The sequence below is a fragment of the Mustelus asterias genome, chromosome 16, assembly GCF_964213995.1.
Source record: "Mustelus asterias chromosome 16, sMusAst1.hap1.1, whole genome shotgun sequence".
Taxonomy (NCBI): Eukaryota; Metazoa; Chordata; class Chondrichthyes; order Carcharhiniformes; family Triakidae; genus Mustelus; species Mustelus asterias.
Window position 1 is genome coordinate 82172771 of NC_135816.1, and position 72089 is coordinate 82244859.

Genomic DNA, 72089 nt, shown 5'->3' on the forward strand with positions numbered 1-72089 from the left:
ACCCCTCTGAATTGTCCTCCCTCTGCACCGCTGTAATATGCTCTTTAACTAATACTGCTACTCCCCCACCTCTTTTGGTAAATTATGCTGCTGAAAATAGGGGATGGAGAAGATAGAGCAGAATTTAAAATCACGAATGAGTGGGACCAAATAAGATATTGACATGGACACAAGAAAAAAGGCATTATTAATGATGTCAAATGATTAATATGATGTTGATAGCGGCAGAAAGGTGAGAGAGCGGAATCTGTAAAACGGAAAACGAAGGACATTGGTCAACTTCAGAACAGCATTTGCACAATGGCACAGAGGTTACCACTGCTGCCTCACAGTGCCAAGGACCTGGATTCGCTTAAAACCTTTGGTGACTGTGTGGAGGTTGCATGTTCATTCCGTTTTTGCCAGCCTTTCCTCTGGGCGCTCCAGTTTCCTCCCACAGTCCAAGATGCTCAAGTTAAATGAGCCAAGTTAGATGCTACATAACCCTCAGTGTCCAACGATGTGCAGGTTCGATGGATTAGCCATGAACAATGCGTGGGTTCAGGGCGCGGTATTGGGACTCTTTTGGAGGCTTGCTGCAGACTCGAGGATATGAATGGTTATTTTTTTTCATGGTAAATGTACGGAGTTACGGGATAATTTGGAGGGGAGTGCCTGGGTGGAATGATCCTGTGGATCGGTGGGCTGAATGACCTCTTTCTGCATTGTAGAGCTTTTATGGAATCATCTCAGGTTCTGAAGGGTCTTGATATTGTTGCTCCTGATATCATCTTCCATACTTTCAAGAAACTAGGACAAAGGACTCCGTTCAAAGATAAGTGGTCTCTTTCAAACGGAGACGAGGGTTTTTTTCAATCACTGATGTTGTGACCTTTTGAAACTTTCTTCCATTGAGAGCAGCGGTGCTTCAGCCATTGATGTTTTTCTTTTTCCTCATGCTGACTAGATAGATTTTTTGACTAACAAGGGAATCAAACGCTGTGGAGGATATAAATAATGTTGTGTAGAGATCAGAAAAAGATCAATAATGATCTCATGGAATCGCCAAGAGGGCTAGAGTTCGGTGCATTGGCCATGCTAAATTCCCCCTCTGTGTACCCGAGCATTCGCCGGGGTGAGGCGACTAGGGAATTTTCACAGTAACTTCATTGCAGTGTTAATGGAAGCCTACATGTGACGAATAAATGAACTTTTACTTTATTTAGAGGGGCAGAATGGCAACCGTTTGCTCCGAATTCACACGTTCGTATGTGTGTTTGTATTTGTTCCAAGAAAATGCGGGTTTCGATTCTGAAACTATAGTGCTGCAGGAGGAGCAGTCTGTAAATTGAATAGGATAAAAATAGTCCCTTGTGACATTTGGTTAAAGCACCAGACCTTCATTAAACGTACATGTAGCTGTGCTGAGATGCAAGGAAGAAAACAACAAGTTGAGACCAGCATTTTCTAATACCCTCTGGATATGGGCGTGATGCCGGTCGACTGTTCATAGAGCAACATTGTTTAAATAAAAGGAAATTGACAGAGCAAATATTCATTTGCAGGCAATTCAGCCTCCGTGGTGGAAAATAATTTGAAAAAGAAATCTGCGGCACATTATAAATCTTCACTTAGATGTGCAGGAAATGGTCAGTGGTCGATTTGATAATGGAAGACCACATCTGACGAAATTGATCAAATGGTGCGAGAAAGTGGCCGAAAGAGATAACGATCGTAACACCCTTGTCCTCGGTAACCTGAGTCTCAAAAAAAAACATTTGGCATTTTTCCAGGTGACAGATTCGTCCAAGAGGGAAATGCCTAAAGTTTAGGGCTGCTACGAGTTGCAAGGATAAGCGAGGAGTTCGATCTAATGCTGTTTGAGTGGAAGGAAGCAACTGATGTGATTCACGAGAACATTGTTCTGCGCATGACAAGAAGACTATTTCCAGTGAAGCCCCACGAGACTCTGTGATGAGCCTTCAACGTGTCCTCTTCCAAGTTAAATCTACAGTTAAATGTGACATTGTGGATTACATCATTATTCTTTGTGTGTGGAAAGTGCGGTTGAGCAAGGAAAATACCGTTCGACTGGTCAGGTGGGCTGAAAATTGACGAAAGGATTCAATGCTCAGAAATATAATATAATGTATTTGTTGAGAATAAGAGGAAGGGATACATAATCTTAGGTCAGAAAAATCACAAAGGAAAATCGCACGACCGAAGTACCACAAATAGAGTACCACGGCCATTTCCGTGCAAGAATAGTGAAGACATAAAATTGTGTTTTCTGGTCACATTTTGCATGTTTTCCATTGATGCATCCACCAGATGCACCCCCAACCGTTCCTGAAATGTATCTAATGTAGTTCTGCATATTTGAAGTCTAATTTTAGCTTTTTCTCTTCCTTCATAGCTTTTGTTCATCCGCTTTTCATAACATTATAACAAATCGGAGATGGCATGAAACATTCTGTCCATCGATCCTTTCGCACCATTGAATGCAATCATAATTGCCCTGATTGTGCCGGTCCTTCCACTTTCTTGTCAGCTTCCCCAACACCTCCCTCCCCCCCAACCCACCCACCACCTCCAGCCTCCCCCTCCCCCCCTCCGCCCCCCCCCCCCCCTCCACCCCGCAACTCTCAGCTCCCTGATAGGTCAAATTTCTGCATTATACATACTTGAATCCATTCAATTATCCAGCCTTTAATGCTCTGTGGGGAAGAAAATGCCAAACACCATTTGCAAATAAAATACCCTTCATTGGTTGAGTGCAGTTTCAACGGCAGCTCGGACGCTCGCCATCATCCAGGACAAACGATCTTGATTTCTACGCCTTCCATTAACGTCCACTCCTTTCACCAGCAAAGAACTGCTGCAGGTTTACCATCCAAACGATTAACTGCGCGAAATCACCAAGGTTCCATAAACAGCACCTTCCAAACTCACAAGAGCAATGCTCCCGACGGACAAGGGTGACAGGCTCATGGGAACACCCTCACCTGAAGGTTCCCCTTCAACTCCCTCGCCATTCTGACTTGGAAATATATCACCGTCCCTTCACTGACCCTGGGTCAACATCCTGGAATTCCCTCCCCAAAAGTCGTTCACACTGCTTCCTCAAAGCGCTCGGGATCCGGGTTCATTTCCGGCCTTGGCTGACTGTGGAGTTTGTACGTTCTTTCCATGTCTGCGCGGATTTTGTCCGCGTGCTCCCAGAGTCCAAAGATGTGCAGGTTAGGTGGATTAGCTATGCTGTGTTTCCCCTTTCTATCCCAAGGTACACAGGTTGGATGGATTAGCCATGGGAAATGTACTTTTTACAGGGATAGGGTGGGGGAAAAGGCTTCGTAATGTACTCTGTTAGATGGAGTCGGTTCGGACACTCTGAGTTGAATGGCCTCGTTCTGTACTCTTGGGCTTATTTTATTCTCCAGCAACAGCTCTGTGGGTGTACCTAATCGTCAGGGACTGTGGTAGTTCAAGATGTCAGCCCATCGCCATATTCTGGAGAGCAAATTCTGGCTTCAAATCTGATGAACAATTTCAAAGAAAATACAATACTTTCATGAGTCAAAGTCAGGGCCAGGACTATTAAAATAGGGAAGCTTCCCCTGTCAGTGCTGTAGATATAACATCAGCACGCAATCTAAGATTTCCTTTTTTTATTTCTCTCGGATTTATAATTCCGGCTTTTCCTTTGAAGTGTCAAATTACGATTTAATTACACTTTGAATTCACTATTTCAGGCAAAATTAAGTACGGCACCTTAAGCTAGTTTGTTTGTTAAATGTCTGTAAGTACCATGCTTACAGATGCAACCTGATTGACTCACGGAGGATGAACTGTGTATATATATAACCTCCCCTCAACATCCCAGCCGTCCGCTCGTCAGGTTACTTGTTCTCATACAGAACTCATCAGTTGGAACAGGAGATGGGGAAACCAGCTGTCCTGCAGTTAAAGGAAATTTATTATCCTATTCTCAGCGTCGTCGGTGTCCCCGGTGAGCCACTCGAATCTGCCTGTTAGTTGGTGCGCAATGTTGTTGCTGTCGGTTGAATAGTTTACCTCCCCGCAGAGGTCAATAACATTTGTAGTTACTAGAGTCTATTCATTAACTGTGCATGCACTCTCAATCACTTTCAGTTCGATTGGAATTGGCATCAATGATGCTTTGCTGCGTTTAGATTGTGCTGTGGAATGAATTTAGTCCATTGCGTCTTTTCAATACCCCACGCTGACTGAGTTCTGCAGCGATTCAGTAAACTTCCCAGGTTCCCAGGAAGTAACCCCAATTGTTACTTGTTGTCCAGTGGCACAGTAGTATACTGGCACAACGGTAATCCAGAGACCCAGCATAATGTTCGTGATTCAGTTTCGAAAATGCCATTATGACTAAAAAACAGTTGTTTTAGCTTGTGGCTAAAAACCCGTTCGTTAATTAATGCCTTTTAGGGAAGGAACATTGCGACCAGTGTGACTGACACTTAAGTGGTCTCGCAAGCCACTCAGTTCTATCCAACCGTTACGAAGAAAACAACAAAAAGGAGTACGAAACACATCTAGACTCAGAAATATATACTTCATTGTCGCTGGCTCAAAATCATTTAACTCCCTCCTAACAGTACCTGCGCCTCACGGGCTGCAGTAGTTCAAAATGACAGCTCTCTACCACTTCCGCAGGATGAGGAGTGTTGGACAATTAATGCCCACATCCGGTAATTGAATGTCACGCTGAAAGGTCTACAGCGCCATCGTCAGCTATCAGCGTATAGATTTCAATCAGACACTAGGATGTTACTTGTCACCTCTCTCGCTCTTAAAACTAATTTGCTGACCATTTTGATTCTCTCCAGAGGAAACTGTGGCTTTCCCAAGTCCATCACTGTTTATATGATGGCCATGGCGGCAGCGGATCAACTGGTCATGATCAATAATTTAATGATGTATTTTATTCTCAGTTACAATTTCCCGTCTTCTTTCCTCTCTCGCACTCCTTTGTGTAAATTCCTTCTGTACATGATCGCTGTCGCCTTTGATTTCTCTGTGTGGTTCACCGTTTCTTTCACATTCAACCGATTTGTGGTCATCTGCTGCCAGAAGTTTGGAATCAAGTACTGCACAGAAAAAACTGCGGCAGTTGTTGTGACAGTGATATCGGTCCTGATATTTGTGAAGAACATCAGCATTCTGTACGCAGTCCAACCTGAGAAAATAAGTAACATATTAGAATGGGGCTGCCAGTTCAGTGTCGCTTTTTTTTCCCTCTCCAGCACGTTTAGCATTCATCTGGTTTCACAGTGTCTCACTCGTTTGGTTTCCTTTTGCGTTGATCGCATTGTTTAACTCTATAACTGACTCTATGATTGGCTTTTGCTACCAAATAAACCTGTTGGACTTTAACGCGGTGTTGTGAAACTTCTTACTAACTCTATAACTGTCAGACACATTATAGTGAGCAGACGAGCCCCGGGGGGCTTCAGGACTCACAGGGGTCAGGATCAGAGCGACGCGGAGATGCATGTGGGAAGGAAATCCATCATTTTACTGTTCGCAATTTCGGGCAGTTTCGTTCTGTGTGGACGACTACTGCCGTGACGCTGGTGGCGAACAAACTGACAAACACCACTTATTACCGAGGCGACCTGTCAGCTCCAGGATATATCGCCACGGAAACTGCAGCGATGCTGAGGTAATTGAGCTCCTGTCTGAACACTTGCATTTACGCAAGGACACAAAGGAAATTCCGTGAAGAGCTGAAAACTTTGGCAACATTTCCCTATAAACCAATTTTGAGATTCGGCATCGAATATGAATTAAAATGACGAATTCAGCCGGAGGAGTTCTGTAACCAAAGTTCGAATTCAACTCAGCTTCATTGTAGCGCAACTTTGATTCAAGTGTTCATGTGTGACAATGTTTGCGTGTATTCGACACGTTCGATGTTTGTTTTGATAGTGTTTCCTAAAATATTCATGCTTTTTTCAGCGTAACATATAATTATTATGACTATCTACCAAGGTTTGAAGTATAATTTGTAGCATAAATCGGGTCAGAATGTGCGGAGGGTGACAATATGGTGACAATTTTTTTTTTTTTCATTCCTTTACAGGATTTGAGCGTCCTTCTCCACGCGAGGATTTATTGCGCATCCCCAATTGCCCTTGAAATGGTAGCAGTCAGCGGTCTTCTCCAACCGCTGCAGGGTCTTAGGTGCAGGTATACTCACAGTGCTGTTAGGGAGGGTTATCAATGATTTTGACCCAATGACTGTGCAGGAACGGCAATATATTTCCAGGTCAGGATGTTGACGAACCTGATGTGGAACTTCCAGGAGGTGGTTTTCCCAGGTTCGTACTGGTTGTGGGTTTGAAAGATGCTGGTAAATGAGCCTTGGTGTGTTCCTGCGGTGCATGTTGTCGCTAGTACACACAGCTGCTACAATGCGTCAGTGTCATAGAGTCATAGAGGTTTACAGCATGGAAACAGGCCCTTCGGCCCAACTTGACCATGCCGCCCTTTTTTTTAAACCCCGAAGCTAATCCCAATTGCCCGCATTTGGCCCATATCCCTCTATATCCATCGTAGCCATGTAACTATCTAAATGCTTCTTAAAAGATAAAATTATACCCGCCTCTATTACTACCTCTGGCTGCTTGTTCCAGACACTCGCCATCCTTTGTATGAAAAGAATTGCCCCTCTGGACACTTTCATATCTCTCCCCTCTGACCATAAACCTATGCCCTCTAGTTTTAGACTCCCCTACCTTTGGGAAAAGATATTGACTATCTCCCTTGTCTATGCCCCTCATTATTTTTATAGACCTCTACAAGGTCACCCCTCAGCCTCCGAGGGTCCAGAGCAAAAATGTCCCAGTCTATTCAGCCTCTCCTTATAACTCAATCCATCAAGTCCCAGTAGCATTCTAGTAAATATTTTCTGCACTCTTTCTAGTTTAATAATATCCTTTCTATAATAGGGTGACCAGAACTGCACACAGTATTCCAAGTGTGGCCTTACCAAGGTCTTGTGTAACTTCAACAAGACGTCCCAACTCCTGTATTCAATGTTCTGACCGATGAAACCAAGCATGCCGAATGCCTTCTTCACCAATCTGTCCACCTGTGACTCCTGTTTCAAGGAGCTATGAACATGTACCCCGAGATCTCTTTGTTCTGTATGTTGTGGTGGAGGGAGTGATTGCTTGTCTTTCGGGCTGCTTTGTTCTGGATGTTTTCGAGCTTCAAAAGTGTTGTTGGAGCTGGGCTTATCCAGACATTCTTCACTTGTGTCTTGTAGATGTTGTACAGACTTTGAGGCGTCAGGACGTTAGTTACTCACGCCAGGATACCCAGCCTCTTATCTGTTCTTGCAGCAAGGATATTAATATGGCGAGTCAACTTACCTTTCTGGCCGAATGTATCACGCTGAATGTTCTTTTTAAGTCAACGAACGAGAATCTTCTGTGGGAGTTTACTGAGTCGGAAGTGGGGATGTTCGCCGATGACTGCATAATGTGCAGCACCATTCACGACTCCTCAGACACTGAAGCAGTGCATGTTCAAATGCAGCCAAATCTGGACAATAAAAAAGTGTTGGTCTGACAAGTGGCAACTAACATTCGCGGCACACAAATGCCGAGCAATGACAATCACCATGAAGAAAAACTGTAACCACCGCCCCTGGACATGTGTTACCATCACTGAATCCCCCACTGTCAATATATTTGAAATATCCATTGAATAGAAACTCAACAGGAATCGCTACATAAACACAATGGCTACAAGAGTAGGCCAGACGTTAGGAATACTGCGACGAGAATTCACCTCATGACTCCCCAAAGCCTGTCTATCATCTTGAAGGCACAAGTCAGGAATGTGATGGAATACTTCCCACTTGTCTGGATGGTTGCAGCTGCAACAACACTCAAAAAGCTTGACACCATCCAGGACAAATCAGCCCACTTGATTGGCACTACATCCACAAACATACACTCCCATCGCCAACGCTCAGTCGCAGCCGTGTGTACCATCTACAAGATTCACTGCATAAATTCACCAAAGACTCTCAGACAACACTTTCCAAACCCACGACGTCTTCCACCGAGAAGGACAAGGGCAGGAGATACGTAAGAACACCACCACCTGCAAGGTCCCTTGTGAACTACTCACCACCCTAACGTGGGAATATATCGCCGTTGCTTCGCAGTCACTAAGTCAACATCCTGGAATTCCCTCTCTCAGGGCATTGTGGGTAAACTCACAGAACATAAAATGCAGCATTTCAAGAAGGCTGCTCACCACCATCTTCGCAAGGGCAACTAGGGATTGACAATAAATGCTGGCCAGCTGGCGACGTCCATGTCTCATGAATGAATAAAAAAAACATATTAAAGCGAATCTCCTCAAAGGAAATATTCCCTGTGGTACTACCTGGTTGACGCACAATATGACGGAGGACAGGGATTCCCAAACTGTCAAGTCACAGTCTGCACCCGGCTATTCCATCCATTTGGATTATTTTGGAACTCTCTGGGCAGTCCGTAGGAACAATTACACTCGTTTGCATATGACGCTGGGGAAGGTTAACGTTTTCTATGATTTGGGTAAGACGTTCGGAGGACCTCCTTACATTTTATATTTCCGAAAGTAGCTTGAAGAGGCTGGGGAGTAGCGGTATTGCCATTAGATTAGCAATCCAGAGAGCCAGGAAAATGCTCTGCGGATTCTTGTTTGAAGTTAAATTCAATAAAATCTTAAATGAAATGACGAACGCAGACCACGAATCCACTGGCTTACATGTAGAACCGTCCTACAAGTTACTGTATAATCAAGAGCAATGTGTTTGACTACTAAACACCCTCGGGAGTGACATAGCAGCCGTTCAGTTCAAGGGGTAAACATTGTTGTGCTATAAATGCTGGTTCAGCCATCGATGACCACTTCTGATGAATTAATCAGCGGCACGGTGACACAGGGGTTACCACTGCTGTCTCACAGCGGCAGGGACACAGTTCCAATTACCGCCTTGGGTGACTGTGTGGAGTTTGCAGACTCTCGCTGTGTCTGCGTGGGTTTCCTTTGGGTGCACCGCTATCCAAAGATCTGCGGGTTAGATCGATTGGCCAAGCTTAATTGACCCTTAATGTGCCAAGATGTGGCGGCTATATTGGTTAGCAATGTGAAAAGTGTGCAGTTACGGGGATAGGGCGGGGCAGAGGGCATCGTTAAACTGCCCGGTCAGTGAGTTGTCCAGACTTGATGGGACGAATGGTCTCTTCTGCATTGTCGGGATTCTACGAGAATGAATAACTTTTGATATTGCAGGATTAGAAAATATAGCCACCCGTTAATCTACATTTACAAAGTATATGTGTCACTAATTAGGTAAACATGCCCAGCATATTAAATTTTGTAAACATTCATGGTCTGATTGAAATAAAAAGGCTGGTTGCAAGGCAGATGCAACAAGGTGGCCTGAACTTAAAACTTAAACTGAAACATGTATTCACTTCTTGTGTTTAAGGGTAGGAAACCCCCCACGCGATGAAATTTTCCGGGGGGAAAACGTGAAAATCATGAATATATCGAAAGGTGACAATAGGCTGCCTCAAAACTCTACATTTCAGAAGAGGTTAAAGGAGCAGAGACTGTTGAGCGTGTCGGGCATGTCAGAACAAGAATGCATTTATGCTGTCAATTGATCCACTGAGGTAGCATTCGGACGGCCTTTTGTTTCCTCTTGATGAAATCAAAGGAATCAAGGCTGTCCTGTAAGGTATTTTATGGCTTTGGATACGGAAGATGGATCCGGTGGAAGAAGGCGATCTGGAATTTAATGGAAACAAGTGCTTCAAATTTAGTTTGTTGTGGCATAGGGGCTGATAGAGAACAAAAATGTGCGGGTGGGTTTTATTTAAGAACGTACTAGTTCTTCTACGTGAGGTAAGTGGCAGTTTGTGGAGCGCTGCAAGAAACTGGATATTCAAGTCTAAACGTGTAACAGAATGAGTAACCGTTTCAGTGACGGAATTGTAGCAGTTTTCACAGGTGGGAACAAGGGAGTTATGGACAGTATGGACAGATCGTTGTCTGGTGGGAGGGAGGGCAGATCGCTCTCTGGTTGGTGGCGGGGCGGGGGGGGGGGGCGGGGAGGAGGAGGGAGGCCCGATCATTCGCTGGTGGGAGGGGAGGCCCTATCATTTTCGGGGTTGGGGGGAGGCCCGAACATTCGCTGGGGGGTGGGGGGGGCGAACATTTTCTGGGGGAGGGAGGCCCGATCATTCTCTGGGGGGAAGGTGGTGGAGGCCCGATCATTCTCTGGGGGTCGGGGTGGGGAGGTCCGATCATTCTCTGGTGGGGAGGGTGGAGGTGGGGGGAGGAGGGTCCGCTGTCACTCCGTGGGTGATCGGTGGAGGGGAAGAGGGCAGGGGGCCGCGATTGGTCTGGGTAACGGGAGGGTGAGTGGATAAGGGGGCCAGTTGTGTTGTGGACGTGGGGCGGTGTCTGTGGGGGCCATCGCTCCCTCTTGTTGCTCCCGGGCCGTTTTATCCGCTTTTTCCAGCCCGGGAGCGATGTGACAGGAGATAATTTTTCGATGGTTTTTTTCTCACTGCGCATGCGCTGTTCGAAGCTCCGATCAGACCAGCAGCGTTTCAGACGCGATAAGCCCCGCCCACGGCGCAATTCAGACTCGCGATTGTTTTTCGGTCTAAGTGCACCCGAAACCTGAGAGCAGGTTTCCAAGTTCGATCTGAATTGCGCCCAGATTCAGCACTTCGAATCAAAATGGTAAAATCGGACTTCCTCTACCAGCAACGCACAGGGGCAGCAGTGTATACCATCTAAAGGTTACACCGCAGGAACTCAGCAAAGCTCCTGAGACTTCGATGATTGGTATCTCGAAGGTCTTGGACAACAGACTGAGGGGGCATCATTACCTGGAATTCCTCCTCCAAATCACTGACGCGCACTGAAGACAAGTCATCGGACTCGAAACTTAACTCTGTTCTCTCTCCTCAGGTGTTGCCTGGCCTGCAGAGAGTTTGAGGCGTTTTGTTTTATTGGTCACCATCCTGACTTGGACATTTAAGACCGTTGCTTGTCTGTCGTTTTCTCAATATCCTAGAGCTCCCTCCATATCAGCACTGTGGATGTAGCTATGTACTGTCGCAGTTCAAGAAGGCAACTTACCACTCACTCTCTTCTCATGGACAATTAGCGATGGTGAATGTGTGTTGGCCTAGCCACCGACAGGATCCCGCCATGACAGGATTGGAATTTAACAGTATGGCGGAGGAGCCTTTAATGGGCCGGAGAGAAGCTGGAGCAAAATATTTTGTTCCTATAAAACAGACAATCTTCATGAGTCGCCTAGTCCCTCCCCTGTGCACCCATATTCAGGATGGATTATTTGCGATTTATGTTCTCGCATAGAATTCACGTAATGTTGAGTGTTCTAGACTGTTAGCTGATATAACAGCCTCCAGCGACTTAATGGGTCACTGCCCCAAGCTAAGAAACATGTTCCTTGGCTGAAACGTTTTCTGAACTACCTGGGGAACTCTAACAACTAGTTGATTGACCTATTGATATCTGTAATCTCAGATTCTATGTATTGACGGTCCAAGGTTTTTTTCTATGTAAGAGTGCAGAAGACCTGAAAGGTTTGTTTTCATAGACACTAGGTATAACGGATAAAGTATATTGTATTTTCAGCAGAAGTATCGAGTTGAATGACAGTTTCTTGTTCTCAAGCAGGCGACTGGTGAGACAATCATCAGGCAGGCGACGAGATGGTGTGCTGTTGCCTGCGATATTGGTTTGCCAGCGGTGTAAAGATGAGGGTAGCCAATGAACTACAACCGAGGCTTTACCGATGCAATTTTTCAAAGCTATCGCGGCCTTTTGGCTAAGATGAAGCCTGAAAGTAATCCCAGGAGGGGGTGCAATGCCTCATCCTGTCAGCTTTGATCTTGTTTGATCAAGCCCAAAATGGGATGCAATGTCTCGTCTTGTCAGTTTAGATTTGGTTTGTCCCTCATGTGCTAACCATAACTGAACATAAATTTGAATTGGCTTTTTTTATTCAAATTAAAGTACATCAAGATAAAATAAAAGGACTCCATTGGTTTAATGGGCTTTTCCAGATCCGATCCAAAATTATAATTCCTCTCTGTCGCAAGCTGCAGGGGTTAAATGGCTCATTTCCGTGCCTATAAAACAAGCTCATGAAGTTGAACAGCCGACTGGTGATGCCTTATAATAAACTCAATGGCTGATTGAGTTAAGCCTGTTTAGGTGTGACAGGTTTGATGGTCTATATGACTCATTCCTGTTCGCGTGTAACCGTCTCGAAGTGCGGAGTGGATTACCACTGATCTCGCTTCGTAGTTTCAAGATATTTAATACAGGCCGGTCTTCGCATGCAAAGACCGGAAGAGAGTCATGTCCTCTTCCGCTTTCAATGAAAAATATTTCAGTGCATTCTTCTGTTCATCCGTAGAAGATTTGAGGTGCTTAAAGGTTTACCATTAATATCATATGTCAGCCATTTCGAGTGGAATTGTCTTCCTTTTCCAAAGATAGGCCGACAAGAGGTGAGGCCACATTGGATTTGGTACTGGGAAATGAACCAGGTCAAATGTTAGATTTGGTTGTGGGAGAGCACTTTGGAGATAGTGACCACAATTCGGTGTCTTTTGTTATTGCAATGGAGAGGGATAGGGCCGTACGGCAGGGCAAGGCTTACAATTGGGGGAGAGTTAATTATGATGCGATTAGGCAAGAATTAGGGGGCATACGATGGCAACAGAAACTGTCAGGGAAAGGCACGAATGAAAAGTGGAACTTTTTCAAGGAACAAATACTGGGTGTCCTTGACAGGTATGCCCCTGTCACGCAGGGAGGAAATGGCCGCGTGAGGGAACCATGGTTCACGAAAGAGGTGGAATGTCTTGTGAAAAGGAAGAGGGCAGCTTATGTAGGGATGAGGAAACAAGGTTCAGATGGCTCGATTGAGGGTTACAAGATAGCAAGGAATGAGCTGAAAAAGGGGTTTAGGAGAGCTAGGAGGGGACATGAGAATTCCTTGGTGGGTCGGATCAAGGAAAACCCCAAGGCTTTTTATCTTATGTGAGGAATAAAAGAATGACCAGGGTGAGGTTCGGGCCGGTCAAGAACAGTAGTGGGAACTTGTGTATGGAGTCAGTAGAGATAGGCGAGGTGATGAATGAATACTTTTCTTCAGTGTTCACCAAGGAGAGGGGCCATGTTTTTGAGGAAGAGAAGGTGTTACAGGTTAATAGACTGGAGGACATAGATGTTCGGAGGGAGGATGTACTGGCAGTTTTGAATAAACTGAAGGTCGATAAGTCCCCTGGGCCTGATGAAATGTATCCTAGGATTCTTTGGGAGGCAAGGGATGAGATTGCAGAGCCTTTGGCTTTGATCTTTGGGTCCTCACTGTCCACGGGGATGGTGCCAGAGGACTGGAGAGTGGCGAATGTGGTTCCTCTGTTTAAGAAATGGAATATAAATGACCCGGGTAATTATAGACCGGTTAGTCTTACTTCGGTGGTTGGTAAATTGATGGAAAAGGTCCTTAGGGATGGGATTTACGACCATTGAGAAAGATGCGGATTAATCCGGGATAGTCAGCACGGATTTGTGAAGGGCAAGTCGTGCCTCACAAATTTGATAGAATTCTTTGAGGAGGTAACTCAGTGTGTTGATGAAGGTAGTGCAGTTGATGTCATATCCATGGATTTTAGTAAGGCGTTAGATAAGGTCCCCAATGGTCGGCTTATGATGAAAGTAAGGAGGTGTGGGATAGAGGGAAAGTTGGCCGATTGGATAGGTAACTGGCTATCTGATCGAGGACAGAGGGTGGTGGTGGATGGAACATTTTCGGACTGGAGGCAGGTTGCTAGCGGATTGCCACAGGGATCAGTGCTTGGTCCTCTGCTCTTTGTGATTTTTATTAATGACTTAGAGCAGGGGGCTGAAGGGTGGATCAGTAAATTTGCTGATGACACCAAGATTGGTGGAGTAGTGGATGAGGTGGAGGGCTGTTGTAGGCTGCAAAGAGACATAGATAGGATGCAAAGCTGGGCTGAAAAATGGCAAATGGAGTTTAACCCTGATAAATGTGAGGTGATTCATTTTGGTAGGACAAATTTAAATGTGGATTACAGGGTCAAAGGTAGGGTTCTGAAGACTGTGGAGGAACAGAGAGATCTTGGTGTCAATATCCACAGATCTCTAAAGGTTGCCACTCAAGTGGATAGAGCGGTGAAGAAGGCCTATAGTGTGTTAGCTTTTATTAACAGGGGGTTGGAGTTTAAGAGCCATGTGGTTATGCTGCAACTGTACAGGACCTTGGTGAGACCACATTTGGAAGATTGTGTGCAGTTCTGGTCACCTCACTGTAAGAAGGATGTGGAAGCGCTGGAAAGAGTGCAGAGGAGATTCACCAGGATGCTGCCTGGTTTGGAGGGTAGGTCTTATGAGGAAAGGTTGAGGGAGCTAGGGCTGTTCTCTCTGGAGCGGAGGAGGCTGAGGGGAGACTGAATAGAGGTTTATAAAATGATGAAGGGGATAGATAGAGTGAACGTTCAAAGACTATTTCCTCGGGTGGATGGAGCTTTTACAAGGGGGCATAACTATAGGGTTCATGGTGGGAGATATAGGAAGGATATCAGAGGTAGGTTCTTTACGCAGAGAGTGGTTGGGGTGTGGAATGGACTGCCTGCAGTGATAGTGGAGTCAGACACTTCAGGAACATTTAAGCGGTTATTGGGTAGGCACATGGAGCACACTAGGATGATAGGGAGTGGGATAGCTTGATCTTGGTTTCAGAAAAAGCTCGGCACAACATCATGGGCCAAAGGGCCTGTTCTGTGCTGTACTGTTCTATGTTCCATGTTCTAGAATAAAGGTCTCGATTGTTGTATGTTCTGCTTGGACATAACACGCTGTATGCAATTAATGGGTTCCTTCAGTACACCTCTTATAGTTCCGCGGGGGTCCGGGACGAGGTCCTGGATATATCTGTTAGTTTCACACATTTAATTCGTGCATTTAAGGAAAGATCAATTACTTCTCAGTACATTTCCATTTGAACTTTAAAATGTAATCTGAGACAATCGCATGCACTGTTAAAATGCACATTGTACGATAGGTGTGTTCAAAGAGACTTTCATCTCATAGAATAATCCAAAGTATCATCAAAATAGGTAGTTTTCAAAAGCATGAATTAAGGTTCTTCAGCGTCAATTAGAAACATGCAGGACATTCATAAGTTAAAGCTAAATTAAAGGAAGCCAGCTACACACAAATGCCGCATATTGTGACAATCCAGTGGATTGGTGGCAATATGAAAATCAATAAATATACGTGAAGGAAATTATTGCAGTGAGCTGCAGAAATGAATAAAAAATGAAGACTGCTGGCCAACCATTTACCGACAGATTTTCAATGGATTAACAATTGATTCGAGGTTACATTCCTCGACTGATATATTATCTGCACTTCAAATCCCAGGAAATGTGAGGCAGATAAGCTCGGTGAATCCAATGCTGCTGATGCTAATATCAACGATTGTATTGGTTATGACAGACTGACAGGAAAGCTTTCTCTCACAAAGAGTAGCAACTCTGAGCTCAGTCCATGAGATCCCATCACGTGTTTTCCAGTGCCAAATGCCTCATCCATTCAAGCAATTACTTTTACCTCAATTTCAAGAACATCAGTCAAAGAAAACTTAAAATTATCATATATTTTGAATGACATTATGGTATTTCCCCGAGGTGTTGCTTACTGCAGAGTCCTGGGGAGCCATCACCAATTTCTGGAAACTCCAGTACAAGATCGGAGAGTTCGTCATGTAGTGAAAATTGTTTTCTTAATCGTAGCAGTTCCGGAATCAATATTCACACACAGGCAATTAAACAACAAGGGTGGAAAATTCCATATGCAGATCCAATGTGTAGGGGTTGTTGTTCCAAGTATTCTTCCTGGAAAGCAGTGGATACTGAACTTAATCAAAACACCTCTGAACGGATCTGCGAGTGCCACCATGGGTTTATTAAAGGTAACACATCGCTGACTTTTTAAGGAGGTCTTAATGTTGGAGTAACTGCTGTTCAGTATTGTTTGTGAAGTTCCCATTTCTTTTTTTGTCAATCTATTCTGATAGTATGCGACATGATTTGGATTGTGTGATCACTTATTGTGATGCTCGAATTATTTAAAACAGTGTTGAAATATTCTGTTAGTTCGTGGCCAGTTTAGCATGAAACATGTTCGGGAAGGGAAGTCTTTAGCTTAACATTGCAATGCATATCTGGAATATAAATTGGAATTGGACAATTAATTTCATGTCTGCAAGTCAGCTATTCGAATCATGGTTGAATCTCGTCTTAAGCAGCTACTTGAATGAATGGTGAAAGTTTGACATTATAACATGATCGCTGAAGGGTAACAAGTCAGTAAAGAGTAATTATCATTTGTCTACCATACACGATTGCGAATTCAGTTCTTGCAAATGAAACTTGGAGCTGGGCACTCACAGGTGCAAAACACCGGTGTACATATGAAAGTGAGTAAGTGGCGCCTGCCGGCACCATAAAGGGCTTCTGTGGCCATTGGGCACTGCAGGGACTGCGGTGCATAATCGACCTATTTAATCTCATTTCTTTTGTTTTCTTTTGTTTTTCCTCTGACATTCACTTTACTCTGCTGCAGTATCCCTTTGAGGAACTTCATTTTTTAAATCATCCACCAGGTTTTTTAAACATTTTATTTGCTTAACAGGAAACAGCATGTCGCAAAAGACCGCAAATACTACACAGACTAATTTGTTAGAGACCATCCGATGCCCTTTCTCAGCTGAGGCTTTTGGTCAATTTTATTTCTTTCTATCACTGATGTGTTATGACAATCAAGACTGATTGATATCACGTTTTATTAAGGACGAAATCTACACCGGAGAATAAGGTGAAGTTCGCGTTTATGACTGTGAGTTGTATGTGATCTTTACCCGGGTTTGCTTAGTAACCAGCTGAGTCAGAAATATTACTCATTCAATCACTCGAATCAGCGGCAGGACGCAAGGTGCAAACTTGAAAAGGCTGAGTGTGATTACTGTTTGCTGCACAAGGACATCTATATATGGCATGGGGAACTTTAACCTTCCAAATATTGATTGGAACCTTCATAGGTCGAATAGTTCGGATGGGGCAGTTTTTGTGCAGTGCGTGCAGGAGGGGTTCCTGACACAATCTGTGGATAAGCCGACAAGAGGTGGGGCCACATTGGATTTGGTAATGGGAAATGAACCGGGCCAAGTGTTGGATTTGGTTGTGGGAGAGCACTTTGGAGATAGTGACCACAATTCGGTGTCTTTTGTTATTGCAATGGAGAGGGAGAGGGCCATACGGCAGGGCATAGTTTACAATTGGGGGAGAGATAATTATGATGCAATCAGGCGGGAATTAGGAAGCATAGGATGGGAACAAAAGTTGTCAGGCAAAGGCACTCATGATAAGTGGAACTTTTTCAAGGAAAAAATACTGCGTGTCCTTGATAGGTATGTCCCTGCCAGGCAGAGAGGAAATGGCCGAGTGAGGGAACCATGGTTCAGAAAAGAGGTGGAATGTCTTGTCCTCTTTTCAGGTCAAACCAAACCAAATAAACAAACTCAGATTAAATCAGGACAAAGTAAAAGGGGCAGCTCCCCAAAAAGGAGGGGGAACAGCCCGAACAGAAATCAAAGTACGAAGGAAACTTAAAAACATCAAATTAAAATGTGATTATTAGGGTCAATAATGCACCCCAACCCCTGCGGTGCCCAGCGGGCGCGGAAAGCGTCAACCTCGCCCGTGGACACCGCATGCTCCCTCTCCAGGGACACCTGGCCGCGAACGTAGCCGCGGTAGAGGGGCAGACAGTCAGGATGGACGGCCCCCTCGATCGCCCGCTGCCTGGACCGGTAAATGGCGCGTTTCGCCAGGCCCAGGAGCAGGTTCACGAGGAGGTCGCCATCCCGACCCTCCCCTCTCCGCACCGGGTGTCCGTAGATCAGGAGCGTGGGACTGAAGTGCAGACAAAATATCAACAAAAGGTTCTTTAGGAAAACATAAAGGGAGTGCAGCCTAAGACACTCAACATAGACATGGTCCACGGACTCCACAAGGCCGCAGAAAGGGCAGTCTTCGGAGCCCGTGAACCAGTGAATCCTACGGTTGTGCGGAACTGCTGCATGCATCACCCTCCACCCCAGGTCCCCGACGTAATTGGGGGAGATCCCTCCGTAGAGGGACCTCCAGCGGGGACCTCCGCCGCCCAGCGGCAACAAGGCCCGCCAAGGTGTATCCGGGCGACAGGCGAGGAGGCAGTAGTGGAAGGTGTGCAGCAGCAGCCCGCACAGGAAACGCCTCCGCGCGGTAGAAAAAGGCACGGAGGGCATTTCCGCGAGGCGGCTCAGGCTGTGGGGCACCTCACCCAGGGAGGGGGGCTGAGGCTTTGGGCCAATGTGGAATTCCGCCCGAACAGGGGAAAGCTCGGGCAGGATCCCACCGCACGCCTGCGCCGTCTCAAGTTTGCGTGCAGTTTCGGGGCCGAGCACGACCGTCCTAAGGTCTAGGATGGCTTTGGCCGTGCGCCGGACGGTCGTCCCCGCGCGCTCAGCCAGCACGCGGGGACTCATCCAGCCCGCTCCTCCGCCATCGAGCACGTCCCCGATTCTGGTCACCCCGGCGTCCACAGCCCTCCTCTCCGCCAGCCACCTGAAGTTATACGGCTGGAGGAGCGGATTCCTGAGCAGCGGCTCTCGCACGAGAGCCGCTACTCCTGACGGGGGAGAGCTGCGTCGCGAGGCGACCTTGTTCCAGACAGTGAGGAGGTCCTGGTAAAAGACGGGCAACACCTGCAGGGCGGTCGGAGCACGCCCCAGTTCGATATGCAGGAGCTGCACGTCATAATTGAGGCCGTGCCAGTGGCGGAAGAAATACATCGCCATGGCACACCACTGTGGAGGGGACTCAACGTAAAGGTACCTCTGCAGGGCCTGGAGGCGGAAGGTCGCTATCGGAGTGCGGAGGCACACCAGACCTTGTCCGCCCTCCTCAAGCGGGAGATACAGGACCGCAGCAGGGACCCAGTGCAGTCGATTGCCCCAGAAGAACCGCAGGAGGGTTCTTTGGATATCGGTGACAAAGCCAGGGGGAGGGGTCAAAGGGACCAGCCGGTACCACAGCACGGAGGCGACCAGCTGGTTTATGATGCGAACTCGCGCCCCGTAGGACAGCACTCGGAGCAGTCCTGTCCAGCGACTCAGGCGGGCGGAGACTTTGGCCTCCAGCTCCCGCCAGTTCGCCGGCCAGGATTCCTCGGCTGGGCAGAGATGGGCCCCCAAGTAGAGGAGGTTGGTCCTGCTCCAGGTGAAAGGCCTGAGCTCCTCCGGAAGGGGGTCCATCTCCCAAGGACTGACAAGGAGTCCGGAGCACTTGGCCCAGTTGATCCTGGCGGAGGACGCCGCGGAGTACACCACCTGGCATTCTCGCATCCTCCGCAGGTCAGCCGGGTCTGTGAACAGGAGGAGCACGTCGTCGGCGTAAGCTGACAGGACCACCCCTACGTCCGGTCCGCGCAGGGCCAAACCTGACAATCTCCTCCGCAAGAGGCGCAGGAATGGCTCCACGCATACGGAATACAGTTGGCCAGACAAGGGGCAGCCCGGCCGTACTCCTCTCCCAAAGCGAAGGGGCGCCGTCAGGGACCCGTTAACCTTAATCAGACACTCTGCGGCAGAGTACAGTAATCGGATCCGGGCGACAAAATGCGTCCCGAACCCGAATGCCCGCAGAGTCCCGAGTAAATATTCGTGCTCCACCCTGTCGAACGCCTTCTCCTGATCTAATGACAAGAAGGCGCCCGACAGACCAGTCCTCTGGGTATGATGTATCAGGTCCCGGACCAGGTGGAGATTGTCATGTATACAACAGCCCGGGACCGTGTAGGACTGGTCAGGGTGGATCAAGTGGTCCAGCACGGATCCAAGGCGTGAAGCCGTAGCCCTGGCAAAGATTTTATAATCCGTGCTGAGGAGGGAGACCGAGCGCCAGTTCTTGAGCAGGTGGAGATCCCTCTTCTTGGGCAGCAGGGCAATGACGGCCCTGCGCCACGAAAGGGGCATCTCCCCGGTAGCGACGCTCTCCCCCAGGACCCCCGTGTAGTCGCTCCCCAGGACGTCCCAGAACGCCCTGAAGAACTCTACTGTCAGCCCGTCCAGCCCAGGGGCCTTGCCCCGGCTGAGGCCATTTAGAGCGCCGGTCAGCTCGGCCATGGTGGTAGGGACCTCGAGCCTGCCGACGCCCTCCGGGCTGACCTGCGGCAGGTCCTCCCACAGAAGTCTGCGGGCATCCTCGCTGGACGGATCCGGAGAGAAGAGCGAGGTGTAATACTCCCGGGCAATGGCCCGGATGCCCTCCGGATCCGAGACGGTGGAACCGTCGTCGGCCAGCAGCGTAAGGAGCTGCTGACGGTTAGCCCGCCCTCTTTCCAGCGAGTAGAAGAAGGGGGAGCCGCGGTCCAGGTCCACCCAGAACTGGAACCGCGACCTCACGTACGTGCCGCGAGACCTGGCAAGCTGCAGGTCCCGCAGCGCGCCCTTCTTCTCCCTGTACTCCGAACGCAGGGCTGGGTCCACGTCAGGCTGACTGAGGCGTGCCTCCAGGTCGAGCACCTCCTTCTCCAACTCCTCGAGCCTGGATTTCCGCCTCTTTGTCGACTCCCTCGCGTACCCCTGACAGAAGGTACGGACGTGAGTCTTGCCCACATCCCACCAGAGCCTCAAGGAGGGGAAGCCTCCCCGCTTCCTTCTCCAGCCGGCCCAGAATCGACGGAACGAGTCCAGGAAGCGCTCGTCCTCCAGCAGCGTGTTGTTAAAGTGCCAGTACGCGGACCCCCGCCGGATGCGAGACGGCGCAAAGTCCGCCCACACCAGGTTGTGGTCCGTGCTCGACACTGGCCGCATGGAGACTGAGGACACGCCGGACATGTGCGCCTTCGAAATATAAAGGCGGTCGAGCCTGGACGCTCCGACTCCAGGCCTCACGAAAGTGAAGGCGTTGGAGCCAGTGGAATGTCTTGTCAAGAGGAAGAAGGAAGTGTATGTTAGGTTGAGAAAACAAGGTTCAGTTGGCTCGATGGAGGGTTACAAGTTCGCAAGAAATGAGCTGAAAAAGAGGCTGAGGAGATCTAGGAGGGGGCATGAGAAGTCCTTGGCGGGTCGGATCAAGGAAAACCCCAAGGCTTTTTACTCTTATGTGAGGAATAAAAGAATGACCAGGGTGAGGTTGGGGCCAGTCAAGGACGGCAGTGGGAATTTGTGCATGGAGTCAGAAGAGATAGGAGAGGTGATGAACGAATTCTTTTCTTCGGTATTCACCCTGGAGAGGGGCCATGTGCTTGAGGAAGAGAGGGTATCACAGGCTGATAGGCTGGAGGAAGTAGATGTTCGGAGGGCAGATGTACTAGCAATTTTGAATAAACTGAAAGTTGATAAGTCCCCTGGGCCTGATGAAATGTATCCTAGGATTCTTTGGGAGGCAAGGGATGAGATTGCAGAGCCTTTGGCATTGATCTTTGGGTCCTCACTGTCCACGGGGTTGGTGCTAGAGGACTGAAGAGTGGCGAATGTTGTTCCTCTGTTTAAGAAAGGGAATAGAAATGACCCTGGTAATTATAGGCCGGTTAGTCTTACTTCGGTGGTCGGTAAGTTGATGGAAAAGGTCCTCAGGGATAGGATTTACGACCATTTAGAAAGATGCGGATTAATCCGTGATAGTCAGCACGGATTTGTGAAGGGCAAGTCTTGCCTCACAAATTTGATAGAATTTTTTGAGGAGGTAACTAAGTGTGTCGATGAAGGTAGTGCAGTTGATGTCATATCCATGGATTTTAGTAAGGCGTTTGATAAAGTCCCCCACGGTCGGCTTGTGAACAAAGTAAGGATGTGTGGGATAGAGGGAAGTTTGGCCGATTGGATAGGTAACTGGCTATCTAACAGAAAACAGACGGTGGTGGTGGATGGAAAATTTTCGGACTGGAGGCAGGTTGCTCGCGGAGTGCCACAGGGATCAGTGCTTGGTCCTCTGCTCTTTGTAATTTTTATAAATGACTTGGAGGAGGAGGCTGAAGGGTGGATCAGTAAATTTGCTGATGACACCAAGATTGGTGGAGTAGTGGATGAGCTGGAGGGCTGTTGTAGGCTGCAAAGAGATATAGATAGGATGCAGAGCTGGGCTGAAAAATGGCAAATGGAGTTTAACCCTGACGAATGCGAGGTGATTCATTTTGATTGGACAAATTTAAATGTGGATTACAGGGTCAAAGGTAGGGTTCTGAAGAATGTGGAGGAACAGAGAGATCTTGGGGTTCATATCCATAGATCTCTGAAGGTTGGCACTCAAGTGGATAGAACCGTGAAGAAGGCCTATAGTGTGTTGGCGTTCATTAACAGGGCGTTTGAGTTTAAGAGCCGTGGGGTTATGCTGCAACTGTACAGGACCTTGGTGAGACCGCATTTGGAATATTGTGTGCAGTTCTGGTCACCTCACTACAAGAAGAACGTGGAGACACTGGAAAGAGTGCAAAGGAGATTTACCAGGATGCTGCCTGGTTTGGAGGGTAGGTCTTATGAGGAAAGGTTGAGGGAACTTGGACTTTTCTCTTTGGAGCGGAGGAGGTTGAGAGGAGACTTGATAGAGGTTTATAAGATGATGAGGGGGATAGATAGATTGAACGTTCAAAGACTATTTCCTCGGGTGAATGGAGCAGTAACGAGGGGGCATAACTATAGGGTTCATGGTGGGAGATATAGGAAGGATGTCCGAGGTAGGTTTTTTACTCAGAGAGTGGTTGGGGTGTGGAATGGACTGCCTGCAGGGATAGTGGAGTCCGAAACTTTAGGAACATTTAAGAAGCGATTGGATAGGCACATGGAGTACTTCGGGATGATATTGAGGAAATAGCTTGATCTGGGTTTCAGACAAAGCTCGGCATAACATCGTGTGCCGAAGGGCTTGTTCTGTCCTGTACTGTTCTATGTTCTATATACATTATTTTATGGTCATTGTGATTGAAATTGTATTAATAAGGTTGAAGAGAAGATATTTCCATTGTTACGTACTTATTTATTGCAGAATGCAATACAATTAAACTGCGAAATACAATACATCGATCAAATGCTGCTTTACAAACCATTGGCCGAGATTTGTTGTTTGGCAGTTCCCTGCAGACAATTGAGCTCCAAACTCTTCTCAAAATATCATGAGTTTCGCCACACTTGCCTTATCTTTTGAAACCCCTTCGCCTTCGGATACTGGGGCTCCAAGTATTGTTGAGGGAATTTGCGTGCAATCTGCGCTGGCAATCAAATTTGCATTTGTAAAGTCAGTTTGGTTCCAAGGACTCTCAGTTAATCAAATACAAACAACATTGGATAGTTGTGAATTGTTGTCGAACGAGAAACGTCATATTGTGATCCTTTAAAATTTTTGGATGAACCTGCATTTGTGTCTATCCCTGTTTTCCTTTGAACTTGGTGACTTCAACCAGATTGCTGCGGTTCTGGAGTCACATGTAGGCCTGATCAGGTAAGGCTTGCAATCCCCTTCCATAAAGGGCATTAGTGAACCAGATGTTTTTTTTCGAAAAATGGACAATTGTTCCATTTTCATAACTGGAGTTTTAATTCTAGATTTTTAAATTAAATTCAAACTTCACCATTTGCCATGGTGCCATTTGAATACAGGTTCGTGGAATCTTACCATTGGACTTTGAATTGCTACTCCAATAAGGATAACACTATACCGCCACCTCTCCTACGAGGAAACAGTGTACTGGTCATATGTTCTTTAACTTTATTCAGACACACTAAGAGGGCCTGATTCGTCGCAGTCTGCGATACTGAAGGAGGTGAATTGAGAAATTACAATACAGCTCTGCCAATAGAGGCGTAGTGTATGAATGGAAATTGTCGAGAGTTAGACTACAGACAGCCCTTGATCTGATGAGGTTACGATCGGAAGGATTCCCGCTGGATGGCCTAATTTGAGTGTTTTGGAATAGTTCACTTGTGCTGCTGGTTTCGGCACGTGGCTGGAACACAAGGGCCTTGCCACTATTTAGCCAGCAGAAATTACTGGTCATCCGATGCAGTGTGGACAACAAACTATTTGGAGAGTTTGAATCAATGCCAGGTGTTTATCCATCAGTTGACTTCCCGAAGATTTGTCAGGCTCTTTGCACTACGCCATCTAAAAAGGGTAGGGCAAGGAGGCAGCAACCAGTCATCTACTGACGGAATGAGGATCAATCCATCCCAGTGCTGCAGGCACCAATCTGGACCACGCCGGTTTTTCAGTCTACTAAACCAACGCACTTGGCCACCGAATCTTGGTTTAGGAGTTGAAACTACTGCTTCAAACAGGTGCCCGCTGCACAATAATACCTTCTTGGCCTGGGTGATGGATATGGTTAATCTTTCACTGACCCTGCTTCTGCCATGTTAATATTTTAATCAAAGAAAGCATTGACGAACTATATCAGTTTAAAAAAACACAATTTAGTAATTTTTTCTCAACCAATTTGGCTATGTATAATCACTCACCCAATATGAGTGGGCATTTCAACTCTTTACAATGCAATTTAAGAACAAAGAACAAAGAAAATGACAACACAGGAGCAGGCCCTTCGGCCCTCCGAGCCTGCACCGACCATGCTGCCCGACTGAACTAAAGCCCCTACCCTTCTGGGGACCATGTCCCTCCATTCCCATCCTATTCATCTATTTGTCAAGACGCCCCTTAAAACTGACTATCGTGTCTGCTTCCACTACCTCCCCCGGCAGCGAGTTCCAGGCACCCACTACCCTCTGTGTAAAAACACTTGCCTCGTATATCTCCTTTAAACCTTGCCCCTCGCACCTTAAACCTATGTCCCCTAGTAATTGACGCCTCCCCCTGGGAAAAAGCTTCTGACTATACACTCTGTCCATGTTCCTCATAATCTTATAGACTTCTATCATGTAGCACCTCAAACGCCGTAGTTCCAGTGAGAACAAACCAAGTTTCCGAAATCTCTCCTCATATCTAATGCCCTCCATGCCAGACACCATCCTGGTAAATCTTTTCTCTGCCCTCAACAAAGCCTCCACATCCTTTTGGTAGTGTGGCGGCCAGCATTGAACACTATAATTCAAGCGCATCCTAACCAAGGTTCTATAAAACTGCAACATGACTTGCCAACTTTTAAGCTCAATGCCCCGACGTTGAAGGCAAGCAGGTCGTATGCCTTCTTCACTACCTTCTCCACCTGCGTTGCCACTTTCAGTGACCTGTGGACTGTGCACCCAGATCCCTCTGCCCATTTACTGTATATTTCCTATCTGGATTAGACCTTCGAAAATGCATTACTTCACATTGGTCCGCATTAAATTCCATCTGCCATCTCTCTGCCCAAGTCTCCAACTGATCAATATCCTGCTGTACCCTTTGAAGGCCCTCATAGTTATCTGCAAATCTACCAACCTTTGTGTCACCCGCAAACTTACGAATCAAACTAGTTTTATTTTCCTCCAAATTGTCCTCCAAATTATTTATATATATACAAACAGCAAAGGTCCCAGCACTGATCGCTGAGGAACGCCACTTGTCACAGCCCTCCATTCAGAAATGCACCCTTCCACCGCTACCATCTGTCTTCTATGAGCAAACCATTTCTGTATCAGCTCACCTCTGATTCCATGCGACTTCACCTTCTCTACAAGTCTGCCATGAGGGACATTTTCAAAGGCCGTACTGAAGTACATGCAGATAACATCCACTGCCCTACCCTTGTCAATCATCTTCGTTACTTCCTCAAAAAACTCGATCAAGTTAGTGAGGCATGGCCTCCCCTTTACAAAACCAACCTGCCTCTCGCTAAGACATCCACTTATTTCCAAGTGGGAGTAAATTCTGTCTCGAAGAATCCTCTCAAATATTTCCCTTCCACTGGCGTAAGGCTGACTGGCCTGTAATTAACATCTACAAACACTTTCCCAAACTCATCATCCACCAAGTCCTTCCCTTTAGTGAATACTGACGCAAAGTAATCATTTAATACTTCACCCAATTCCTCTGGTTCCACGCATAAATTCCTCCCCTCTCCTTGAGTGGGCCAACGCTATCTCTGGCTCCCCCCTTGCTCTTTATATATGCATAAAGAGCCGTGGGATTTTCCTTAATCCTGCTGGCCAATGACTTTTCATGTTCCCTTTTAGTCCTCCTTACTCTTCGCTTCAGTTTCTTTCTACTTTCCTTGTATTCTATACTTGCTTTGTGTGTTCCCAGTCTCCTAGCTTTGACAGATGCTTCATTTTTCTCTTTGACTAGGCTCACAATATCTCTCTTTATCCAAGGTTCCCAAAACTTGCCATACTTATCCTTCATGCTTAAAGGAATATGCCAGTCCTGAATCCCTATCAACTCACACTTGAAAGTCTCCTACATGCCAAATGTTGATTTGCCCTCAGAAATCTGCCCCCAATCTACATTCTTCTGTTCCTGCCTAATATTGTTGCAATTCGCCTTTTCCCAATTTAGCACCTTAACTTGAGGGCTACACTTATCTTTATCCATCAGTCCCTTAAAGCTTACTGAATTGTGGTCACTGTTTGTGAACTGCTCCCCGACTGAATCGTCGATCACCTGGCCAGGCTCTTTCCCCAATGCCAGATCCAGTACGGCCCCTTCCCTAGTTGAACGACAGACATACTGTTTCAAGAAGGCCTCCTGGATGCTCCTTACAAACTCTGCCCCATCCACGCACCAGCACTAAGTGAGTCCCAGTCAATATAGGGGAAGTTAAAATCGCACACCACAACAACCGTGTTACTTTTACACCTTGTCAAAATCTGTCTACATAACTGTACCTCTATCTCCCGCAGGCTGTTGGGCGACCTATTGTAAACCCTCAACGTTGTGACTGCGCCCTTCCTATTCCTGAGCTCTACCCATCTTGCCTCGCTGTATGAGCCCTCCAGGGTGTCTTCCCGCAGTACAGCTGTGATATTTTCCTTAATGTGGAGATGCCGGCGTTGGACTGAGGTGAACACAGTAAGAAGTCTCACAACACCAGGTTAAAGTCCAACAGGTTTATTTGGGAGCAAATACCATAAGCTTTCGGAGCGCTGCTCCTTCGTCAGATGGAGTGGAAATGTGCTCTCAAACAGTGCACAGAGACACAAAATCAAGTTACAGAATACTGATTAGAATGCGAATCCCAGAGCCGGCCAGGTCTTAAAGGTACAGACAATGTGGGTGGAGGGAGCATTAAACACAGGTTAAAGAGATGCGTATTGTCTCCAGACAGAACAGCGAGTGAGATTCTGCAAGTCCAGGAGGCAAGCTGTGGGGGTTGCTGATAATGTGACATAAATCCAACATCGCGGTTTAGGCCGTCCTCATGTGTGCGGAACTTGGCTATCAGTTTCTGCTCAGCGACTCTGCACTGTCGTGTGTCGTGAAGGCCTCCACATTAAGGAGAGGAAGGCTTACCTGAAGATCTGGCTGAAGGCTGGCTGTAGGGATTCGCATTCTAATCAGTATTCTGTAACTTGATTTTGTGCCTCTGTGCACTGTTTGAGAGCACATTTCCACTCCAACTAACGAAGGAGCAGCGCTCCGAAAGATTATGGTATTTGCTACCAAATAAACCTGTTGGACTTTAACCTGCTGTTGTGAGACTTCTTACTATATTCTCCTTAACCAGTAATGCAACCCCCCCCCCCCACCCTTTTTACATGCCTCTCTATCCCACCTGAAACATCTGTATCCGGAACGTCAATCTGCTAATCCTTTCCTTCCCCTCTCTGCAAGAGCAACAACATCATATTTCCAAGTACGAAACCAATCTCTAAGTTCATATGCCGAACTTGTTACACTTCTCGCATTGAAACAAATGCAATTCCGTCCAGCAGACCTCTTTTATTAGCAACCATACCCTGCCTGCTCTTTATCTGAGTCTTACTGGCCCTACTCTCTGGTCCCCCAACATAATTTCCCATTGAGCAGGTGTTCACTCAAACGTGAATGGAAAAAAAGCTGCATTCTTCATTTGAGAAGGTACTGAATGAACGCCACGTCTCTATACGGTCTATTAAGCTTCAATTAGACGAGTACAGCGAGTCCTTCTCTGGATTGATGTAATGCCCTCAGGGCCCTTTTTGACTCTCCGCTGAATTGATTCCAACTCAACCTTGAACAACGTTTGAGAAGGAAACACAATATTAAAAGATTGGAAGGCATTTCGAAACTCGAAGTTCTCTTCTTTCAATTCAATCTATGTCCTTCAATACTTTAAACCCCTCAGTAATGTCCCTCCTTCAGCCTTCTACGTTCTGATCAAAACAGTTCCCGCCTAACCAGCCTTGCTTCATAGCTGAAACGCTCTCGCCCAGATAGTATCCTTGTGAATCTGTTCTGTCGCTTCTTCAGTGCGATCACATCCTTTACGACAACCAGAACTGCACAGAATACTCTAGCTGTCGCCTAGTAAGAGATTTATTTTTTTGCAGACCCACCATATCATCTCTGCTTTCATTCTCTATGCTCCAGCTAATGAAAGCAGATATCCCATATATCTACTTAACTATCTGATCTATCTGCCCTATTGCCTTCCGTGATCTATGGGCATACCTACCATATCCGGTCCGCTGCACTTCCGAGCATTCATCGTGTACCCCCTTAACTTGATGATGCATCGTCTCAGACTTTACTGAGTTAAATTACATTCCCCAGTCTTCGGCCCAAATGATCACCCTATCTTTATCATCCTGATTAGTAAAACTTAACAGAAATACTCACGAGATTTTTTGCAGCGTGATGCAGGATCGTATCAGTTGACAGAAGGGTGCATCAGTTCGGAAGCGATTTCGCTGCAGGTCTAATTCTATTAGCGACTGGTTAACGGCGAGAGCTGCGGCTAGTGCCTCGGCACAGTTGTCTGTCAGTCCATTGATATTCAACCTGCAGAGGATGTATATGTATATATTATATTGCCTAACCAAAACTGGAACAGAAGACACATTGACCCTGTACGACATGTGCAGAACCCTTCTTCAAGAGTGAACGATCATCAAGGGCATAGAATCATATTAAGCTGCTGATGTGAATCATGCACATCACATCATCTTTTCAAAGCCTTGAACGTCTGTGCAGCTGATGCAGTCGGTGAAACTATTTGACCAACAGTCAATATTTTACAATTTGTTGTATGAAGAAACAAACTAAGTTATTTCAATTAAGTCCATATTATTAAAGGGCAGTAATCTGCTCTCAGTCCATTTAATGCATGTTCACATAACTCCGAGTTTCGGTATGGAGGAAGAAAATCCGAATTAACTTTGTAGAATTATAAATTAAGAGGCAGTGAAAGCTCCATGATAAGACGCTGTTGATTAACAAACAACGCATCATAATTGGTCGACACGGATCACTTCATGCCGCCTTTAATAACTCTAAGCAACCGCCTCAGACCACATTTAAGCTGAGAGACAACATTCTCAAACTCCATCCAATATCCCAGGAATTATCGTATTGGAATTCTAATGTCTCTGCAGACTAAGGCTAATGTCTCAGGAACCAAAGCTCTGCACGGCCTGCGATACCAAAATGGTTGCATCTCAATGCGACTTTAAAATCTTGCCCACGCATTGCTATCCTACCTCTAAAATGCCAGGATCAACATCTTTAGAAAGACTACAATAGCTCTGTAGCCCTGGAATATCTTTTTCGTAGGCTGTCTGGGGCTTCAGCAAAACCATTGCCATACTACCGTTAGTTTCTCAAACTTCTAATACCTTACAAATAACATTTCCATATTGCTTCTTGTGTTACAAGATGCCGTCCTTATATTGTATCTAATACTTTGGGCATTATTGTTCATCCTACCAATATCCCAACGGAACCGTTTCCCTTCGACTTAGAGGGAACAGCTTGCAAGGCACGAACTGAGCGAACGGTATCGGAATAGGATGAGAATGATCTCACCAAATGGATCTTGTTTGCCTTAATTTTACCCTTTGTGCGCATAGTTTTCCTCCCGTCAAGTGCAAACTGGATGAAATAAAGTGGACATTAATTCTTGTTTGGACGGAGGTCAGGAAAGAGATGAACTGTCATGTTATATTTGTTGCTCTGGATGACCGATCTTTCAACTCAGCTAATGCTTGCTAACATTCGGGGTGCACGGTGGCACACCGTCTAGCACTGCCCCCATAGAGCGCCAGAAACTCTGGTTCGATTCCGTTCTTTGGTCACTATGTGGAGTTTGCACGTTCTCCCCCCTCTCTCTAAGTATGTGTTCTGGTTTTCCCCCCACAGTCCGAATTTTTGTAGGTTGAGAAATATTGGCCATGCCAAATTGTGCCTTAGTATCCAAGGAAGTGTAGGATTAGCAATGAATTAGCAATGGTGATAGGGAAGGCCTGGTCAGATCATCCTTTAGAGGGTCGGTGCAGACTCGATGGACCGAGTGGCCTCTCTGCATAGTGGAGATTCTATGTTTCAACGGTTGTTGTATCCAACATCGAGACATTTCGTTGGAAATTTTGAGTGCATATTAGCTTTTCTTGAACTAATATTTGTTGTTCTATTGTGAAACAGAATACATATGTATTGACATTCCTGTATATTAATTCAACTGTTAATTCAATGAGTGCCATTGCAGTCTTCAATGTTTCGTGTCAGACACTTAAATCAACATAGAGTAATTTGTTTAATTATTTGAATTATCTAAGTTAGAGGCAAAGTTATGCTCAATAAAGCATCAGTATTGATACTTACTCCAATATTGCGATTTTACAGTCTGATTTCCTGAGACAGAGAGAGAGTACCTCCATGCCCGAGTCTGTCAGATTATTAGAAAGGAGCCTAAGAATGGAAGCAACGACAATTTATTTGGGCGGATCTGAGGTTATTCACTTTGAGAATTGCCAAGTAATTCTCCTGACACATTAATCGTTGAAATGATTTCCGGACAGATACATAACGTTCAAATAATGTCAGAATGTATTCGGAACATATCAGAGCGGCTCCACCAAGTAGGTTTCGTAGACTGGAGTCACAAATGATGGCGGAACCTCAGTAAATATCAAATTTATTGAAAATATATATATATTCGGAGGGATGGAGTGGAGTATTGTCATTGGAATACAACTGAAAATATTGATTTTTTTTTGCAGCGAGGCAGATGTTGAACTTTACTTAACAATTGCTGCATATTCGTTCCCAAAAGAAAATAAATAAATAATTTCAGATTCAAGTAAGTTAAAAAACATCCCAAATATTATGAAGAATACGGACATTTCGACTGCAAATTGTGTACAACAGATAACGCGTATTATGTCTTTGTACAATGCGTGCAGCCATTCCATCTTAATAGATCCACAGCGCTTCAGGATTACGCACATTATTTAGATCAGAAAGCGTCGGGCTTACTGTCATAACGTCAGCAAGCGGGCCCCAGAGGACAGAGGAAAATCGTCACAGACACCCTAAAAGCCTTCCTGAGAAAGATTCAATACCCCCATCGACACGTGGGAATCTCTGACCCATTACCACCAAAAATGGAGAAAAGGCATCGGGAAAGGAGCTGAACACTTATAGTTTCATCGCTGCAAGTAAGCTGAGGCCGAGCGTCCACGGCAAAGGAGCGCGTGGCAACACTGGCATCCCATCCACTTGCTCCTCCAACCGCCGCCCGCCCTGCCTGTAAGTGAAACTGAACATTGCGCACAGAACCCCACGATTACCTGAGCATTGCAAGACATCCGCGACACAGAGTGTCTTCTGCCTAAGAAGCAGAAGAAGGCTGGTCGGAATTCCAGGCTTGCTTCAACAACTGAAACGAGAACTTTTATTTACCATCGTCTATTAAACTTAGTAAAAAGTTAAAGCGCGCTGCACAAAAGTGTTCTGCAAGGTCTGTCCGTGTTAGCAAATATAACGAAGCTGACTAACAGCTTATAAAGGAAATAATTTTTACAGCACTTCTGAAAGCAGGAAAGCGTGACAGAGAGATTTCTGGAGGGTATTCCGGAATTGGAGGCCCGTGCTGCCGTCAATAAAGGGGTTGAAAGCCACGCTCGACCGATGCCAATTCCTCGCCGCGTGGCAGGATGGGGGAGCTCACAAATAATGAAAGCCGCAAGGCATAAAATTCTACAAGACGAAGAAGCAACAGATGTCTACATTATAAGATCCGATCCTTGGAAACTGCCCAGTTGGGGCCAGAAGCACGAGTCACAACTATAAATCAAAGAAAAGGAAACTGAAATGAAATATTTTTTCCCCAAATATATTTGATATTTTCGCCAATGCTTGTGCTTTGAAATCGTATGCATCAAGGCAATAGACAATTGTGATGGACAACTTCGAGGCATAGGTTACAATCATTTGTTCATGATACAGGCATGGGGAGAACTTCCCCAGTGAAACATTTGGAGCAGCACTCTGATTTCATACAATTCTCAGGTTTAACACAGTTCCTAGAGAGGGTGAAAGAACTGCAATATAGCACTCTCCCTCAAGTCATGGATAGATTGTAAATGCAGTGACTCAGGACAGGGAACATTGCTTTATTACCAATTTTGTATTTTTAATGTTATGAACCCAAGCTTTTAGCTAGAAATGCCTGTTCTTCAAATAAGGGACCAACCAGCTGGTGAGTTCTGCTGAACTCAGTTCCTCGAAGATGTGCAAATTCCACTCGAATAAGCATATGACTCTCATGAGGTTAGAGGTGTTAGATCCAGCGTCCTTTCATTAAGCCTATTTATTTCCCCTGACACACTGGTTTCTTTCCATGATTCCCTTTTCCATTATTTACACGGGAAGTTAGTCAGGAGTAGCTGAAATCGGTCATGGGCCTGATGCTGTGTACATCAGCAGAACGCGATAGCGAATGCATTTTTAATGATCATCAAGAGCGACACGGCTTGGATTGTGTTGAAATTCTGAACATATTACATCCCCCTTTTTTAAGAACATGTAACGGTACCTGAGTATCTTGCATTTGTGTAGAATGGGAGCAAGCCGCTGAATCCCTTCAGTTTGTATGAAGCAGTAGTTAAGATCCAGCTCCTCTATGCTGTCACAGGGACCCAAAACAGTCGCTAACACAAAACAATCTACTGGATTCAGACGTATTGCCTTTGATTCACTGCTGTGGCCCAGCTTAACGGTCAGACTGCCATCTCCTGTGAACCGCGTTATCTTATCCTGCGATTCGAACACGTAGTGGAAAATGTTCATGAGATTCCTTCTGTCCTTTTTGTTGTGTGTCCGTAAGAGCTGGGTTTTGACCTTTTGTGTTAGCCAGACCTTCACTTGGCACTTGACCTCGTACTGGAAATCACCCAGGAACTTAACCAGTTGCCGGGATGTGCAGGGAGCGGAGAGGCCCACAATGAAGCGGAAAAATATGTCAAATCGCCCGTCATTCCGACTGTCGGCTTGTTCCAGCAGCTCAGCCAAATTTGTCGGAGCCGTCCTCAAATAGGGTGAGAGCGCGGCGAGATATTCCTGGACGGTGAGGTGGATGAATGTGTATACCACGTTGGTGACGGAGTAGTCTCTCTCCAGAATTTCCATCATGAACCCAGAGATGAACTTGGAAGGTTGGAGTTGGTGCTGATTGAAGTGGTTTTGATTGAACACGATGGTCTTCCTTGAGATTCCCTCAAGGGCCATCTCGCCCGTCTTGAGTAAAATATCGCGCCGGTTTTCGACTTCTCGGGAGTGGTTGTTCAAAACGTTGCAAATGTAACTTGAGAAGAGCTGAGTGATGGTTCGTGGGAGTTGCTGTCCGACTTGAGAGCTTAACACGAGGGGAGCCAATGAGCAGCAGAGGATCCAGCAGTATGATGGATTGTAGCACATGGTATACAGGATGTCGTTCTGCTCAACCTGGCGGAACACATCTTCCGCAACGTCTGTACTTCCATAGAATTTTTTAAAGTATTCTCTTCTCTCCTTCGCGAAGAAGCCCAAGATTTCAGCCCAGAGATTAACATCAGATTTCTCCAATGATTCAAGTGCGTGTGGTCGGCTAGTGATCAGCACTGAACAATCCTTCAAGAGTCTCTGCTGTACTAAACAGCGGACAATGTCAGCGAGTTCACAGCGGCATTCAGGATCGAAGCATGCCCGCTCCGCTTCCATGTATTGACACCTCTCCTCAAAATCGATGTTGACCTTGAACTCGTCCAAGCCATCGAAGATGAAGAGCAAGCTGCAAGGATTATCCCACAGACGCTGGATCGTTCCTTCCAGGTAAGGGTATAACTTCAGGATCAATTCCTTCAGACTCGTCTTTCCGCTAAGAGCATTCAGGTCCCGAAACTTGAAGTGAAACACGAAGTCAAACTGAGGGTACATTTGACCAGCCGCCCAATCGTGGACGATCTTCTGTACCATCGTGGTTTTGCCAATGCCCGCCACCCCGCTCACTACCGCGGTGCCTCCCAGGCTGCTCTTGCCGAAGCAATCTCTGAAAAGCTGGTGAATGCGAATTTTCTCCAGCTCGTCCCGGACCAGTTTCCTTTGCCACTCCTCGTGGTCCCTGCCCCTGGACCACAGCTCGTGCTCCAGGAGTCTTCTCTCACGGACGTTAGCAATGACTATCAGTTCAGTGTAGCGTTCCGATAGACAGAATGTTTGGGTCTGCTTCTCGTGAATGCCGTTAACCAGCAATCTCTCATTTTCTGAGCGAAGGTGATTTCGATGCTCCTCTTGAATACCTTTAAGATGAATTAATGAAATTAGCAACGTTAACATAAACGAGTAACATGTTCAACCTTGATACTACTGGATTAGCATGGCATATGTTGGAGGACAGATGAATGCGAGAATTTTATATTACCGGCGGGACGGGGCGGGGCTGGGGCGTCATCCCAAACTGGAAGCACTGGAAATCGCGCGAGAAAAGATCGGTTTCGAATCCCTATATTGCCGCGTAATTACGGCGGGCGCGCCTGGGAAAATTAAGCAGACAGTGGGGGTGAGGGAGTGGGTGTCTTCCCGCTGTCATCCCGTTTTTCGCAATCTCCGGCGCTCATCGTCCGAGGCACAGGACGATCCCTCCCACAGGAAAGGCCTGAAAGTCCCACACAATGTTGCCCTTCCAGCGGCAAGTTTTCGTGCTCCCTCTGCTTTTACGGCCCTGGTTGCAGCTGATTGGCGAAGCTACTTTTAGGTTTTAGTTGTAACCTCGGTACATAGGATGCACACATGTAGAATTTTGCGCTGAGTCAAATATCCGTTCACTGCAGCGGGATCAATGACGCCTATCGCTGTGAACGGCCGGAAAATTCCGGCCATGGGCTGAAATAAACTTAAAAAGTGTATGGGGAATGGGTTTTGTGTTTGAATGCGATGCTCAGACACACTTTGCAGCGTTTTTCAATCGTTTTGTGCAGGTTTTCAGCTTCCTGAGGCAGTCCCCCTGAGTGAATAAAAAGCAAACTCCAGAGCACACCCTCCCTTTACTCCCACCATGCTCTTCCCACCCTCCTCGGCGGTGCTCGGGCTTTCATGCAGTTGCAATTCATACTGGCTGCCCGTTAACTATTCGTCCGTCTCTCGCCCGCTTCCGGTTCCACTGAATGCGCTGGGCGGGCGAAACAATAGTCCCAACTTTACAGCACGATGCACGTTGTACGTTCGAGATCCATCGGATAAAATTGAGCACATAATCTAAAGGGCACTTAAGGAGGCTATTCATGGAGTGTGTTGCTGTGAGACTTGCCATATCTCTGATGGGTCTTTAAAAGAAAATCCATTCGTTGAACAAAAATCTTCCTGAGTGGCGTGGTGGTGCAGTAGTCAGCACTGCTGCCGCACAGTGCCTGGGACCCTGGCTCGATTCCGAACTTGGGTGATTGTCTGCGTCCCTCCTACGTCTGGGTGGGTTGCTCTTTCAGAGAATCGGTGCAAACCCGATGGGCCGTATTGCCTCTTTTTGCACCGATTTGGGATGCTATGGGTCTGTGGTTGAATGGTTGGATGCCGTCACTGGCAAGGCGACATTTGTTGCCCATCCTTAATTGTCCCTGAGCTGAGTGGTTTACTTCGAGGGCAGTTAAGTGTTTACTACAACACCGTGGATCTGGAGTCACATGTGTCCCAGAGTAGGTACACAGCAAGTTTCATTCCACAAAAAATATTGGTGAAGCAGATGTTCCTTACTTTTTCACAACGGTCGATAATATTTCGTGCCCACAAATATTGCAAGACGGTTTGGGCTGTATTTAAATCCCACCAGCAACCTTGCTGCGTGTAGACCTCAAAAACAAGTGAGTGTGAGCTACAGGTCTTTCCTTCCATTCATATTCATTTCCCATCTTCCATTTTCATTATCTTTCTAATTCTCCTTCTCGATTATTCTCGGTATAATTATTCTTACCTTCCAGATCTTGAGACACTTTCGATTCCACAGTGCTGAGGACAGTTTCTCTCGGTAAATCCAAACCTGTAAACATTTTTTTCAGTCATTAGTGCAAAGACAATAAATGTGAATAAATGGGAAATAGATGTTGGCCTAACCAGTGACGTCCACATTCCATGAGTGATTACAAAAAAAAATCTATCAACATCGGTGACGAAATACATGTTGTCACTGCATTGAACTGCACATGTAAGAACATACTTATACAGTACCTTTCTCGTATATATCTGTTAATATGTTTTTCAATTTGGGTTTGACTTCCCGGAATTTCACAAAGGTAACCCACATAGCTCTTCCTGCCTGAGCACCGTGATCCATGACAACGTTGAAAAACTGCTTGGAAGCCTCCGGTCTGTCTCCAGTGTCTGCCATACCCTTGATAACCTGTGACCAAAACACATCTAACGTTGTTATCACATCTTCGTCACTCCGACCGTATTAGTAAGTGCCCTGATTCATTCATCATTACGTCTGATTTGTTCATCTCAAGACTTTAAGTAAAACAACAATTCAATTTACTGTAAACGGGTGAAGAGTGAAATATATGTTTTCTCCTTTAGACTGTCTCATTCATAGGCGTGCCTTAAACAAGCATAAATATTTCCCTAATTGATGTTTTGAGAGAGCAGCGTACCTGGTGTTCCTTCTCGGTGAACATGTTTTCCTGCAGTAATGCTAAACTAACAATTTCCACAAATCCTTCAATTGCTTCTTCCAATCTCTGGCGGTAGAATTTAGTAATCGTGTACAACTGGCGGTCACTGTAACTTGCGAGGGTTTCATTTATTGAGGGGTCAATTTCTGCAAACAAGCCACACTGTGGTGTATCACAACATATATATAGAGAGATCTCATTTACATTCAAAACACAGGTTCAGAACTTAGAAAAACGCTCGACATTTTCTCGAGATCACCATATAATTGTCTGCAAATAGCAGTCAAAGACTAGCTATTTGCGTACGTTTCTTTCTTTCACCACATTCCACGATAAACAGCAATTAATAGGAGGAGGCTAATAATCGTTCATGCTAAGAACATGCGGCTTAGTACATAATAAAAGTTACAAAGCTGAATGCGTTGCTGGAGCAAAATGACCTGGATATGTACGCTTTTCAATTACACGAAAAATCAGCAAATTTAACAAAAGAAATATGAGATGATACCTCCTGGTGGGGCTCTATAATTAAGACAAAATGGCAAAGGAAACTCAGTTAACTACACGAAAAAAGTTTTCGCGCGGGTGATGATGCACCCGAGCATCCGTGGTGTCCCGGTTGCAGACACTGAAAGGAACACGTGGACACTGCGTTCTCCCTACCCTGGGCCACCGAGCCGTGGATGTATCTGCGGTAGAGAGGCAGACTTTTATGTCGATTGTCCACCTCGACTGCTCGCTGCCCCGATCTGTTAACGACCAATTTGCCTAGGCCCAGGAGAAGGCTTACCAGGAAGTCATCCCACTCTCCACACTGAGTGACCGGTTTATGTCTGTGCATCAGTCATTCAAGTTCGCAGGACAGATGGAGAGCGCAGTTAATGAAGCACTCAGTGTCCTGGGAGTTATTACTTGGGGCATAAATTGTAAGAACAAGGAGGTTAGGTAGTACTTGTGTAAGACAATAGATCAGCCTCAGTTGGAATCCTGCATCCATCTCTGGGAGACAGAAATTAATAAAGAGTTTCGTTCATTAAAGTGGGTGAAGATATATGTTGAAGAGAATGTTTCTGGGGATGTGTAACTCGCTTTTTCAGATAGATTGGAGAAGTTTAGAACGTTCCTCGTGGAAAAGTGAGAGCTGATATGAGTTTTGATAGAGGTACTCAGAAGAATGAGGGAAATAGACAAGAATAAATGGGGTGAAACTGTTCCCACTTGTTTCATGATCGAGAACGAAAGGGCACAGATTTAAAATAATTAGCAATCGAAGCAAAAGTGACATTTGTTTTTTCACACAGCGAATGGTTACGGTCTGCCTGGGAGCTTGGTGGAGCCAGATTCAATCAAAGCAATGAAAAGGAAATGTGAATGCTCTCTGAAAAGGAAGAATGTGGGTGGTGACGGGGGAAAGGTAGGTGAATGGCACTGATTGCATTCGTTATTCAGAATGTTGGTGCAGACACGTTAGGCCGAATGGTCTCTTTCTGCGAAGTAACAATTCTGAAAATCTGTGATTATCTTTGCAGTTCTTGCGCCATTTGAAAAAAAAAATTGAAGCTGACTTCAAGTCCAATAAGCTGCATTTGTTAGCCAATCTGTCGTGTGGCGCGTTATCAAGTGCCTTCTTAAAATCCAGATAGGCCTCATCTATTGCTGCTGATTAATCATTTTCTCTGCTAACTGCTGCAAATATCAATTCTTGGTTCATGTAAATATTTCAGAGGCAATGTTAACATTGTTTTAGTGACGGCAAGTTAACTAGAATGATGGGCTTTGGAGATTGCCAGAACAGATAAAAATAGCAGGTCAGAAGTTTACCAATGTTCCTGAAATGGAGTCAGAGTGGACGATTCCATCCTTAGGTTTAGATTAGACATAGGAAAGAACAAAGAACAATCCAGAGCAGAGATAATTATTTGTAGGAAAGCCAACTTCGAAGGGACAAGGATGCATCTGAGTTGAATGATTTGGAATCAAATGTTGGAAGAGAAGTCAGTGAATGAAAACTGGGATGCATTCAACGATGCACTCTTACAGGCACCGAAATTATATATTCACTTGAAAGGGAAGCATGACACATAAATACAGGACTTCCTGGATGACAAGAGGGAAAGGGGCGAAGGTGAGAGGAAAGAAGTGTGCATATGGCAATTGTTAGGTCGAACATATGATGGAGACTCGGTGTGAATATAGAATGACCAGAAGGGAATTGGCCAAAAAGACAAACAAGAAAAGTAAGTAAGTGGAATGAAAAGAGACGAGAAGCTAACATGTAAGGAAATCTGGGTATCCTCTAAAAGCATATAACAATAAAAGGGAGGGAAAAGAGGGAATAGGGTCAATTTGGGATCAAAACATTGAGTCAGGGGAAATTGCCGAGGTATTAAATAAAGAGATATTTTGCATCTGGCTTTACAAAGAAAGAGGATTGTACCCAGGCTCAGGTGAGAGAGGAAGTAACTGGTGAACTAGCAGAATTTATACTGGAGTAATGGGACCTTATAAAGGCTATAATTGCATTCAATTCATGAGATAGCAGGGCATTAGTAATTTCATGCAAGTCGACTAACTAAGGGGAGTGAGAGTGCAGATTGCAAAGATACTGGTGATAATCTTCCAGAATCCCTTAAGCTCAGGAGTGGTGGAAGAGGACTATTGAGTTGCGAACATTAGACCCTTGTTCAAAAAATAGTGCAAATACAGGCCTTCCATAAGACCATAAGACATAGGTGCAGAAGTAGGCTACTCGAACCATCGAGTCTGCTCCACCATTCAATCATGGTTGATGTTTTTCTCATCCTTATTCTCCTGTCTTTTCCCAATAACCCCTGATCCCCTTATTAATCAAGAACCTATCTATCTCTATCTTAAAAATACCCAATGACCTGGCCTGCACAGCCTTTTGCGGCAAAGAGTTCCACAGATTCACCACTCTCTGGCTGAAGAAATTCCTCCTCATCTCTGTTTTAAAGGATCGTCCCTTCAGCCTGATGTTGTGCCCTCTAGTTCTAGTTTTTCATACCAGGGGAAACATTCTTTCCACGTCCACTCTAGCCAAGCCTTTCAGTATCCTGGAAGTTTCAATAAGATCTCCCCTCAGCTTTCTAAACTCCAACGAGTACAGACCCAGAGTCCTCAACCGTTCCTCTTCATTCCAGGGATCATTCTTGTGAGCCTCCTCTGGACCCTTTCCAAGGCCAGCAGATCCTTCCTAAGATATGGGGCCCAAAACTGCTCACAAAACTCCAAATGGGGTCTGACCAGAGCTGATGCAGCCTCTGAAATACATCCCTGCTCTTGTATTCTAGCCCCCTCGACATGAATGCTAACATTGCATTTGCCTTCCTAAGTGCCGACTGAACCTGCACATTAACCTTAAGAGAATCTTGAACAAGGACTCCCAAGTCCCTTTGTGCTTCTCATTTCCTAAGCATTTTCCCATTTAGAAAATAGTCTATGCCTCCATTCCTCCTTCCAAAGTGCATAACCTCACACTTTTCCACATTGTATTCCATCTGTCACTTCTTTGCCCATTCTCCTAACGTGTCCAAGTCCTTCTGTAGCCTCCCTGCTTCGTCAATACTACCTTTCCCTTTACATATCTTTGCAGCATCTGCAAACTTAGCAACAGTGCCTTCAGTTCCTTCCTCCTAATCGTTAATGTGTATTGTCAAAGATTGTGGTCCCAGCACTGACCCCTGAGGCACCGGCTGCCATTCTGAGAAAGAACCATTTATCCCCATTCTCTGCTTTCTGCCAGTCAGCCAATCCTCTATCCATGCCAGGATCTTACCCTTAACACCATGGGCACTTAACTTATTTAACAGTCTCCTATGCAGCACCTTGTCAAAGGCCTTCTGGAAACTAAACAAATCAGGTCCACAGGTTTTCCCTTATCTAACTTCCTTGTTACCTCCTCAAAGAACTCTAACAGATTTGTCAGATATGACCTCCCCTTGACAAAGCTGTACTGACTCAGTCCTACTTTATCATGCACTTCCAAGTACTATGCGATTTCATCTTTAATAATGGACTCTGAAATCTTACCAATGACAGCAGTCAGGCTAACCGGCCGATAATTTCCCGTCTGCTGCCTCCCTCCTTTCTTAAACAGCAGTGTTACATTAGCTACTTTCCAGTTCGCTGGTACCCTCCCTGCCTCCAGTGATTCCTGAAGGATCACCACCAATGTCTCCACAATTTCCTCCGCTATCTCTTTACCAGCTTTACCATCAATGGTAGAGAACTTTATGTGAACTATGGTCTGGGCAAAATCAATAGACATTTAGAGAAGTTCAAGATATGTCAGGAAGCCAGCATGGAATCATAAAGACAAAATCGTGTTTACATAACTTGCTGGCGTTTTTGAAAAGAGGTACGAGAGAATTTTGACGTGGACAGTGTTGTTGATGTGGTATATATTGATTTTTAACAATCAATATCAAATATACAGTGCCATGAAATAGGACTCTGGGAAACAAATTTATGTAAGAAGTCTCACAACACCAGAATAAAGTCCAACAGGTGTATTTGGTAGCAAATACCATAAGCTTTCGGAGCACAGCTCCTTCGTCAGATGGAGTGGATATCTGTTCTCCAACAGTGCACAGACACAGAAATCAAGTTACAGAATACTAATTAGAATGCAAATCTCTACAGCCAGCCAGCATACATTGGTAAAGTATGTAGAGATTTGTATTCTAATTAGTATTCTGTAACTTGATTTCTGTGTCTGTGCACTGTTGGAGAACAGATATCCACTCCATCTGACGAAGGAGCTGTGCTCCGAAAGCTTATGGTATTTGCTACCAAATAAACCTGTTGGATTTTAACCTGGTGTTGTGAGACTTCTTACTGTGCTTACCCCAGTCCAACGCCGGCATCTCCACATCAAAACAAATCTATCTCATGGAAGAAAGGGGAAATAAGAACTTGGTTACAAAGGTCGACCCTCTCTCTGCACAGATGCTCGTCAGACCTGCTGTGGTTTTCCAAAATGTTCTGTTTTTGTTTCAGATTCGAGCCGAGGTATGTTAGATGGAACTTAATTTAAATAATTGCGAGGTGTTTCACTTTGATAATGCAAACTAGGGCAGGGCTTACGCAGTTAATTGTAGGGTCTTGAGGCGTGTTGTCGAACAGAAAGATGTAATGGTGCAGGTACATAGTCCCTTGAAAGTGGCGCCACAGGTAGGCAAGATGGTGAAAAGTCGTTTGACACGCTTGCCTTAACCGGTCAGAGAATCGTGTGCAGGAATTAGGACGTTATGTTGTAACTGTGCAAGACATTGTTAAAGTCACACATGGAGGACTGTATGCCATTCTGATCGCCATGCTTTAGGAAGCGTGTTCACGGATTTACAAGGATATTAACGGGACTGGAAGGTTTGAATTCTCAGGAGAGACTGGATATACTGGGACTTTAGTCCCTGGACCATAGGAGAATGAGGGGTGACCTTACGAAGTTTTATAAAATCATGAGGGGCATGGATATGGTGAATAATCAACGTCTTTTCCGCGGCGTCGGGGTGTCCAAAACTATAGGGCATCGGTTAGAAGTGAGAGGGAAAACTTTTTAAATAACCTGTGGCAAACCTTTCACAAATGATGATGGTGCGCATATGGAATGAGTTGCCAGAGGAGGTGGTAGAGGCGAATACAATTACAATATCTAAAGTGCATTTGGATAGGTACGTAAATGGGATTGGTTTAGAGGGATGTGGGCTAAACGCAGGCAAATGGGACGAGTTCAGTTTAGGAAGCCTGTTCGAGTTGGGTCCAAGGGCCTGTGTCCATGCAGTAGAAGTAGATTTTGCTCTCATCTGAATGAGACCGCGACCTTAAACCAACTCGATTGACCATCTGGTAAATTGGTCGATGAATCTGTTCTATCTCAATCATAAATGCAGCGAGTCAGGAAATGCATTTGCCAGCACACCGCCATCTCGAAAAAGCATAATCATATAGTAAGTCGTCACCCTACCTGGGAAACTGTTAAGGATATCGCTTTCTGTAGAGCTTTCATTCCTTTTAACTCGGCAAAAGTTAAATGAATCGTTTCTGTTGGGCGGACTCGAACTCTCCGTGCCGATTGCATTATTTTCACCTGCAGCATTTCTCAGCGATCCGCTGGTTTCAAGTGAGAAACATTTTGTGGGGTATTTTGTTTCTCGTTTTCCCTGTGCCTTGCCATATTGTTCATCGTTCGGCATGTTGTCCGAAACGAGACAAGGTTGTGGAGCAATGTCTTTTTGAGCGAAGCTGCCATGTATTGGCGTATTAGCTGTCTGAGCATCCAAGTCGTTTGCATTTTGTCTGTTCAATTCCAAACTGCCCCGCCAACTGCATCTAACCATTCGGGGACTTTTATTCGTGGCAATTTGCACACGTTGCAAGGTAAACTTTTTACTCGCCGAATTTCCCATTTTATATATATTCCCCTGTTTGGAATCAATGCAGATTATTATTCAAATGCACCAGTTTACGTGGCAGTCTTGTTCTGTACTGGGATTGCAACGATATATTAAAATTCTTGTCTCTCCAGAACAGGGTCACAACTCTCCCCTACTTGTTACCTGATCCTCTCCACCTGTTCCATGAGACGGCTCAGAAATTACATTAAATTTTAAAACAACAGCGATGAGGTATGATTACATTTTGATCTATTGAAGGACTTTCAAAAGTGGTGCTCAATTAGTCTTGCGTATGGTACCAAATAAATTAATTGTATTTTTCAGCTCAGATGCGACGAAACAACATGTAACTGCCCAGGTAGTTTGCATTTCACTGCAGCAGACAGAACCAGAAACTCAAATCAGCACATGGGTCATTTCAGTAGGCTATGTTGCGTGAACACACTTTCGCATTCCGAGGACAGAGTAAAAAAAACAAAGAACTAGCCAAGGCTGGAGTCGTTGTGCTGGCACTTCAGTAATTCAAAGATCCAGATCTCATCGTCTTACGATAAAGCATACACTCTCAGGAACCCATTGCCTGTGTAACACCCATTAACTCCTGTTTGCAGATCTATCCAACCATGACAACAAAGCTATAAAGGAAAGGAAAAACACATTGCCGGCCAACCAAGAAGAAATGGGTGGGGTGTGCTTGTCTCGGGACGTGAGGTTGGTGTGGGGGTAGGGAAGTGGGCAGCATTTCAGGGAGAGATCGGTTCCATCAGAATTCTAGAATCGGATTTAACTTAAGTTTTCTTTTGAGTGGACGTTTCACAATTTCAGCATTCAGTTGAGAAAAATATATCTGCTTGACTTTCGAAAAGTTAGCCACTGGCAAACCTAACATTGTGTTCCCCAGTTCGAAAACAATTCCATAAAAAGTCATGTACACAGAGTGTACATTATCACAGATTATACATGTTCTGTTTAAATCACCGGTCTGAGGACAGAATAAAACAAGCAACAGACGGCAGTATTTTCTTTTCCTTAGAAGGCGCACGTGAATAACTATATTCCATTTCAATGCAACACTACTGTTAACAATTAACAATGTGGATTCAAACTTGACTGCCACATGCACATTCCGTTCCATTACTCTCAGTCAGGTACCTTCAGCTCTGGACTATCTGAGTGCCACAGCTTCTGCCCCTGCCCCTTCTATGAAGCGATGCGGAGCAGGAGAGGTCTCTTTCTTCGGGCCTCCGCGCATATCTATTAGGCTGAAACCATGCAGGCACACAAGGTTGGGGGACGGCGAGTGTTTGATGGAGCGGTGGGGTAGGTTAGAACTGAATCGTATGCTCGCTGATAGGCGAAAGGCAGACGATTCTACTGAATCTGGATTGGTGGACTGGTTTTAACCCTCGGTGCCCGAGCCCCTGAAAATAAGGAACTTCTGGGAATCGGAAAAATTCTGTTACTCTGCGCCAAGAAACACTTCGTTCCGCGGCCGACGACAATCTCGACTTTTTCAGCTCATCTGAACGTTCACTGTGGATGGGGGCTTAATATGAGATCGAAAGAGAACCACAGCCGTTAGCAATAACGGTCTGTTCTCGGCAACTATCGTGTGTCGCAAAGAATTGCCACTGGACCGATTCACAAAGCCAACGCACGTTGAGAGGTAACACTGTTCACAGGGCTATAAAACCAACGAGGGCGGCGAGAGAATGCACGAAGATACGCTGATTACAAAAATCTGCTTCAGCAATCACCAGGTTTTTTTTTTCAATTTGCTCTGCTCTTTTCATCCTTACCTTTCAATGCGGCACCAGCATCTGTGTACAATCAGCACTGTTGCTCCCTTGGTGTATTTTTTCTTCTGAGTTTCGACTCCAGATCCGCATCGGATGTTTAGCGCTGTATCCAATGATCTAAGTTGGGTCAGGCTCAATAGTAAATGTTTAACATCGGCTCAAGGAGTGTACTTAATCAAAGCAAGGAGTGCTGACTTTCAAAAGTATGAGCAAAGTTCAAGCGAAATGTACTTTGTTCACGATTAACAGGGCAAACACCCCGAAGGGACTGTTCACTACTTAACTCGCTGGCCCACTGCCCCACTCATCGCTGGGACCTCACCCATTTCGCAGAAGACTTTCCAATACATTCACAGAACGTGCAATACCACCCCCTTTGTTTTTTCCATCAAGAGGGTTCAAGGCCCCAGACAATCCTTCCAGCTGCAACTGCGATTTACTTGAAAAAGCGCCCTTTTCCTCTGCTCCATTCGCAATGCTATGACATTTCTTTTTCATTTAGTTAACAGACTATTACAGCAATTGCTCTTCTCTGTTTATCACTCGATCGAATCGATATGTTAAACAGATCTAAACATGTTCTAAATCTAAACATCTAAACATGATACTAAACATGTTCACGATAAAATTCACAATATGATCCAGGCAACCTGGGACAAAATGTATTAAAAGAGGTACCAGTGTTCAATCTATGTCAGTAAAGTGAATCAAAATGGAAATGTATCCACAGGGGGACACAACTGAAACTTCCTTCCACCTCGAACAATTATCCATTGTGTATGTTTGGCGATTTTCCATATCCAGCTGTTACCTGGTAACAGCACTGTTGTTCTTTTTTGCGCAATGAAGAAATTGCTTTAGAAATCGGCCTACAAGTTCAAATATGTAATCTGTTCATTATTATTCATAGAGTTCATAAGTACAAATTCCACAGTTGGTTTGCTCAAGGGCGTGTGAGATTTAAAAAGGGTGCAGCTCTTCCCCGCCTTCAATGTTTGCATTGCAAAGTTTTTTCTTCCGCTTTCTAATATAAATCTAACTTTACCGGGGCATGAAGAAACTGCAAACGGCATACAATTTAGATACATTATAACTATAGCATGTGCTATCATTACCTTCAAGGCACATTTTAAATCCACATGATTGTTTTAACTAACACAACATGAGAATAGAATATATTGGTGATATAGAAACAACGCAGATTAGTTTCTGAAAGGGCGACGAGGCTACGTTTGTTGATTCAGCAACATCATTTTACAGTTGCTGATATTAAACTGACGGGATATCCCTCTGTTTGGCAACATTGTTATTGACTTAAATGGAACATGCTTGGAATAAAAACACCCTGTCTACTCGCCATCATCAATATTACATCACACAATGTCAGAGATATCCCCTGCTCCTCTCTTCCGCCTTGCCACACGTTGGATTATTCAACTGCGTTTCCGTCATTCTTTATCTTCGTCTTATATCCAGAATTAGATCGCCAACTTTCTCTCTTATACACTCCAATTTAATTTTATTTTCTTGTTCATCTGTTGTTCAATCGCTTTGCCTCAGGCCCGTCGAGATGTTTGCTTCCGAAACAGAATTTTCCACTTGATCACACAAGCCCACTACTTCTCCCGTATATTAAAAGTACTGGCATTCGCGCTACCACTGCTCCGCTCACTTTGCCATTCTTAACATTGAATCAGAGAAGCCAGACCGTGCAGAAGAACGACATTCTCCTGATCGAGTGAGCATAGCATCTCCGAAAGAACATGTTACTGAGGCCTACCCACCCCCTCCTTATCCCGGTAAACCGATTCACTTACTATGGCTTTTGCAGCTGGTCTACACATCTTTCGACACGAAGGGAGAATTTTCATTTGATTCATTATTAGTATGCAGTGTCCCAGGAGAATATTATTCCAAACACCATTAATTTAAGAATATGTTAAGGGGAATTACAATATTTAACGGGTAGAGGTGGCTACTAATTGACAAACTCATTATGCTCCCCTCACATTTGTGTCTGCGTCGCGAGAACGTTGTGCTGTATTATACGGTGTCCTCGTTCCAGTCATTAGTCTAGACTGAAATATTTGAGATTACAGCTCTCATCCCTGTGACCTCCAACTATTTACTCGTTACCCTGACAGTTATCTAAACATCATGAGTCTCTGTTGCTTGTTAGTTGGCCAATTCTCTATCCATACCAATCTCATACGCCAGCACCATGAGCTCTTATCATTTTTGGAGATGTCCATTGAATTCCTTTTCTGAACCCAAATGTTGGGTTGAACAACCCGTTTTTTTTCCCGCTTTTCCACCCTGAAGAAGTTTTAATGAATCTGCCAAAATTGTTTCCCTTTCGTTAATCAATTGACTATTCTTGATTGTGCTATGGTCTTCTAAACATTCGAATATGACACTGTAAACAATGGATTCCAGATTGCCGCTTCCATCGTCATTTGACTACATGGCATACATGTTTCTACTTTCTGCCGTTTTCCTTCCTATCAATGAGTGTCAGATTATAACTTACAACTTAAAGTTGAAACAAATCCTGGATTTAAACAGGATGATGTGAATCCACTTTCTCATGAACACAGTTCGGATGTTTTGTTTGCTGAAATAACTTTCAGAAATTTGCACATCTTTTAAAACACTGCAAATAGAGAATAAATGGGCATAGGTTTCATTGCCTCCCAATAATATTTTAGAGATTGTTTTAATAGAATGAAGTTTAAATGTTAGCCAAAAATCGAAAGTTTTGATAGCTATCGGATTTCCAGTTTTAAAGTGAAAGAGAATAAATTGCTGAATCCAAATATTCAGAAGCAATATGAAAGAGAACTTCTGCTTGGGTTGCAGCTTAAAACAACAAGCGTCCAAAGGCAACTGTATTTTTAGCAAACAACAGCGTCATTCAAGATAATGTTAAGAACACGAAAGAGATTCGAAAACCTCATGAAATCTCATAAGAGTTACCCCACGTGCCAGACTGCAAAATCCTACATACTTTTCAAAAGAGCAGCATCAAGAACCACCCTCTGGCTCTTGACAGAAGCCAGAGGGTGGGTGTAGAGAATTGTTTTTCAATCTGGTGGCCTGTGACCAGCGGTGTGCCTCAGGGATCAGTGCTCGGTCCACTGTTATTTGTCTTTTATACTCATTATTTGGATGAGAATATAGGAGGCATGGTTCGTAAGTTTGCAGATGACACGGAGATTGGTGGCATAGTGGACAGTGAAGAAAGCTATCTCCAATTCCAACGGGATCTTGATCAATTGGGCAAGTGGGCTGACAAATGGCAGATGGAGTTTAATTTAGACAAATGCGAGGTGATGCATTTTGGTAGATTGAACAAGGGCAGGACTTACTCAGTTAATGGTAGGGCGTTGGGGAAAGTTACAGAACAAAGAGATCTAGGAGTACATGTTCATAGCTCCTTGAAAGTGGAGTCACAGATGGACAGAGTGGTGAAGACGGCATTCGGCATGCTTGGTTTCATCGGCCAGAACATTGAATACAGGAGTTGGAATGTCTTGTTGAAGTTGTGCAAGACATTGGTAAGGCCACACTTGGAATACTGTGTGCAATTCTGGTCACCCTATTATAGAAAGGATATTATTAAACTAGAAAGAGTGCAGAAAAGATTTACTCGGATTGAGTTGGATTGAGTTATAAGGAGAGGTTGGATAGACTGGGACTTTTTTCTCTGGAGCTTAGGAGGCTGAGGGGTGATCTTATAGGGGTCTATAAAATAATGAGGGGCAAAGATCAGCGAGATAGTCAATATCATTTCCCAAAGGGAGGGGAGTCTAAAACTAGAGGGCATAGGTTTAAGGTGAGAGGGGAGAGATGCAAAAGTGTCCAGAAGCGCAATTGTTTTACAGAGAGGGTGGTGTCTGGAACAAGCAGCCAGAGGTAGTAGTAGAGGTAGTAGTAGAGGCGGGTACAATTTTGTCTTTTAAAAAGCATTTGGATCGTTACATGGGTACGATAGGTATAGAAGGATATGGGCCAAATGCAATTGGGGTTAGCTTAGGGGTTTGAAACAAAAGGGCGGCATGGACAAGTTGAGCCAAAGTGCCTGTTTCCATGCTGTAAACCTCTATGACTCCTTGACTCCATTCAGCTCCTAAGCAATATTTCAACCAAGCGTTTGAGAATGTCTATCAAGACAAAATGAAGAGGATGGGAGAACCCTTGTGGACGTTGAAACAAAATTAATCGTCTGTACAGAATCAAATTCGCTTTACAAGAGCATTGGAACCGAAAACGCCATGCAAGTTGAAATGTAAAACTGAATCGGCACATTTGGTTGCTTTCATTGCATGGAATACCTATAGAGATACGAGTCAGATAGGTTTATGTGTAAAATCTGGTTAATGGAAATAACAACTTAATTGTTGAAGGGGTAGCAAATGTGGGAATGTGTTGCATTTGTAAATGATATGGGAAAAAAACCATTGTCCCGCTTGCACGACAGCTGTGACCAATCTTGTCTTTGGACAAACACCTGCTCTTGTTAGTTGGTGTGGTGTCCCTTAAAGACAACTTTCAGTTAAGGTGATTGGCTTGCGGTTTATGACATCATATCAGAACAGCAAACTGTTCCTGAATGTACTGTGGAACTAAAACAAAAAAAAAGTGAACAACCAATTTTTTGGTTTCGTATGTGCGTGTCTCGCTGCAGCACCACAACAGGCAAAATACAAGTTGTGAGTTGCCGAGACCGGAGAAGATTGTATTTCAGTTTTAACAGATGACCTGGCAATGAATGCTTGTGTTGTTTGGTTCATTGAAAAGGAATACTGGATAGCTATGCAATCAGAACTGTCACGGAAAGAGTGATGAAGGTGTTCGAAAAGCGTGCTTGACAATGTTAATGGAATAATGGATGAAACCTGCCTGACAATAAAAGTGACTCAATGCCAAAATGATTGGCCGAGGAAATGACACATTCCCGCTACGAAAAGCAGTGTTGGAAAAATTGTGAAATTAACAATTATGTTACAAAGAACGAAGAACAAAGTACAATACAGCACAGGAACAGGCCCTTCGGCCCTCCAAGCCCGCGCCGCTCCTTGGTCCAAACTACACCATTCTTTTGTATCCCTCCATTCCCACTCCGTTCATATGGCTGTCTAGATAAGTCTTAAACGTTCCCAGTGTGTCCGCCTCCATCAGCTTGCCTGGCAGCGCATTCCAGGCCCCCACCACCCTCTGTGTAAAATATATCCGTCTGATATCTGTGTTAAACCTCCCCCCTTCACCTTGAACCTATGACCCCTCGTGAACGTCACCACCGACCTGGGGAAAAGCTTCCCACCGTTCACCCTATCTATGCCTTTCACAATTTTATACACCTATATTAAGTCTCCCCTCATCCGCCGTCTTTCCAGGGAGAAAAACCCCAGTTTACCCAATCTCTCCTCATACTCATAACTAAGCCCCTCCATACCAGGTAACATCCTGGTAAACCTCCTCTGTACTCTCTCCAAAGCCTCCACGTCCTTCTGGTAGTGTGGCGACCAGAACTGGACGCAGTATTCCAGATGCGGCCGAACCAACGTTCTATACAACTGCAACATCAGACCCCAACTTTTATACCCTATGCCCCGCCCTATAAAGGCAAGCATGCCATATGCCTTCTTCACCACCTTCTCCACCTGTGACGTCACTTTCAAGGATCTGTGGACTTGCACACCCAGGTCCCTCTGCGTATCTACACCCTTTATGGTTCTGCCATTTATCATATAGCTCCTCCCTACATTATTTCTACCAAAATGCATCACTTCGCATTTATCAGGATTGAACTCCATCTGCCATTTCTTTGCCCAAATTTCCAGCCTATCTATATCCTTCTGTAGCTTCTGACAATGCTCCTCACTATCTGCAAGTCCTGCCAATTTTGTGTCGTCCGCAAACTTACTGATCACCCCAGTTACACCTTCTTCCAGATCATTTATATAAATCACAAACAGCAGAGGTCCCAATACAGAGCCCTGCGGAACACCACTAGTCACAGGCCTCCAGCGGAAAAAGACCCTTCCAGTACCACCCTCTGTCTTCTGTGAGCAAGCCAGTTCTCCACCCATCTAGCCACCTCCCCCTTTATCCCATGAGATCCAACCTCTTTCACCAGCCTACCATGAGGGACTTTATCAAACGCTTTACTAAAGTCCATATAGACGACATCCACGGCCCTTCCCTCGTCAACCATTTTGGTCACTTCTTTTAAAAACTCCACCAGGTTAGCGAGGCATCACCACCCTCTCACAAAACCATGCTGACTATCGTTAATGAGTTTATTCCTTTCTAAATGCGCATACATCCTATCTCTAAGAATCTTCTCCAACAACTTCCCCACCACGGACGTCAAGCTCACCGGCCTATAATTACCCGGGTTATCCTTCCTACCCTTCTTAAATAACGGGACCACATTAGCTATCCTCCAATCCTCTGGGACCTCACCTGCGTCCAGTGACGAGACAAAGATTTGCGTCAGAGGCCCAGCGATTTCATCTCTCGTCTCCCTGAGCAGCCTTGGATAGATTCCATCAGGCCCTGGGGATTTGTCAGTCTTTAAATTCTCTAACAAACCTAACACTTCCTCCTTTGTAATGGAGATTTTCTCCAACGGTTCAACACTCCCCTCCGAGACACTCCCAGTCAACACATCCTTCTCCTTTGTGAATACCGACGCAAAGTATTCATTTAGGATCTCCCCTACTTTTTTGGGCTCCAAGCATAATTCCCCACTTTTGTCCCTGAGAGGTCCGATTTTTTCCCTGACAACCCTTTTGTTCCTAACGTATGAATAAAATGCCTTGGGATTCTCCTTAATCCTGTCTGCCAAGAACATTTCGTGACCCCTTTTTGCTCTTCTAATTCCCCGTTTGAGTTCTTTCCCACTTTCTTTGTACTCCTCCAGAGCTCCCTCCGTTTTTAGCTGCCTGGACCTACCATACGCCTCTCTTTTCTTTTTGACCAGTCCCTCAATTTCCCTGGTTATCCACGGTTCTCGAATCCTACCCTTCCTATCTTCTTTTTAACAGGCACATGCCTGTCCTGTAGCCCTAACAACCGTTCCTTAAAAGACTCCCAAATGCCAGATGTGGATTTACCCTCAAACAGCCTCTCCCAATCAAGAGCTGCCAATTTCTGCCTAATCCCACTAAAGTTAGCCTTCCCCCAATCCAACACCTTACCCTTGGGACACCACTCATCCTTTTCCATCACTATCCTAAAGCTAACAGAATTGTGGTCACTATTTGCCACATGTTCCCCTACCGAAACTTTGAAGACCTGACCGGGCTCAGTCCCCAGTACGAGGTCCAGTATAGCCCCCTCTCTAGTCGGGCTATCTACATATTGTTCCAAAGAACCCTCCTGTAAGCATTTTACAAATTCCTCCCCATTCAGAGTCCCTGCTCTCAGCGATTTCCAGTCTATACCAGGGAAATTGAAGTCTCCCACGACAACAACCCTATTTTTCCTGCACCTATCCAGTATCTCCTGACATATCCGTTCTTCCACTTCCCTTGGGCTGTTGGGGGGCCTGTAGTACACCCCCAACATAGTGACTGCGCCCTTCCTGTTTCTAAGCTCCACCCAGAGTCACTCGTTACACGACCCCTCTGAATTGCCCTCCCTCTGCACCGCTGTAATATGCTCTCCAACTAATACTGCTACTCCCCCACCTCTTTTGGCCCCTCCTCTGTCTCGCCTAAAACACTTGTACCCCGGAATATTCAGCTGCCAGTCCTGTCCCTCTTTCAACCAAGTCTCTGTCACCGCAACCACATCCAAATTCCTCGTGCGCATTCAGGCCCTAAGTTCATCTGTCTTACCTGCTACGCTCCTTGCATTGAAGTATAAGCACTCCAGACCTCCAGGCCCAGTGAGGTCGTCCTGTTACAATTCCGTGGAAAGTGATGCGCATGATCGTAACTCCGTGAGACATGCCTTGTTGCCGCGATTATTTGAAGTGAAATGTGCCTTTCATTTGAATTATGACTCGAAATTTCATTCATCTTGCTTTTAGTTGGCTTCTTACAGTGAAATGTTTTAGAATATGTGCGTCGGTTTTTCATGGTCCTCAATGGAATGCTTTTATTTTTCATGTTTATTGGTCTCTGCGAAGATCATAACAACATGCATCAACAGTTGGAGTACTTATTATTCATTTGTAATTCCACTGTAATAGAAATGTATGAAATAATGCATGAGTGCGAGTCTATGACAAAGAGAGAGCTTCAGAGTGAGGAAGCTTTTGTCAGCTGGAGTGCCGGGGGGCGATGTGTGAGTGAGAGACAGTTTGCTTGAGAATGTAGGACAATATGGGGTAGAAAATTATATGCAGGAAGAAATTGTAATCGGAGGTTAGAATGATTGTGTTTGTGCGTGTGTCACTGTGAAAGGGGTGAAGGAGAGTGGGTAGCTGCTGTGGGGAGCAGGATATTCCTCAGGCTGCAAACTTTTCCACAGATGGTGTCAGACCTGCTGAGATTTTCCATCATTTGCTGCTTTTGTTTCTGTTTCCAACGTCCGCAATATCTTGCATTGAAACCATTATTTTCAGCTGCTCCCCATCCGACGTATTATCTATACTTACTTCTCACCCCGAGCGAACATCCTCAAATCCTCCACTCAGTATCTCATATCCACACTGGGTGGACACATATATTTGTTTGCTCAAAGTATCACATGATTTATTTTTAGTAAGAGCATGTATGTTTGTTCAAGCAGTGAGTAATCGAATTTAAAATAACAAAGCAGCAACACATTTGGACTTAATGCAGGGAAATGTTACAGACAGGGTGGAGTTTAACTTACAATAACTCTGATTTTCCCAGGCAAGAAGCGTCTCTATTCGGAAAGATGTGTTTCAGTTTATGTTTTCTGATTTATGTGTAATCACATATTCCCCCAAACGTTGAGGTTGAATTAATCCTATCCTCTACTAGATACCCCACAGCAATCTCGAGATGAGGTAAAAGACAAGAGTTGATTAATTTACAACACTCGCAGTTACAAATGAAGCAGTTAGCAACATCCCCCGATACATGAGGAAAGAGGGGCAAGGGGTAAAATCATGGTTCAGGGCCAAGACACCAGCCAAAAACTAGACTTACAGTTCCATGTGAGGCCAGAATCCAGAATCAAAGAGTCCAATGGTGTATTCCGTCAAAGGTGTGTCGGCTGAAGGAATGGAAGTCACATTCCTCCTTCTCAAGTTCTCTGTCTCTGCATTCCTTCCAAACTCTTTCTCGCCATATTGGTGCACACACTTTACGGTGCCATCCAAAGGAAATAGTACGGATAAAAGAAATAGGTATTTTCTCAGAGATAAAAAGAAGGACAGATATGGAGTCAGAAAAAAACTGATGTGTGTTCCCTGTCGTACGCAAGGCGGAGCAGGCAATGAGAGGAATGCCTAAAGGCGCCAGGGATGGGGAAAGAGAAAGAATATGCACGGGCATGTCAAGGGAGAGGAACACATATATGGAGACAATGAGTCCCGTGAGCGGAGTTGGCTCGGAAATGTATCAGGAGTTGAGGAGGAGGGGTTAGGGGGGAGGGAGAGAGAGAGAGAGAGAAAGAGAGGGAGATGAATCAGGAGGAAGTCACGCACAGATGCACATAAAGAAAGATAGACATGTCCATCGAGAGAAGAAAATGAGTGAAAGGTCGCGAAAGGGTCAGAAAAAGCCAGACAGGGGGACAGGGAACGTTCTCGAGCGACAGTGATTGTCATACAGAGAGTAATGTGGATGGGTCAGAGAGAAAGCAGGTGAGCAGAGATTCTCGTCTATTCTTCGATTAGCCCCTGAGGTCTTTCAGCTCGTCACCTCTCAATCTGCTTTTCTTTGTCTCCTCACCATTGAGATGTCCGTTTCCGTTCCAGACCAGGTCAGCTTTCATGGAAAATTCGTCAACTGTTGTATATGCTTGGGGCCCTGTTCCTTTCAATTTCAACTCAACACTTCAATTTTTTTTTTTGGCGGGGGTCACCAATCAACAGTCACTCTAAGAAAGACTATTGCAACAAAGAAATAATACATAACACACAATATCAGACTGAGATGAATACAAAATCAAGGGCCCACACTATGTTTAAAATCTAGGTCATAATTTATCTTGGTAGTGTAAGAATGGAAAATGAAATAGATAACCTCTAATGCCCCTACAATGATTTTATGTTTTAATTAATTGAATAATCAGGACGAATGGGTATTTCACCGCGTTCAGCAGCTCATTTCTAAATTTGCTTTGCGATATAACGTATATGCAGGTGTTGGTGTTGGAACTAAGCAGCTGAAGCACCTTCGATGTGTAATCTGCCATTAAGCGAGGGTCAGTAGAGGAAGGGTATAGTCGAACGGTGGTCAGTCGCCGAAAAGTGGTGTACACAATCCGGCCACCTATAACAAAACACTGCCGGGTATGCAAAGAGCAAAATGGCCGATTTCCTTCTGTTGTCATTCCCTAGTTCATTATAATTCTGACCCAGAGAATGACAACAGAAGTCTCGGAGCCCATTGCGGATTCAACAAAATACTTCTGACGGTTGGAGCATTGGAGTATCCTCACCGGCTACAGGATAGGTCCCAGGGGATTGGCGAATACGCAATGTTGTTCTTTTGTTTAAGAAGGGTAGCAAGGATAATTCAGGTAATTAAAGGCCAGTGAGCCTTACGTCAGTGGTAGGGAAATTAGCAGAGAGGATTCTTCAAGATCTCCCACTTGGAACTGAGTGGACGTAGTAGCGACAGGGAATATGGTTTTGTGAAGGGGAGTTAATGAGTCTCTAACTTGATGGAGTTTTTCGAGGAAGTGACAAATTTGATTAATAATGGTCGGGCAGTGGATGTTGGCGACATGGACCTAAGTAAGCCCTTTGACAAGGTCCATCACGGCAGACTGGTAGAGAAGGAGAAGTCGCATGGGATCTGAGGTGAGTTGGCAAGATGGATATGGAACTGACTCCGCAATGGACGACAGAGATTAGTAGTGGAAGAACAAAGAACACAGAACAAAGAAAATTAGAGAACGGGATCAGGCAATTCGCCCCTCCAAGCCTGCACCAACAATGCTACCGGACTGAACTATAACTCCCTACCCTTCTGGGGACCATATCCCTCCATTCCCATTCTATTCATGTATTTGTCAGGACGCTCCTTGAAACTCACTCTCGTATCTGCTTCCACTACCTCCCCCGGCAGCGAGTTCCAGGCACCCACCACCCTTTGTGTGAAAAACCTTGCCTGTCCAAAAACTTGCCATCTCCTTCAAACCTTGCCCCTCGCACCTTGGACCTATGCCCCCTCGTAATTGACTTTTCCACCGTGGAAAAAGCTTCTGACTATCCAATCTGTCTATGCCCTTTGTAATCTTGTAGACTTCAGTCAGGCCACCCCTCAACCCCTGTCGTTCCAGTGAGAACATACCACGTTTTTCCAACCTCTCCTCATAGCTAATGCCCTGCATACCAGGAAACATCCTGATAAATCTTTTCTGTACCCTCAACAAAGCCTCCACATCCTTTTCGTAGTGTGGCGATCAGAATTGAACACCATATTCCAAGTGCGGCCTAACTAAGGTTCGATAAAGCTGCAACATGACTTGCAATAAGGACCATCAGAGGATACAGCAGGATGTAGATCAGTTAGACACTTGTGCAGAGAGGAAGCAGATGGAGTTTAATCGGGACAAATGTAATCCCCTGCTGACAACTATATGCTCTGACCAGCTGAGTTAAGTGAAGCTGTACCTGGGATGTGCTTGATGTGATAAGGAGCTACTATGTAAATTTTCAATTAACAGGATCCTGAGTTCTTAGCGGTTGGTGTTGAGCTGGGCTAAATTTCCTATTTACCAATAAATGGCAGTACAGGCTTGAATGAAAAGGATTAGTGCATGCAGTTGCAATCTAGAGTAATAACCTATTAATAATAGCGCGATGCCTCCTAAAATGGTAAGCATGTAAACCTTATAATAAGAAAAGGTTCAGGACAACCATGCAAAAGGAATAACAAAAATAAATTTATTTTCTTGCATTGGTGCGTCTCATAAAACAGGTAAAGAGTCCCAAACTAAAGATTTTTCAATTAAACAGTTTTAACACTGATAAATGTTCAAAATATTACCAAGCGCTTGGATTTATGAACGTTGGGGCCCATACGTTGGTGCACATATGAAGAAAACACGCCCTCAACAACACACTGCTGATACCGTTCAGTGTCTGATAGTATAGTCTCCAGTTACTCTCGCAACCATGACACACTCAGCCTAGAAGGGTCTGCCAGTGGGAAGATGATGCAGCAAGAACAAAAAATGCAGCAAGCTGATGCAGCGTAGTGACGCAGTTCCAGTGCGCTGAAGTCTGTCCTCCTTGGCAGTGCTATTTAGCAAGTTAGTTTCAGCTAATCCTCGTTCTCTCCGTCTTTTCAGTGAACACTACGCCCGGCGTTTATAGCTGACTGTCCCTCACCGGCAGTTTCTACCAGAAACGTCCACGCTTGAGAGTACAAGACGATGTGCTTTACACTTTTTCTCAACAGTAATGAAAATAACAAACAGGACTAAACCTTGCTGCCTTTCACTTCAAACTAGAAAAAACAAGTTACTAAACTGCGACAAACACGAGCTTTAACTGCACAGTAATATTTGTGCCCATACTGTGAAGTATGTTAGTCTACAAATATTATTTGCCTCGACGTTAAAACTGGGTTTTTACCGCATGGAAACAGCTCCTCTTCCCCACGTGTGTCTCCCCACTGCAGCTCCCCTTCCCCACGTGTGTCTCCCCACTGCAGCTCCCCTTCCCCACGTGTGTCTCCCCACTGCAGCTTCCCCTGCCTCCCACCGTTTTTCTTTTTCCCTCCCCCTAAGTGATCTGATTGGCTTAAAGTGCAGCTCTCTAGAAAACGGATTGGCTCAGCGTACATCACTCAAACAAACAGTATCTGTTCACGGTATTTGGCCCAGTAAACAGGATATTGAAACTCACAAGAAAACAAAGAACAATGGTAAATGTCTTTTTCATTAAATTTACCCATATTTCGAGAAAACACACTCTTTTCATTTTTCTTTCATTTATCCTTTTTTTTCAGGCCCCTATACAAATATGAGGTAATGCAATTTGGAAGCTCTAATACAGATCGGAAATATCCAGTAAAAGGCAGAACCCTTAAACGTATGTACAGGCAGATGCATCTGGGTGCACATGTACACAGGTCACTGAAAGAGCAGTGCAGTTAGAGAAGGTAGTGTGGAAGCATACGGCATGCTTGTCTTCATCAGCTGGGGCATTGAGTTTAAAAATTGGCACGTTTTGTTGCGGTTTTATAGTACGTTAGTTGAGTCACACTTGGAAAATAGTGTTCAATTCTAGTCGCCACACTACCAGAAGGATGTAGAGGCTTTGGAGGGGGTACACAAGTGATTTACCCAATGTTTCCTGGTATGATGGGCATCAGCTGTGAGGAGAGTTTGGAGAAACTTGGTTTGTTCTGACTGGAACGACGGAGGTTGAGAGGCGACCTGATAGTATTCTGCATCATTATGAGGGACATGGACAGAGTAGACAGTTTGAAGCTTTCTTTCCCAGTGTGGAAGAGTCAATTACTAGGGGGCATAGGTTTTAGGTGCGAGGGGCAAGGTTTAAAGGAGATGTACTCGGCAAATTCTTTACACAGAGGGTGGTGGGTGCCTGGAGCTTGCTGCTGGGGGAGGTAGTGGAAGCAGATACGATATTGATTTTTAAGGGGCCTCTTGACAAATACATGAATTGAATGGGAATATAGGCATATAGCCCTCGGCAGTGTCGGATGTTTTAGTTCAGAGGGGCAGCATGGTCGTTGCTGGCTTGGTGGGCCGAAGGGCCTGTTCCTGTACTGTAATTTGCTTTGTTCTTTGTTCTTTGTATTTAGCCGCAAAATAAGAAAAGAAAAGCATGCAAGCGGATAAAATGAAGTGTAACAATTCATATGCATCTCACACTAAAAATGCTCTACCGACGCAATGCCAGGGAATATTATTATTAATTATTCTTTATGGCCCCTGTGCAAAGTACCTGGGGATACATTCTAAACAGCCTAGCACACTCACCGTTCCTAGGACGACAGTTGCTCTTTGCTTGGTGCAATATTTGGTTCTCAGCTTGTCACAACAAATGGCCACGAACTGATCGAAGGTGAAAGCGACCATAAGCAAGACGGAAATTATAGTGGCTGTACCCTATGTATTAATGAGGGAACATACCACAGTAAAGAACAGTTATGATTTTCTGAAATATTCATTTGCTATCCAGTTTAATCTGGGATTAGGGACGACCATTAGGAGATCGGCCACATCCACTCCCACCAGTTGTACGTGACACACTTGGAGAGCCCGCACTTTCCTCGGCAGAGTATCACAATTGCCAGGAAATTAGCTGAAACAGAGAGTGGAGGACAACAAACCAGCTGCATTTTGACCACACCTGGGCCAAATGGACATTAATTATCTTTACCGTCGCATCAAATAGAGCGAATCGATTAATTTGGCCTGGCGGCGCTTTCAAATATTATTTTATTCGAAACTCAATTATCGTTAATAATTGGGAAGTCAAACTAGGAATGAATTAGTCAGGATCACATCCATTTCCAAATGTAGGAAGACCTGAACAATGTCCCGGTGTGGGCAAATTGGCAAGTAGCATTCGCGCCACACAATTCCCAGACAATTACCATCTCCCTCAGCGAAGCAGCAGCACCACAGCAGCTGCAACACTCTTGCGGTGCAGCAGGAATGTGGCAGCAATGCAGCAGAAGGAATGCAGCACCAATCGCCCCTTCAGATTTAGTGGCATTACCACTGCTGAGTCACCCCACTATCAATATCGTGGGAGCTATCATTGACCAGAAACTTAAATACTGTGGCTGGTAAAAGACGAGGAATCCTGCGGCGAATAACTCACCTACTTCCTCACAAAATGTTGGCCACGCTCTGCAGGGGCAAGTTAAGTGTGTGATGGACTACTCTCCGCTTGCCCCGATTAATGAAGCTCTAACAACAGTCAAGAGTCTCGACATCATCCAGGACAAAGTAGCCCCATTGGTTCGCATCCCATCCACAAAGATCCCTTTCCCTCTATTATCGACACCAAGTGGCAGCCGTGTGTACCATCTCCAAAATGCACTGCAGGAACACACCAACGTCTCTTAGGCAATGTCTTCCAAACCCACAACCACTGCCTTTGCGAATGACAACAGAAAATACCTGGCAACACCATCAACTGGGGGTTTTCCTCCAAGTAACTCATCATCCATATTTTGAAATGTTTCGGCGCTCCTTCGCTGTCGCTGGGTCAAATTCTTGGAAATCCCTTCATTTTAGCATTGTGAGATATATATGATGGCATATGCTATCTTCGGCAGTTCAATAGAAATTGATCACGATGTATGTGATATGAACACAATCAGAGGAGAGACTGACATCCACAGCGAAAGGTACAGCACCGCGGAGGAGAAACTGGGGTTCGATTGTATTGATTATTAAATCAGAAAGCTGTAAATAAATAGCAGTTATTTCATAAAAGAAACTGCACAAACGAAAACAAGAACCAAAATAACAACATTATATTAAGAATTTCGAAATAGTGATATTCTAATTAATTACTCCGGAGACTTGCACAGTTCGTTCATAGCAATCATGCACGCGGTTCTTTCTCTCGGTCTCTGCCTCTATTTTCTCTTTCTTTCTATCTATGAACTTCTCAATACTCTTTCCCAGCTTTTCTTGCTCTGGCACCCACTAGCTGCAGTATTCTTTTCGGCAATGTATTTCAAAATGATTCTTTTTCCATTTAATTTAAACTTATCAAACCTCCAGCTCGTGCTTAATGAGCTAATTCAAGGGATCATATTTTAATTGTAAAGCTCTATATAACAAACATACTATTTGAACGAGTGCCAAAAACACCACTATTTCACCTGTACTTTTCACTTCATTTATATTGCACGGAGTAAACAAACGAGAAATCTTCTTCCAGAGACACCTTACAATAAGAGAAATTCGATCTCCGGAATTATAAAGTGCAGGATCAGAAGACAGGAGTGTTTCATAAATTTCGCAGATATATCACCAGCGTTACTTCCAGCCTGAAGAGAAGGAGAAGGACGAATCCGTCCAACAGATAGACCTTAAATTGATATGGAATCACATCAAAACTTTAGATCACATTTCAGAGTAGTTGAAGTGAATCCATCGACAGTCAATCAAATAAGTTGTGAAAGCAATAGCACCAAACTTAGTTTTGTCGTCGGAACTCTAAGCAGAGTAAAAGACACGCAATAGCATGACTGCAATTTTATAACAACATAATGAATATTTAGAGGTGTCAGTTGAAATGAATCATGTTATTCGGCCTTATGCCACGGACAACGTGTGCCATCACATTGTTATTGATTTGAAAATGTATAATTGCAGGATAGGTTAACTTCCAAATAATCGACTGTCATCTGCTCTTGATCGTCATTTTCCTCCTCTTAGGCCAGACACGATTCACAATGCATTCAGCGTAGGAAAGTATCCAACAACACCATGAAAGGTAGCATAATATGAATCATGAGGGATAAACAGAAGCCACTACATTAAGACATATAGAGCATTGCTTGGGCAATTCAGTTAATAAATGCACATGGAATAACAAGACAGTATTATTGATCATGGCTACGAATTTCTCAGTTTAACATCAGAAGCCAGAGTCGTTCGCTATTATCATTAAAATGATGATGTCTACTGCCCGTATTCAGTCAGTACAAATTGTCACTTGGGACTCAAAGTAATGTGGTTCTTAGTTTCTTGTGGAAATGGCCTCTCAAATCACGGCAGCTAGGAATGGTTTTCCAGCGATACATATTTTCCAGGAATGATTGGAAAACAATTACGTCATTCTGCTTGAGAAAAATCATGATGTGGAGATGCCGGCATTGGACTGGGGTAAACACAGTCAGACTTTTAACAGCACCAGGTTAAAGTCCAACATGTTTATTTCGTAGCAAATTCCATTAGCTTTCGGAGCGCTGCTCCTTCGTCAGATGGAGTGGAAATCTGCTCTCCACTCCATCTGACCAATGGATGTTATCTATCTTGACTTCCAAAAGGCCTTTGACAAGGTGCCTCACGGGAGACTGCTGAGTAAAATAAGGGCCCATGGTATTCGAGGCAAGGTACTAACATGGATTGACGATTGGCTGTCAGACAGAAGGCAGAGAGTTGGGATAAAAGGTTCTTTCTCAGAATGGCAACCGGTGACAAGTGGTGTCCCGCAGGGTTCAGTGTTGGGGCCACAGCTGTTCTCTTTGTATATTAACGATCTAGATGACGGGACTGGGAGCATTCTGGCCAAGTTTGCCGATGATACAAAGATAGGTGGAGGGGCAGGTAGTATTGAGGAGGTGGGGAGGCTGCAGAAAGATTTAGACAGTTTAGGAGAGTGGTCCAAGAAGTGGCTGATGAAATTCAACGTGGGCAAGTGCGAGGTCGTACACTTTGGAAAAAAGAATAGAGGCATGGACTATTTTCTAAACGGTGACAAAATTCATAATGCTAAAGTGCAAAGGGACTTGGGAGTCCTAGTCCAGGATTCTCTAAAGGTAAACTTGCAGGTTGAGTCCGTAATTAAGAAAGCAAATGTAATGTTGTCATTTATCTCAAGAGGCTTGGAATACAAAAGCAGGGATGTACTTCTGAGGCTTTATAAAGCACTGGTTAGGCCCCATTTGGAGTACTGTGAGCAATTTTGGGCCCCACACCTCAGGAAGGACATACTGGCACTGGAGCGGGTCCAGCGGAGATTCACACGGATGATCCCAGGAATGGTAGGCCTGACATACGATGAACGTCTGAGGATCGTGGGATTATATTCATTGGAGTTTAGGAGGTTGAGGGGAGATCTGATAGAAACTTACAAGATAATGAACGGCTTAGATAGGATGGACGTAGGGAAGTTGTTTCCATTAACAGGGGAGACTAGGACGCGGGGGCACTGCCTTAGAATAAAAGGGAGTCACTTTAGAACAGAGATGAGGAGAAATTTCTTCAGCCAGAGAGTGGTGGGTCTGTGGAATTCATTGCCACAGAGGGCTGTGGAGGCCGAGACGTTGAGCGTCTTCAAGACAGAAATTGATAAATTTTTGATTTCTCGAGGAATTAAGGGCTATGGGGAGAGAGCGGGTAAATGGAGTTGAAATCAACCATGATTGAATGGTGGAGTGGACTCGATGGGCCGAATGGCCTTACTTCCGCTCCTATGTCTTATGGTCTTATGACGAAGGAGCAGCGCTCCGAAAGCTAATGGCATTTACTACCAAAGAAACCTGTTGGACTTTAACCTGGTGTTGTTAAAGCTCTTACTGAGAAAAATCAGGCAGACGTGCAAAGTAAACGGGGAAAAAATAATGCTAAGTAGTGGAGAGAACTTACAATGACTGACCAAACCAACAGATCTGAAGACTTTTTACAGAAACTCCGACTGTTGCAAGAACATGACACTAAATGTTTCCTATCCGACGTTGTAATGGATATGCCATTTTTGGGAGAAGCACTGAGCTCTGCTGGATGTTAACCCAAAGCTCAGCTACAAAATTTGTGTTGATCTTTCGTAATGAGTGCTTTAAATACAGAGTGAATGTGTCCACTGTCTGTGTGGAGTTCGCACGTTCTCCCCGCGTCTGTCTGTGTTTCCTCTGGGCGCCAGCGTTTCCTCCCACTGTCCAAAGGACGCGCTGGTTAGGTGCATTGGCCATGCTAATTTATTCCTCAGTGTACCCGAACAGGGGTCCAAGTGTGGCAACGAGTTGATTTTCACAAGAACTTCTTTTCAGTGTTAATATAAGCTTACTTGCAACACTAATAAATAAGCTTAAACTTGAACTCATAATCATTGCCATTCATTACACTCACTTGAACAGACACATTACATCAGCCTCCTCAAACCTGATGTGTGTAATCTGGTTCCTATCACAGATTTAAACCCACTTCAATGTGTTCTTCCAGAATTCGATTCGAAATCAGAATGCTGCATCGCTGACATGAGGATATGGTATGACCACGTTTGGGACTGCAGCTTTGTGACAAATGCTAGGTTTCTTTGGTAGTAAATGCACTTAATGTGTCTCATTGTCACTTCTTTCTCTCACATTTAACTCAGGTCCAAAGCTTATTCGATATTGGTCACGAGTTTCAGTAGAATAAAAAACGCTGCCAGATCCTATACCCAGTCGTTTAGTTCACTAATTTCTGGTAACCCATCTTCCAGCTACCGTCGATGTTAACTGATCCATATCATTGCAGTTGATAGTCAGCCCTCAGTATGTTACGCTCTTCCATCATATTCTCTCTCACTGACATAATTTTGCTATCATAGTCACAATGCCATACGTTTGGTATCATTCACCATCAGTTAATATTATTCACCTTTGGTTAATATTATTCAATATCCTGACAATTGTAAAGCCTCTTCTTATCACTGCAGAGAAAACAAACTTTTACCTTTCCTCATCCTCTCGTCTCCAATCGGCCATATTTCGTTAGGCTGCTCTCTCTTTATTCATTTTAACTGATCGGATTACAATCATCTCCGGCATTCTCTTCCCACATCGGAACCTTTAATTCTGAAGCCCCGGAGCATTTATATTGCTTCCACCCTCTACATATCTACATATGGCGCACTGACCAACCATCTGAAGACATTGGGCCAGTTTTCGTGCATGTCTGCTAATAACATCCCGTTATACATATTCATCAACGCCCTCTATCCACATTTCGTTCATCTATGTGTGGACAACGTCCTCCATCTAAACATGGGGAAACGATACACTCAAAGCTTCAAACTCCACAAGCTTAACAGTCATCTTACTGATTCCGTCCGCTCCCTGGGCTGTTGACTTAGTCGTTTTCCCTGAGTCGGCGATGCGAGGAAATCAACGCACATGATGCATCTGTTTATATTTCCCCCTCAAGAACTCAGCAACTACTATGGCTTGAGGGGCGCTAATCAGAATGTAGCATAGATGAACATGAGAGTCTCTACCTCTTCCATCGTTTCCTCCGAATGCAGAACGATTTGTCGATCGGTTGCCTATCTCATTCACCACGTCACGAACGCATGTTGCATGGCCATCAAGTGCGACACAAACCTGGATGTTCTTGTTAGGAGGTAGGAAGGCTACCCGCTGCGCCACATCTGTTTAAGTTGTTTTCGAAACTCAAATTTCGATTGGTACCATACGAGACCACCCGACCTAATATCAACTCCATCACAATGAATCTCCTTTTGACACCAAAGCACCTCCAACCCCCACACCACCTCGGCCCATCATATAGTGGAAAGCTCAAGGACATGTTGGAAAATCCCAAATCTGAATCCTTCACTTTACTCTTTCGCTGTTTACTCTTCTGATTCTTTGTTTTAACTGCACTTAAATGTGTCCACTCGCACCTTTCCAATTACACACAGAGAGCTTATTCTCAACTTATAACCTTTGATGACTTTTTGGGGTTTATATTGGCCTTTCCCCTCTCCATCTACATAATTCACGTTCGTGTAGTCATCCGTCAAAATGGGAACAGCTGATATACGTGTGCTGACGTTACTCGCTCAACAATTTTATCCACACTCTGAATGTGCATCACCACCTTTAAACCGTATTTCCTCGTCCAACCCTATTGCCACTCTCCTCAGATATACTCGAGAGCAACCGTACAATTTGAAATTTCTCCCCTTCTACTCTTGTTGATTGTGCATCCACCCCGCTTTGCGTACACCAATGGGTGCTCCACTGGACACGTCACCATTTGGCTTCAGTTGATTTTAATAGTATTTTCGTGTCGTTGGCGATACAAGCATTCGTTGTCCATCACAAACTGCCCTCGAATTGAGAAGCTTACAAGACAAAGGATAGTTCATAAGAAGGCATATTATTGCAGGCCTGGGATCAAATGCCGTTTCGACTAGGAATGCATGATCGATTTCTTTTCGCAGTGAACATTAATTGTTGAGAGGGATTTTCATGGAACGCGATAACAGAGTTTTGTTTTACAATTCCAAATGTATTACGTGAACTTCAAATCTAACGCCGCCGTGGGAAAATTATTATGTGCCTATGGGTTACTAATCGAGTGACATCACTACTAGGCAACAATTTCTCAAGACAGATCTGATCGTTTTCCTTTTAGAGGGGTTGCGGACGTCGTTGGCGAGTACAGAATTAAATGTTTATCATCAACTGTCATTTACCATGCTGTGAGTATTCCCAATGTTGAGAAGGTACTTGCGGAGAGCTGCTCGAAATGGGGTTCCTTTTGATCCTGCTATCTTGAACCAATAACCGTGCAATTCCAATTAATTATGTTTTGTGCCTTTGTTCCAACTTCTGGGTAGTTGTGTTTCCCTATGGCTGCTACCCTTGTCGTCCAACGTGACAGAAGTCACGAATATGGAAGGTGCTATCAGGGGAGACTCGGTACTTTACTGCAGTGTGTCCTGTAGATGTTACATGTTGGTGGCACTGTGCAACCCCTGTGGAGGGAGGGACTGTTTAAGGCGATTAAAGGGGTGCAGATCAAGCAAACTCATCTGCCTTGACGAAATGGAGAGGACAAATCTGAGAAGCTTTACTGGGGATACAATTTTCCCAAAGACATACGGAACTCTGTTATGCTGACAACACAACTGAAAATTCTGACTTCAAGGCAAATGCATATTCACTGTTGCACGTCCTCTCTTATGGGTGGCATGTAGAGCAGATCAAGTTAACAGTTAGACTGCTTAAACGTGACAAATGCGTTTTTCTGGGTAAACACAGTGGGAAAGATGAGGGGTTTAAAAAAAATTTATGAACCCATGTACTGTGATACCACTGTAGCATGAGATGCCACTCTCCATGTTTAGGATACTTGAATGGGATTACTTCCTTGCTGGATGCCTTTTTGAAAAGTGTTCTATGCCCTTCCTTAACGCAATTGATGAGCTCGCATTCAATTTCTGCAGAAAATGCAACGGTGCAGCATTATATAATCCTAGGGAAGAATGTAATAAAGTAGTGCAAAACATTTCAAAAATTCAGAATGCCATGTAAATTTCAAGTAAATTCCAATCGAGGACAAAGGCGGGTTGTTTCGTTTTAGTGTGAAGAATATGATTTCCGAATTATCCCTTGGAATATAATTATCCTAATGCAGTGCAGGTGGAATGTGTTTCATTACGTCTGATTGAGAAACAATCCTTTAAGCTGATGAACAGAAAAAAAAATTACAAACGCAAAATACAATAGAATTGAAAGTTAACGAGTTTAATGTAGCAGAATATGAGTGGAGCAGAACGACCCATGTAAAGATAATTAAGTCTATGGATGTTCAACCAATTAAAATGGCTAATTTAACATTGCACCATTTTCTTTTTGTGATGGTACCCTGTTCTTCGTACCTGGGTTCTGACACAGATATCTGGATATGCTGACAGGCAGACCTTATTTTTCCTCCCTTACAAATAACTTCTGTGACTCCCTGCTGGGAAAGATGCAGCCTCTCCATATGCTCAACAGTTAATTTGCTTGAAAAGAGCACGAGATTACCTTGGTAATTCATTTAGATAGGAACAAGGAGCGGGAATAGGCCAATCAAACAGACCCTGCTCTGCCAATCAATATGAAAGTGGTTTTTATGGGCCGTATCAGCAGATCTGCGAACTCTCTTCCCATGATGACCTCTCACCTCCTTGCTACTGAGATTCTATCCACCTGTATCTTAAAAATATATTCAAGAACTCTGTTTCGATCACTTTCGCAGAGAAAGATTGCCAAAGACGCACAACCAACTGTGAGAGAAAAATAATCGCTTCATCTCCGTCAGAAAGGTGCGATCACTTATTTTTAGACAGTGACTTCGAGTTCTACATTCTCCCACCAGAGGAAATGTTTGTTCCACTGCCATCCTTTCAAGACCTCTCACTATCTTGTATGTTTCAATCAGGTCACCTCTTGTCCTTCTAAACTCCAGTACAGATAAGCTCATTGGACAATTCGCTCAGTCCAAGTATTAGTCTGGTAAACCTTCTCTGAACGGCTTCCCATGCATTTCCATTCTGCCTCATAGTACTTCAAATGTTGGTGTCTCTATTGCCGTGGAGAACTGAAGGATTATCTCCCCACTTACTGATCGTTATTCAACGTCCCTCACAATTAATGATATAAATTTCTTGATGTATCTGCTTACTCTCCTTTTCTGAGCAATGCATTTTGACACACAGAGCCATTACATTTCAGAGATATCAGTTGAAGCTGAGCAGCACATTCTGTGTATATTGGCCCATCATGCCAATAGTCTAGCATTGATCAATGAGGCACACCACTCGATTGATGTCGCCATTCCAGATGTGCCCCTCTTATCCCAACTCTCTATCTTCAATTAGTTAGCTAATCAACTCTCCGTGCTAATATATTGTCCCAATGTGTTGTTATGTAGCAGTTGGAATGGTAACTTTTTTTTGAAATTTCATCCACGGGTTCCTTTTAATACATCCTACTGATTATCTCCTCAACGATTCATGCCAAAACTATTCAGAAATGCTTTCTTCTACATGAAGCCATGCGGGCTCTGCTTGTTTTTTTAATTCATGGGACATGGGCGTGGTTGGCTGACCAAGAATTATCGCCCGTCCCTAGTTGGCTTTGAACTGAGTGGCTTGCTAGACCATTTCAGAGGACAGTTGTCTCCACATTGCTGTGGATTCAGTCACATGTAGGCCAGACGAGGTAAAGGTGGCAGGTTTCCTTGCGTAAAGGTCATTAGTCAACTAGATGAGGTTCTTTGACAATCGATTCAATGTCATCAGAAGATTATTAATTCCAGATTTTTATTTTAAATTCAAATTACGCCATCTGAACCTGTTCGAACCCGGTTCCCAGATCATTAGCTAAATTTCTGGATTAATAGTCCAGCAATGATACCATTCAGCCATTGCCTCGCCGTTAAATTACGTATTCGTAAATTATCCGCTATTTCATTCTTTTAAATGCATTTCAGAGTTTCCAATGACAGCCTTTAAGCTTGCTAATTGCTTTTGTCTGCTTCACTGTTTGTATAAGGGTGTTACGTTGGCAGTACATTTCCAGAATGCAATGATACTTGGAAGACAACTATCAGGGAATCCAGTGCTGTGTAGCGACATCCATATCTCGCCTGGAATGCAACCCATGGGGTCCTGCAACCTTAACTGTCCGCATTGGTTCCTCGTACTTCGTTTGCACTCGTGATCGTTATTGCACTTATTCACCGTCTCATTTTCCCCCTTGGTCATTTAATATTTTTGGAATTTTATTTCTGCCTGCCATTGTGAAGTCTGATGCAAGTATTTATTTAACTCATCTGCCATTTCGCGATTCCCTGTTATTATTTTTCCAGTCTTATTCTTTGTGCCGGTGTGGACTCGAAGGGCCAAAAGGCCTCTTCTGCTCTGTATGATTCCATGATTCTGTTGGGGCCTGTGTTCATTCTGTCTTCCACATTCCTTTCTTACATGTTAAAGAAACGGTTACTGTCGGTTTTTATATTTTCTACTAGTTTACCTTTTTAGTTTGCACGTTCTCCGCATGTCTGCGTGGGTTTCCTTTGGGTGTTCCGGCTTTCTCCCACAGTCTGAAAGACGTGCTGGTTTGGTGCATTGGCGTGCTAAATTCGCCTTCAGTATATCCGAACAGGCGCCGGAGTGTGACGACTAGGGGAATTTCACAGTAAATTCATTGCAGTTTAAATTTAAGCCTACTTGTGTCTAATAAATAAACTTTTCCTTTTTCACATTGATTGCAATTGCCTATTATTGTGATTAATCGTAGTTTGAGTTACTGTTTTATTCGGAGAACCTACATTTATTTGTAAACCCGAAGAACTTGGAAGCATTGGATGCGGGGGTTGATGATGCCATGATATTAAAACAACTATTAATTCTTAAAATATTAATACTTTTTTCTTTTTGTACCACTTAAACGTGATGGGAAGCTGCGGTTTGTGTTAGAAGTTATCCATTGGATTCATGGCCTGCCTTTTTTGGAGGGACTTTACACTGTTGATATGCTGTGTAAGTTAGGCCTTCTGTATGGGTTAAAGCGGCTAGCAGTTTGACGTGCTGCATTCGTTGGAGTGGCGATCTTGTAGATTAGTGGACAAAAGCATTCGAAGGTCTGCACCGACTGCATACGCAGTACCGGTTGGAGGGGTCTATTATTCCTGGTCATACTTTGGTTCAAAATATTTTATTACTGTCAGCTGGCAAATGCATGGCGATGTCAGTATCTGGTGTTGAATTGTCTTGCCTGGTGGCATTCAGAAATCTATCGTCGCACGTGGCCTATTTTCGTATCTTAACTACATGTCCACGGTTTAAATGGTCGTTAGATGCAGGGAAACGGATTGAAAGGAACCCTCTAACACGTGCAGTTAAATTACCATGTGGTCACAGCCAATGGTAGAAAACTACTAAAACGACGTGTCATCTGGAGTTAGGGATAAAATCAATTTGTCCAGAGAATTCAAATTGTCATGTGTTAGTTAGCGTGATAAGAGCTATCCAGAGTTTGGAACTTTACAATTCAACCTCTGAATACAAAATACTCTGTCACAGCATAGGCTGACTTCGATGTCGCAATCTGTTTGTTCAAATGCATAGAAGTGATCTGAAATATTTTGCAATCGTAATATTCCCATGGGGACCCCGTGCTTTAAACTCAGTGCTCCGCGATTGCGCTGCTGCAGAGCTTGGGTTCAGGTATAGAGCCGTTCGCACACAAAATGCGTGAAACAATTTATAGTGTCCAGAAAATATATTACATGATTCTCGCCATCATTGGTGTTCCTGGTAAGTGACATTAGCCATTGAAGTTGTTCCAGTATATGCGACGGATGGTCGATTTGTTTACTTCCCAAATGATAACGGTAAATGTAGATCTGATAGCCAACCCTGGACATATCCATATGTCATATGGTTTTGTTTTGTCAATATCCATAATTGCGTCTGCAGTTTTATTAAATTGTCTGAAATGAGCATAGACCTGTGGTGCAACTCACATATTCTCTTATTTATCAACAATCTATTTACTGGGATGCCATGAATGGTTGAGTCAGACCCAGGCGGTGGCAAATTTCTGAGGGAAAGTAGTGCTAGGACTATCGATGAATATAATGCTACACTGTGTGTCGTCACAACTCAACTTCATTTCATCTCTAAGTGCTCATTTATACTCAACGTGGCTAACTCACTGGTATCTGAAATGGTGATTATATTTTGAATTAGTCTTTGAGGTGACTGACCTCGCCAGTCAATGAGCCGCCTTCGTGTTTACACGTTTCCTCGTACGAGAATGGGAATCTTTTAAGCTGATGGTTGTTTCCAAGTATACAAAGTTCAATTTCCCATTGAACTGTTCGAACAATAACAGCATTAGTGACTTCCCGGCAGGAAGGCACGGTGATGGAACACAAATCCTCTGGAAAAGGATTAATTCCAACCGAGCTGATCGTTCAGTTAAACATGTTATTTGTTTCAGTGTGATAATCCTCTGAATTAACGTTGTCATTATGATGTGTAGATCAAGAAAAGTGTATTTAATTATCTGCTTATGCCACTTGATCAACATTGAT

The 72089-nt window shown here is 44.6% G+C and overlaps 1 protein-coding gene across 1 annotated transcript; it reads right to left on the bottom strand.

Annotated features, from left to right (window-relative positions):
• Positions 1-4923: 4923 nt before the first annotated feature.
• On the bottom strand, positions 4924-43410 carry LOC144505371 (NACHT, LRR and PYD domains-containing protein 3-like). Its single transcript, XM_078231489.1, has 8 exons — positions 43182-43410; positions 37175-37341; positions 36753-36924; positions 36499-36564; positions 33094-34834; positions 30879-30965; positions 28899-29150; positions 4924-5191 (listed from the first exon to the last, which is right to left on the bottom strand). Exons 1-8 carry the CDS (start codon positions 43408-43410, stop codon positions 4924-4926), a joined length of 2982 nt encoding a protein of 993 aa, XP_078087615.1.
• Between the last annotated feature and the right edge of the window lie 28679 nt (positions 43411-72089).

Coding starts and splice junctions, on each gene's coding strand:
- LOC144505371 (XM_078231489.1), bottom strand. CDS start 43,410: ATGCCGAACGATGAACAATATGGCAAGGCACAGGGAAAACGAGAAACA. Junction 37,342..43,181: donor TATCCTTAACAGTTTCCCAG/GTAGGGTGACGA, acceptor GCTTGTTTGCAG/AAATTGACCCCTCAATAAAT. Junction 30,966..33,093: donor CACAAATGCAAGATACTCAG/GTACCGTTACAT, acceptor TTCCATTCTTAG/GCTCCTTTCTAATAATCTGA.